General features: G+C 35.1%; 1 protein-coding gene across 1 annotated transcript; it reads right to left on the bottom strand.

Moving 5' to 3' along the window:
• Positions 1-34,380: 34,380 nt before the first annotated feature.
• LOC140145160 (TNF receptor-associated factor 2-like) lies at positions 34,381-60,709 on the bottom strand. The gene is made up of 10 exons (XM_072166934.1): positions 60,558-60,709; positions 58,104-58,179; positions 57,040-57,138; positions 50,757-50,921; positions 49,444-49,605; positions 45,768-45,833; positions 44,805-44,909; positions 44,073-44,129; positions 36,163-36,249; positions 34,381-35,408 (listed from the first exon to the last, which is right to left on the bottom strand). The coding sequence occupies exons 1-10, from the start codon at positions 60,707-60,709 to the stop codon at positions 34,491-34,493; spliced, it is 1,887 nt and encodes a 628-aa protein (XP_072023035.1). The 3' UTR covers positions 34,381-34,490.
• Between the last annotated feature and the right edge of the window lie 239 nt (positions 60,710-60,948).

Consider the following 60,948-nt stretch of genomic DNA (forward strand, 5'->3'; position numbering starts at 1 on the left):
CGAAGCATTTACAAAGCTGCATTTTGCAGAAAACCCCATTGATATTGAACAACTAGTTTCAACGATATGAGCAATTAAAGAGTTTCCAAAACAAAAGGAAACAAAAGGAAATATTTCCTTTGTTCGGCTATATCTCACAATCAATATTTCCGAGTTCCGACTGATTTTGCTTGATCGCATCACATATTTGTTTAGACTGATACTCATATCTGAAATAGTGAATCCCATCATGCATTGCAACTATATTTTGTCATCAAATATAATGAAAGACAGAGATAAAAAGACTTTATTGCGTCTGACGTCACTGTCATTCAAATTCCCTGCGATCCCTGATTGTTTAATAGCGCGTAAAAGGAAGGCCGAATTATCTGGTGCCGATCGGAACAGCAGAAAATGCCGAAAATTACGTACTTTTACAAGGCAAAAAGCAACTTTTCTAGGCATTGTTGGCATGGTGCCATCGGAAAAGAAAGTTTCCTACTATATAGACTTTTGAGATGGTTTGAATGTTTGAAGGTGCAAAATTAACAATAAGACGCCCAGTTATACTGCCGTGTTCAGCAAGTCATCATCACGGCACTTGTAAACATATCGTGCTCGAGTTTGATGACGTCAGACGCGATTTGTCTTTTTACCTCTGTCTTTCATTATGGCAAACCTAATTTATACCGAACAATCAAGTTTTCTTGACAAATATTGTTTCAAGATTAATTACATACAATTCGGTGAAAAATAATCGCAATACAAGTCAAAATATTAAATATTAGATAGATATGTGGCAAATTGAATGTGCATTGTGAAAAAGAGCTTTTTCATAGCTCAAATAAAATTACCAGTTGGTAAAATTTGCATTTTTTTTATCAAATTTAGGAATACTTTCCTAAATCCGGTAATTGCTCGGACTGTTATAGTAACGACATTGGATGTTATATAAGACCATAGATACATTTTATTTTCTAAATCTTACTTGGTGTGCATAGCAGCCCAATGTCTTCAGTATGATCATCAGTAGGTGACATTACAAACGTTGCATCTCCTATTTGGTAAAGAGGTCCATTACCAGCGCCAAATTTGCTCCATAGGTAGTATGTTAGATATGTTGCAAATCCGAGATGTTGACAAATATCTTCCAACACAAACAAATATCTCGAACCTATTCCTGCTATAGATCTCCATTGCTCGTCTTCTTTAAATTTGAATTCCACTCGTCCTTCAAAACCATGTAAACCATTTGCTAAACGAAATGCTCCAACGTCTTTTGTAAGCACTGTTCACAAATTAAAGGTAAGATAGCATGTAGCAGATGGCACAGCCGTGATTTTGCAAACACGAGTATCTATACCGGTGACCACACCCAAACACCCCTTAACGCCATGTTTGCACTGTGTTGTGAACACTAATATTTTGACTAATATTTCGATCCCAATTAAATCTGAATTCAATTAAAATTATCAATAAATCATATTATATATTAATCAAGATTATATTATTATGTGACCAGGTGTTTTTTAAATGTTGATATGTATAATGTATGAACACGTGTAATCCTATGTGAGAAACAATGGTCATCTTTAAACATAGTAGATAGTGAAAAATGAAGTAATCATTATAATAATGAAGTAATAATTATGTTATTATCAAGATAATTGGTTTTCTGCAATTGTTTATAACAACAAGCGGCACAACTTTAGCATCTGGTACTCCATTAGTTGATATTATTCCCGAAATAAAGCGTAGCTCGTAAAAGAGGCATCATTTAAATTTGGGCTGGAAGTTTTCTAAAGACCGCTTTTTTAAAGAATTTAGAACAAATTCCTGATTTAATTTCATAAAATCTCGTTAATTTTTCTAAATTTTTCAACAAATTTCAAATTTGTATGACTTGTCAGAAAATCTTGTATCAAAATTTGTAAACTTTTATATTAATTTTTGACCCAACAATTTGCCCCGAAGCAAAGATTCCCTTTTTGATCAAATTTAGCACATCAGACCGCATATCCCCGAGAACATCCCCTTCACTTCCAAATTCGAGTGCCCATCCCGGCGTGGTGTAAACAGTGGCAAGTATAACATTTTATGATTATAACATTCACCATTCTTAGAAGGGAGGCAGAGGATGATTTAAGGAAGCCCCATCATGCACTGCAAACGTGTTATCACCAGAGTTTCAACTGCCACTTTACTTTTCAAATCCCATTGAATTCTGTGCAAAAGACGTTGTTTAAGAATTGTGCGTGTGTCATTATTAGTTGGTCGATTTCAGATCTAAAGTGATGTATGCATGAAGGATAATTCACACCTTCTGTAGGTAACATAAAATGTGAAATCGACCAGCATTGTGAATGCGTTTTTATTGTAAATATATCAGTCCAAATTCAAATTTAACCATGGCCGTCAATGCAATGTGCAAGCAGTCATGTCATGTTCACTCACACAGCTGTGCTAACCGCAAGTCAACACAGTGGCGTGGTGGGAAGTGCTTAAATCATCCTCTGGAAGGGGGGATAATGTAACCAATACAACATAGTAATTTACGTACCAAGATTACACGAAATATGAAGTACGCGCTTCTTCGGGCATTTCACGTTTCCCCAACTGCTCATTATTTGAGGATACTGAGGGTATTTGGCGTTTAGTATAAAACCTGGTCCTAACGGACGATCCCAGACAATAGGCTCCGAACTAGGAGTTTCCCAGGCAATAGATGTTACTGGTAGATCACTTGTAGAAGGTATATTAAATCCTAGATAATCTCTACATATCTGATATTTAATGGTATCGACATAGATAGGTCCATGTAAACAGATTGAGCCCCATTTTTCATGATTTCGTCGTACTTCAAGTCTCCCACGTCGTGTAATGTTAGGGTTAAAATCGTTAACAAGTCGCCAGTGAAAAATGTCTTGTTCTGTAAACAGGTAATTCACATAATTTATAATAAATGATAACGTAAACTGTTTTTTCTTTTAATTTTTATTCTAATATTTAATTTCCTATAGTCTGGTAAACAAAATCAGCATCAGAACAAGAATACTTCTAACATGCCTGATTGTGCATACTGGCTCTCAGCGTAGACACCCTACTAACACCCTCCAACCATGGACAGAAAACAGGTCTATGGTCTCCCATTGTCACCCTTGGCTCGATGTTTTTTCCCCTTATTATCAAAAAAAGTGGCATGTCCTCCGGCATGTGGAAGCAGACAAACCCACACTCACCTCCGCACCCAAAAACACCCGTCACACACACATAATTATAAACAAACAAATCAAAGAAAATAGGCCATATTAACCCTGCACAAAAATAAGAAATTAATATATTCCGTACCTGAAAGACAAGTCAGAAACACGTTGTTAGTGGATGTGCATGTTGGTACAGACCAATTGCTAATACCCAAATCAAACACTGATGACACATTTTCGCTTTCTCGTCTTTTGTAATTATCTAAGGATAAATGGACGGGTGAGGTGTTTTCGGTAGATTCGAAGTCGTTACTAAAACCAAGCAGGCCTTTGTACCCGAGCAATTTACAGACGTCGTCCAAGTCATTTTGAAACCCTTCTTCATTGTAAACATTACAATACGTAGAGCAACATAACGTTCCCCATTCACCACCATGCTGACGTATCTCTAATCTACTGTAGTTGTAGGGGCGGTTCGAAACTGCCAGTCGCAACTCACTGTAAGCTGCAAATTTAACGAATAAATAAATTATGACCATTTGTATATGATACAACTGAAATGTGTTTGTTTTTTTGCCTACAATTTAAATGCAGTTATTGATGATTAGTTTTTGTCAACTGGGTGCCTGGCTCGAACCCGAAAATGCCACGCTACTCTTAGTACATGTATATGGCTAGATATAAATTCTAAAAACTTGGTTTTGTATTGTTATTTTGTTTTATATTAATGTATTGACACCGAGTGTTTTTTATCGAAATAATTGAAGGGGGAAAGCAGGCTGTGTGTCTTTAAATCAATTGGTACATTCAACAACATATTGAATATAGAAAAGCAAAATTGAAGCTAAACAACAACAATAAAAAAACCTAAATAATATTGCATAAAAAACAACATCATTGTGAGGTAATGGCATTAGTAAATACAGTCATAGTGTTAAATACAAATCGGAATAAATGAGAATAAATTTAACAAAAGATGCAATATTATTATAATATATATCACTTACCGTTTGAAACATTTTGTGTACAAAACGTTCCTAGAACTGAACACAAAAGTGCAGCAACTTTCCAGACAGGAATTGCCATTTTAAGCAGCGTTACATAGCCGGTGTCCATACCACCATCCTATGTTCGTGGAACTACTGTGAATTGCAATAAAGTCTCACATACCTGACTTATGCATATATGGTCGAATCCAACCAAAAGTGTACACGGCATGTTCAGGGCCATAACTTAAAAGTATTAATCAATTCGTTTTTGTATTGTGTTTATTCGCCTTGATCATACGCTTCGCGCCATATATAATAAGACCCCTTCTGTGAAAAACTTAGACACAGAGACCCCAAAACATGCTATTTTAACCCATTTTTTCAAAATATTTCTTAAAGTATTTTTAAAAACATCTAAATCAGTTATGAAAAGAAGTCATTGGATTGAATCTAAATTGATTTCCTGAAAGGTGTGTATTCAAAGATTGCCTGTTCAATTTTTCACATATTTGTACATAATTATGAATTTTTGTGATAATTTTTTGAGTGGTATTTTTTACATTACCTACGAATACAATTTTTCATAGCACTAGATATATCTTTAAAAAATGGAAATCACTAATAAATGCGCAATTGATACAAGCTTTGATATGTCCAAAACTGAAATGCATTGCATTCGGACATCTTTATTATTGTGTTTAGCTGCCAGAAATTCTAAATGGCACAAAGGTAGGTTTGGTAAAAATATGCATTACCTCCGAATACATGTTAAAAGCTGTGTCATTTCCACAAAGTGAGAGAATAGTAAACAATAGTTAAGCAATAGGTGCAGGGTAATACACTCTTTATTTCTACCAAGTTTCAATAGCCTGTGTTTAAATATTTCTGAGATGTCAACAATAAAAGCAAGTATTCGTAGGTAAATTTTGGTAACCAATACAATTTGACATCATGACAGTATTGTGAAACACCGCCATTCATGCCAATGCCCATATTGGTACATAATGAAGGCCTGTATGTTTGCTATCAAATCATATGTCAATGAAAGTTGCGAATTCACATACATGCCCACCATGCAAAAGTGAATACGGCTTAATTGTTGAAAAATATGTACTGAAATAGACGACGGTCTGCTCATTTGAAAGAAAAATCAGATTCAAAGAAGATTAGAAGGGGATAAATACTTGGATTTGTCAACTGTCATGTGTGCTTCATTTTAAATGTTTACCGACCTTCTGGTTTCTGAGTAATTTGTGTCCAAATTGATTTATTCGAAGGTTACCTACGAATACCATGGAAAAAACGACTGTTCTCATTGTCTCATGATCTAGACAACACAGTGATGGACCCTGGTATAAAGCTAATTGTAGTTGCCCTCAAACGAAAGGCCACAAGACGTAACTGACTCCAAGATGGACTTCACAAGTCTGCAATAACGGTTTTAAGCGATTTGTGTGCAATTAAGCAAATTAAAGTCACTTTAGTGCCTTTGTTTCTTACTTCAATCCTCTTTCAACCGCTGTGAACCGACATTATTAATACATGATAGGGTCTAAAGTATCAATAAACGCACATAAAGAAAATAATACGTTCAAAGTGCTTTATAAAATGAAGTTTTGATTGCGATATCCACCAAAAGTCTAATTCTTACCTACAAATACTGAAATGTTACTTAAGAATACAGCATAATACATGACATGTGTAATGAAGTGTCCCTACCAATGGAAATTAATTGTCAAAAACTTTAAGCGGTACCCCAGGACACTATTATTAACCATATACGGATTCATTCAACAATTATTTATTATGTAAAATTGCTAATTAACTACTTGTATATCAAAATGAAGTGGTCAAAATCTTGCTAAAAGCATCACAATTTTTTTTGATCTAAGGTAATAGCATTTATTCATTTGGACGTACCATCTGAAAGAGATCTAAAACTACCATTTTATTAATTCATTACCATAATAGCAAAATTTAAACCTCTAAACTCAATATAGATATTATTAAATCGCTCATGTTACCTACGAATACCCGGGTTTCTTCACCTTTACATTGTATAAAGCGTTAGGTGTATGCGTATAATTCCTAATATTCTTGAAAACATATATCCTACTCGTTCTTATACAATGTGTAAATTGATTCATACTCATTTGATAAATAAAATACAGAAACTGACCTAAACTTCATTTTCAAAAATAAACTAGCATAAATTGACTAAGATCATATTGATCGCGTTATAAAAATAAAAACAAATATTTTCTGGTTGAGCTAGCATTTTCCTGAAACCCTGTGGTCTACAATACACGAAAAAAAAGCGTTAATGGGAATATTCCATTTGTTTTAGGTTGATTAGTATTGCGATAGTGAAAGCATCCTAGTGGTATTCGTAGGTAACATTGGGTTTTGATATCACATTTACTATCACACGTCCTGGATTTATTTTTCAAGATTAGTAAGGCCAATATGTCATCAATCAATGGGCAAAAGGAAAAATGGTGGAGACATTTTTATTTCGGACTTTTATTTTTGGCCCGTGGACACTTTTGGTTGGATTCGACCATATCATGAACATAGCTATGAACTCAATTATATTTTTAAAGGGTGTGGGATTCTTTAAGTATCAGGAGTCCATCAATGTCATATTGAAGGGCCATATAAATAAAACTACTACATCAAAACGGAAACCCTTCTGAAAGACATCTAAGCTTATTTGATGTTCAATTGAAAAAATGAAACCCGCGTGCAGATTTAAAACGCTTAAGGGCTGGGGTATGAACGTTTGGACAGTATTTATTTTGGGACATTAGAGCACATCAGACATATCGAATTGCATTCTGAATACGAAGAATGTCATTCTGATATCAAATAATTTTGATTTTTGAAATTCGCAATTTGATACACATTTATGGCAAATCATTAAAAATTGATATTTTTGATATTTAACAGTACTTGAAGTAAACTTTATAAATCTGAAGATTTATACTTAAAGTGTATGTAGATGGGATGAAAAGCCGACGATCAATTGAAAATTTGGACCTTTCGTATTGAAGATATGGATTTTTTTCCCCAAAACACCCAAAAAAATAGGTCCTTTGGGGAAAAAAATCCATATCTTCAATATGAAAGGTCAACATTTTCAATTGACCGTCGGCTTTTCCTCCCTGCTACATACACTTTAAGAATATATCATTAGATTTATATAATTTACTTCGAGGACTGTTATATATCAAAAATTTGAAAAATATCAATTTTTATAATTTGTCATAAAATTTGTATTATATTGTGATTTAAAAAAATGAAAATTATTTGATATCAGAAAGACATGCTTCGTATTCAGAATGCAATTCGATAGGTCTGAGGTGCTCTCATGTCCCAAAAAAAATACTGTCGAAACGCAATAAACGCTCATTTTGGATCCCTTAAATATGCTGATTTAAAACGCTTAAATATGCTCATTTTCCTCCTCGCTGCGCTCGCAATATAAACTGAGCTCAAAAAGAAACTTATAATTTTTCACAAGGTCATATCTTGAAATCCTGTCCATCAAATTAAACCAAAATTACACACCGATTTACTTCAATACTCTACTCTTAACACATGTCAGTAACCAAGAAGCCCTGTTTCATGAAAAAAGTGTTTGAAAAGCAGAAAGCAGCATCGTTTTATCATCTGTGCAAGGATCTTGTGTGCATTCTCACAAATTTTGTGTCCTGGATGCCAAATGTTGGGCTGTGAAAGTGAAGGAAGTCCAGGAAGCTGTCCCATGACAGTGCATTTTGCTGTTGTGTCAGTTGGACAACTGCTTGGTTACTGACATGTTTTTTGAGTAGAGTATTAAGGTAATCCTGTGTGTAATTTTGGTTCATTTTGATTGACAGTATTTTAAGATATGACCTTGTGATTCACAAGTTGTAAAAATTATAAGTTTCTTTTTGAGCTCAGTTTATATCTACACCATTTAAAATTTGCAAATTTGGGATCTCACAAATTTGTCATCTGCAAACATGGCAAAGGGATGAAAAGATTTTTTGGCAGACCGAGAGGGGGACAAGGGATCTTTGCAAGCCGAGGGGGGATGCAAGCATTTTTGGCACGCCGTTTGGAAATTTACCCTCCCCCTAGCATTTTGTTCAGTGCATAGGGGACCATGACAGGCCCTTTCTGACATTACAAAATCTATCCTTTCCTAATGTAACAAAATACCAGATAACAAATCGATCCTTTCCTAATGTAACAAAATACCAGATAACAAATACCCTAAAATGCATTGCGTAAGTTTCATTTTAAACACATTGTAGTTGGGGCGGAACGAACTTATTGCACACGGAAACCAAAAGAGGAAACGTAAAAAGTAGTTTTCAGTCAAGATGGAAGAAATGTACACAGGGACAGGGAGAGGACATGCTAGATGTAGACTTGGAAAATTTGATGGAAGGATAAGACGTTGGATATTTTGAGACGAAGGCTAGTGGATCAACAAAGAGTCTGAGGATACAGGTAGTGTCGCAGGAAGGAGTCTTGTCCAAACACGTAGTTCTAAGAGGTCAGATTAAGATGGTTAGGCAGTTGGTAGTTCCAAAATTTAAAAAGGTCTAATGTGTTGAAAATAGCTCATGATATACCGTTGTCATTGCACTTGGGCAAACAGAAGACATTGGATAGAATCACTCAGAGGTTCTTCTGTGACTGAGCATTGTAAGAGTTGTGAAGTGTATCAACTGACATCCAAGTATCAAACAAAGTTCAAAGCTCCAATGATTCCTTTACCGGTGGTAGAGCAACCTTCTGAGAAGATTAATATGGACATAGTGGGTCCCTTAGAGAGAACCAAGCCTGGGAATAAATACGTGTAGGTAAACTGTAATTATGCAACCGGCTATTCCAGAGGCGATCCCCTTGAGAAGCATGGAGGCTAAGAAAATTGCTAATGAGTTGATGAAGTTGTTTTCTAGGTTAGGCACCCCTAAGGAAATCCTTACAGATCAAGGATTCAACTTTACCTCAAAGTTTTTGAAGAAAATTTATCAGATGTTGTCAAATAGGGGTGTGGCTACAACCACTTATCATACACAAACAGATGGTTTTGTGGAACGCCGAAGTCCATGATACGGAAGTATATTGATAAGGATCCTCGAGGATGGGATGAGATGTTTCCGTACTTGTTCTTTGCCTATCGTGAGGTTCCGGAGGAGTCGACAGGATTTTCCTTGTTTGAGATGATGTATGGTTGGAAGGTCAGAGGCCCTCTAGATGTGATGAAAGGGGCTTGGTCAGGATCTGTTTCAGGATCACAGAATGTAGTGTCTCATGTACTGAAGATGAGAGAAAGACTAGTGTCCATGACTGACCTTGTAAGAGAAAACATGCAGGAATCTCAGAGGAAACAGAAACAGTGGTATGGTGTAAAAGCTACCTATCATGAGTTAAACCCCGGAGATGAAGTCTTGCTGCTATTGCCTCCAAGTAGTATTCCATTGGAAGCCAAGTGGCTGGGTCCATACGTAGTCCTTACGAAGGCAGGGAGAGTAGATATGAAATTAAGATGGGAGATAGACGTAAGACGAATAAAATCTTTTTCTTGGAAGCAATTTGTTCGCAAAATCCCAGAGATTTTACTAGCGTCTGTAGTTAAGGAGGTAGACGGTGACGAAGAGGGTCAGGACAGCTATAAGGTCGAAAAGGATGTTGTATAAGTATGTGTGGCGTGTACAATACTTAAACCATGTTTTGCTGCCACGTGGATTGACAATGTGGCATATGCACGACCAGAATCCCTTTGCATAGTACATTGACCTTATGATGTGTCGGACAAGTGGTATCATCATCGTGTAACAAATTCCGTACCTATGGTGTAGCTCTTCGGTTAGAAATGTTCCTTAATTTCTCCTTACTTAGTCTGACCCGAAGTAAGTTATTCGCCCAGGTACTGTATCAGGTGCAAGAAAAAGTAGGTCATATACAATAAGTAGCTCACCGAATTGCCTAGGAAGGGATATGCATGGCTATGTGCAACAACAACGGACGCTTGTATGTTTATGTAGTCGTGACAATATCAAAATAATTTGAAAATCACAATCCTGAGATTACGCAACTTGCCATCGGGTGAAATCTTCAATGGGTTTTGGTCCAAAACATTTAGTAGAAAATAATTGTATTGAACGATGCTAAACCAATGATGTGAGGATCAGTGGTATGCGTTCCTGGAGCTGAGCTGAAAGCAACATCCGATAGGGAGAGTATACGATCCCGCCGTTTTAAACGCATTTTTCGTCAAGATCTCGGCCACTTTTTTCAATGAAAGGAAGTCTCCGACAATCACAACATTATGCCTAATATGCAAGAAAAATAATTATCATGCACGAATCACATGGTTTTATTTAAAACAAACTCATAATTGGCCATAAAAACGAATAAAACATCCGTCTCTCAACACGAAATATTTAAAATTAGAAAATTGTCTGGTGCAATGACGTCCCAGTATACAATAAAGGCTGATGACAATTGAGGACAAATAACCATGACGTCATTGTACCAGACAGTCGGCGCCTGGGAATTTGAATCTATCACGTGTTGAAAAACGGATGCTTTTATTCGTTTTTTATGGTCAATATGAGTTAGTTATAAATAAAACCATGTTTTCTTATAATATAAGGCATAATGCTGTGATTGCCGAAGACTTTATTGAATATAGTTTTATTCTGGTGAGATGCGTCGATGTAATAAAGATAAGACCTGTAACTAGTGATACATTGTACTAATTTAAGATGGGGAAAATCATTGCGCTGCCTTCGCTGCACCTTTAAACTACTTCTACTACAAGGTTGACCTTCTCAGCATGAGCAGGACTCGGCGGAAAATGTTTTTAAAAAAGCGCAAACCGACAGCGTCTTTGCTGCAACGGAAAAAACTACTTTTCAGCGGAAATCGTAACGAATAATGTGAAAGTCCACCTTTTTAGCAGAAATACAGACTGTAACAATAAAAATTATACAATTGCAATTTCGCTTCTCAGAAAAAAATAAAAGAGATAATGGCAACAATGTTATATGCAGTGGAATCAGTAACATCTTTGCTAACAGAAAAACTATACCTGGTTTCTTTACTAGTTCGGGCTTAAAAGCTATGCTCAATTAATTCAATTAATTATGCTCGAGTAACAATTTACTTCAGCTGTCTTGAACCATGTGACTTTTTAGAGTTCGAAAGAGTGAAATAATGATTTTAAATCAAGAAACAAATTGTGAAAATATTTAAAAGTTGTATTTAATCAGTTTCAAGTGAAAGAATACACGTTAGTGTTCATAAATATTAAGAAATCTCAAATTCGGACGTGGACGAATGTGTCTTCCCTTATTCTGCCCTTAAAGGCCCTTTCAGTGATTTCACAGGAACATTTAAAAAAATGGAAATTTGTCAGAGTTGCTTAGAAATAAAGAATAAGTCTACAGAATTTCATTAAACCACTTTTCCCCTGAATACATCGACAAATTAGTCAAAAAAACAGAAGTTTTAGAAAGGTTTTCTACTCAACTCAGATCGACTCGAGAAAATCGAGATTTTCGTACAGTGCGCCACCAATCGACTGGAAAAACTTCCTAGTCCAGTGTTTCTAACACGGAGGAAGTAGAGTCTAAATTGATTTAAAACAGACGCTTAATTTTTGTAGTAGAAAACAAAATAAGCAATTAAACGTCACCGAGGCAAACTAACGGTCAATTCAAATATGAAAAACAGTTAAAATTGTGTATTTTGTTTAAAATAGTAGCTACTGATGTAATAAGTAGTAGAAACAATACGCAACGCGTGTTGGTACGTGGAGAGTGAGCTTCTTTCGATCTTGAGTCGGACTTTTGTACTGTCAGTATCAAAAGTCCAGAATCATGCAAATGCTTTATTTTGTCTAAAATACACGGCTTTCGACCGAACCACTAGCAGGCTATGTTAGCACATCTATGCCAATTACAAAGGTACCAAAATCTGAATTTTGATGATTTTTACGATCATCCGGATGAGCAAATCACTGAATGGGCCTTTAAGTTACTCCTATCATCCAAGCAATTGTTACAGTGCGCAAACAAATTAGGTACCACTCCATTTTCATGACTGTTGGCAACAATTGACTAAATATCAAGAAACTAAAAAGTTGTAATTGATGTATGATTAAAGGAAGCCTTATCTAAGATTAAAAAAAAGTTGCACTTTCAGCATTGGTCAATAGCGGTGTGCCCTTCGCCGGCTATTCGATTTTTTACAGGGAAACTGAAAAATAAATAAAAATTTACTTCGGTTTGAGTTTAAAAGAAGAAAATGTGTCGCAGTTGAAATTTAAAAGGCAACGTGGCGGTATGAATGAGGTTAATGACGGCGCACACACTTTGTTATTTTCCGTTTTGTTTTGTTTCTCTAAAATATTCAGGTTTTTTTCCTGATCTAAAACTTGAGTGAAAGTGAAAAAGATTGTAACGTGTCCGTATCACGTCTCTGCCTCTTTCTTATATAATATCATGTATTATTATCATACTAATTCCCTCTTTTCGGACGGATCGATCATATGGTATTATTAAAGCAAAGTATACATTTTCATTTTGGTATTCCAAATTATTTTTATTACAACTATTTCGCAATATTATTGGATTTTCCCGCTATTATATACGGTGAATTATTTCGCAATGCAATAATCTGTGTCAATATTGTAATCAGCGAGATATCCAATATTGATTATTGTACAAAGATGAATAAAAACATTACGATATGTATTTTTGTGGACATATTATTTTCGTCCTTCCCTTAAATATAATTATACAATTAGCACGGTTCAAAATATAAGGTGTATAGCTTAATTGCTTGTCAATCGATCATTATTATCGTTATATTTACAACCAAAACAAAGCTACGAATACAGGACAATGTTTTTCCTGCAATAACAAAAAAATTTGCATGATATTGATGATATATATACAACTTTCCACAAAATAAAAGTGTCAACAGGTGGGGCTCTTCAGATTTCTGATACATATTTCGGTGTGTAATTTTCTACTAATACTCATTACCCAGCAAACACAAAAAAACGTTTTTAAAACGTTTTAAATAAGTTATATTTTGGCTTTTGGTTTAGGTAAAAACATTTTAATAACATTAAAATGTCGGGTTATATAAAGGTCATAATAACGTTTTAAAATGTTTTGTGTGAAAACACACTACACCAATATTTTTAAATGTTTTCAAAAAATGTTATTGCAAACTATTTTTACAAACATTTTTGCCAAACATTGTGTCAATACTTAAATAACATTATGTTAAAATATTTGAATCCAGCAAACACAGAAATGTTCTTAAAATATTTTTTTCAAAACCTTTTAATAACATTTAAATGTCAGGTTATATAAAGGTCATGAAAACGTTTTTAAAACGTTATTGCACATATTTTGGGCAAACATTTTCGCAAAATATTTTTTCAACTCCCAAAATAACATTCTGTTTAGAATGTTTTGTATCAAGTTTTCAAGAATGTTTTTGGAATGTTATTAAAACGTTTTTATACCCTTTATATAACCCGACATTTAAACGTTTTCTGTAAAACATTTTTGTTTGCTGAGCAGTAGATTATCAAAAATGTTTTTTAATGTTATGAAAACGTTTTATACTCTTAATATACCCTTTATATAACCCGACATTTAATCGTTTTCTGACAACCTTTTATAACCTTTTGCGAATGATGTCGAAAACGTTTTGTGTTTGCTGGGTAGTCATTGAAACTTAAGAGTATCGTGAGCCTTTCGACTTTCTTGATATTCATCTTCAATTTGCTTTCACTCTTTATTTCCATAAAGGCCAGCATGCGTAGGCTTTTTAAACTGGATTGAGCATTTCGTTTGAACCTGGCCCTATCGGGATCCTCCCGTGCAGCCGTTTAAACATACAAACAAACATCAGTCAACTATTTACCTATACAAAGAAAGAAGTAAGATCGGGCCTTTTCTGCCTCCGCAGGAGGTAGTTTGCTTTGAAATTGACACCTAAAATGCCGCACATTGCGCGGCATGTAGGCCGATTGTACAAATTTATATTCTGACAAGTACTCTAATTTCCGCCCAATATCGAGAGCCCAATATATATCCCCCACCTCTCTGCGCCATACATAAATTCGCCTATCGCCATTTCCGAATGTTCAAAAAGGTAATCACGCTTCCCCAGCATGTGCAATAAATTAGCATTAAAATTAATCTTATTCTATAGCGATTCTAGAAACACCTAGCACGTGGCGCCAATGGCGTGGGTCTATCAAGTTATGAATTATGCATTAGAATATTTTCAAACTCATATGTTGTATAATTGAAGACCGAATTAAAAAAGACTAGCTTGCGTATGCCGTCCTGTAAACCAGACCAAAAATGCCATACTGCGCAGGTCAGCAACCAATCACGGCGCGCCTTTGTCATGACGTCAGACGCAAACTAGTCTTTTTTAATTCGGTCTTTAATTATAGGTTTTAGCCTCAGCGCTCATCAGCAGCAGCTTTATCGTAGAAGACAAGTTGGAAAACCGTTATGCTGTGGCAATGGGAATACACATCAAACAAGGTTTAATTTCATGATTACATGAAACCTGATTATCAATGCAAAAACTTTGGCTGGAGAAGTTGAAGCTGACGTTCATGGCGACACTTTGAATGTAATAATTTGACATCATGGATTGTTTTGTGCAAAATTGAGGTAATTTTTGTGCCGCGGCGAGTCAGCAGACCAACTGGTATGCATGCTAGGCTCGACTAGGCCACAATCATGATCATGATGCATTTGAACTGCAATGTATGGTATGATACGCCTAGCCGCGCCTATGGCCGGCTTCATTGCTGTTCAAAAACATGTACTAAAGTATTGCAATTTTATTGCGTTGATATAATTCGGAATAATTCGTTTTAAAGTATTTGCTTCCCCAATTCCCATGCGTGGTTGGTCATGTATCAGTTTTATGTTCTACTGAGTACTGTTGCAATATTTTTGCATGCATACCCAGGCCATGACCGTTTCAAGACTTTGACTGAGAAATTTGCTTTTTGTTTGTTAAGATAAAAATAAAAATAAAATGCAAGAATTTTCTTTCCCCACACAATACTTCTTACAAACAAGGTGTTGATATTGGCCCTTTCGATGCAAGACAAAGCACAAATGAAGGAAACAAAACAAAACAATAATGTTTTTGATTTTTTATTCAATTACACATACAAAAGAGTAATGGCCTATAAAAAGACCCCCCTAAATATAATAATATTAATATTATTTTAGTCCTGAATACAAAATATAATAAACAAGAATAAAAATATCTGATACGAACATTTGTTACTCTGAAACGTTACAATCGTAATTTTCAGTCAAAAAAATCCACGAGAAATGACTCTTGATACAACTTGGGCATATATTTAAAAAAACCAGAAACGGCTGCCTGCATCTGGAACTCTTCATATCTGAAAGTTTGAAGGTCTTATTTCATACATCAGAATTATCTGCAAGATTGCAAGATGGCTTTAGGTGACCGTGGCCCTATTGGCTAATGCACAAATTTAGATTTTCTTTCTATTTAAATAATATGTTAAAGCTTATGCCCTGTAGATTACATTCGGTTCTTGAGATATGGCCTGTCAAAATGGCGCGAAACCAAAACAAAAAATTGGCAACAACTTTCTTTTTACACAGCGAATTTGCAAATTCGCTGTGTTCTGTCTTTTGCCAATTCTTTCTTCTTTCTTCTTTCTGGCAACAAGCTCTAGCTCCGCAAGGCATTGGCAGATTTCAATCATACTTGACCCAAATGACCACTGGGCTAGTGCAAAACTTCCATTTGACTTTGACCTGGCTGTGACCTTTGACCTAGCTACAATGGTCAAAAACGTGATTTTTTCGTCTTTTTTCTTGCAAAACGTGACATTTTGCGTCAAGTGCCACGTTTCGCCCTAGCTCTGTTATGCTTTGATTGATTTTGACCATACTTGGTCACAAACACCACTGACCAAGTCCCCACATGTGACTTGACACTGAACTCCATTTGACCTTTGACCTGCTCACAATGGCAAACATGAGATTTTTACTATAAACTGCCTCTTCTTCCACAAATAACATGTGATGGTGACATGCTTAGGTCATGTGACTTGACTTTGGTCGGTGTCTATAGGGTGTTCACAGATAAGGGGTCAAAGGTCATGAAAGGGGTCATTTCCGGTCTGAAAGTTAAAAATATTCCAAAAATGTTGTCATTAGCACACATACATTGCTACCAACCAGGGTCTTTGGGGTGTCTACAGTTTTGGGGTTAAAGGTCATTAAGGGGTCGCTTCCGGTCAAAAACCAAAAATCATCAAATTTTTTTTTTATCTCAAAACGTAGAGTGACATAAACTTCATATATGCATAAGTGTTACCCGATGTATGCACGGTATTTTTTATTTTTTTGGTCAAAGGTCATTTACACGTCATTTCCGGTTTTAAGCTAAATAACTTCAAGAATTTTTATCTCCATAACTAAGCATAGTAGATTTTTTTTATTTAAACTGTAACAATACATTTCCTCGGTGTATATGCGGGTTTTTTTATATTGGGGTCAAAGGTCATTAAGGAGGTCAAAACGTCAAATTTGCAAAAAAATGTTTAAAATTGGCCCAATCGAGCTCAAATTCAACAGGAACGATTCTTACGACATTCTTAACATGTTACAAATATTTATGACCCCAAAGGTCAATGTTTACTTTGGGGTCAAAAGGTCAAAATATGGTTGCCAGATATCTATTCGCTGTGTACCTAGATTCTATTGACTCTAGTTATTTTCTGTATTTTTGACAAGTCCAGTTGCCAGATGATTTTCTAATTACATGCATGAATTATGCAAAGTAAAGATTTCAGATACAATTAAAAGAGCTATAGTACTGAGGCATGGTACATGGGTAGAACACACACTGTAGGCCAACTACAAAATTACGGTTGCGTTTTGGCAAATTTCAATTTGCATAATTAATTAGGGCCACTTATTAGAAAAGTTGATTAGGGCCCTAATTAATTATGCAAATGGAAATTTGCATGGAAAAAACATCCATGGGTTTTATATCTTATTTTGTAGCCGATCTGAACATTTTACTTTGTACAATTCTTGCATATAATTAGAAAATAAGGCCTACCTGACAACATTGCATAACAAAAATAAAAGAAATTTGTTGCCAACTTCTTGGTTTCGTGCCATTTTGACAGGCCATATATTTTGGTATAAACCAAAAATCTGATTAAAATAAAATTTTCAGTCTTGTAATCAGGAGAGAATGGACTCACATATTTCAATCAGACACAAATCTATATCCAAAAGCGTTACCTTAAAGCTAGCATTATAAGTGTCTCCTTAACTAATAACAAAAGGTGCCCACTGGTATCTTGGAGGCATTGTCTTTTTTAAAGACATTTCTTGTTCCGTATAAAATGTATTATATACCTCATATATAGATTCCTGTCATCTGATTGGTTGAAAGTGCAGTCATTGAATTAACTATGCCCGCAAAATGAACTATGGACCGGTCCATGGAAATGAACTATGGACCGGTTACGTGCGTCACGATCAAACTGCGCGTTTTTCCTAGCGTAAAATGATATTACGCACGCGTTAATGTTTTCACGCGTTACGCAGAAATCGCAGATTGTAATCTGTGTGCCGTTCGCATTGAAACTATTAATTTCTCTTCCCAAAATCGATGCTTTTAACCAAACAGATGACAAGAATCTTAAGATTTGGTATATAAAACAAATATTGACTGCTTTTTATTCGGGGCATAGTTAAAATTATAGGCCCGCGGTGATCTCATTTATTAGTTTTATTACGACAAAAGTATCGATATAACAACTATTGTTTATTTAGTGCCCAGATTTAGTGTACGTAATTGCCATTGTAAAGTCAAAAGAAACAATATTAGCAAAATAAAGTAATTGCCTTTCTACATGTTTTACTCCATTTTCTGTTTCTCTTCCCTTTTCCTCGTGAGCTGCTGACATAATTTATACACACATCGGTGTATAACACATCTGTTTCTCTGCAATTGCAATTTTGGAAACATTTTGGAAATACCCAGCTATTTCTGACAACCGTAAATATTGCGCAACATATTGGTTGAACTGAATATAACCTGCATATAAACATTTAATGTCAATGTACTTGGTAATAAAAATCATGGTAATTGATGGACAGTGTGTCAGTTAGAATTCAAAAAAATATTTGACACAATTTTGTGGCAAAATTACATCCAAATACACGTACCAAGTTATTAGGAAATGTTGATCATTATACCATTAATGTTCCCTATGTCTGGATGCACTAGTTTAGAGCTGTTTATACTATTATAGTGTCACAGAGAGCTATACAAATATATAGAACCAAGTCAAAGGTATTAAAGGTGATGTGGGCGTCGACTAAAGGCCCTTAATTTTTTACCATGACGCAGTCAATAAATGACTGACTCCTGCATCGTCCGGGTATAAATCTGTACCCTTTCGGAGATGAGTACCCAACAAACCCTCCTCCACCATAAAACTACCATACACATTGCATCTTAGCATTTTCCTTTTTATGGAGAATGCATGTGAAACTTACCTTACAGTATTCTGGAGTATGGCATGCTTGATGAGGTCTTTCTTCGACCATCAACTCATCATAACGTCTACACAAGATTTGGATACAGAAATAAGACACGGAGGCGTTGAACAGCAGCTAACAACGGTGACGATATAGGTATTCAGCGTAGTATCGGGTGTAACGAATAACATCAGTGCATCCATCCGTTCCATTGTCCTGGTTGTCCATATGGTAACATAAACGCTTCTAGAGACGCATAGATGCTGATCTTCATTAATCTTGTGTTTCAATATATTTGACTGTCAAATACATATTCTGACCATAATACATGCATCTTCACCCATGTTCATGAACAGATTATTCTTGCGTATAAATTTGACCAACTTTGGCGTTCTATTCATGATTACTCAGCACTGTGCGACAATTGCCTACATATATCTTGGGTGAGTTTCGCGCCAAATTAACCACGTGATCGAAACTATTTGAAGTGACGTTTATATTACTGCAGTTTAAAACGTCATACCTATGATTATACAAAATAATTATACCCTACATATCATGCACCATGTTACGAATAATTTCGTGCCTACTTTTGCTATTTGAAAAAGAAAATACACCTAGCACTAGCAAATGGGAAGAGGTTAAGGGTTGGAGTCCTGAATTCCTCATTTTGGTTCTCCTGATAGAGATACCGATTTGCCAAAATCACATGGAAGGGACAACTTTGATGGCGATGCCTGCAGAATGAGTGTAAGAGGAGCAGAGTGAGAGGGACAACTGGACAAGCTCCCACTACCTCAAAAGGTGTCTTGTTAGTACTTGTACCATTTACAGGTACCAGTGGCGTAACAGGGTTTTTGGAACCGGGGGGGGGTCAAAACTTGTAAATATACTGACGGAAATACTTTTTGCCGACGAAAATTGTGAATTATTGACCCAATTTCTCCAGATTCCAAATAGTGTGTGTGCGGGGGAGCAAAATGTTCACAAAAGTTGTACCCGCTGTTACTAGGTTTAAATGTCAATACCATTCAATTTCGCAACGTCAGCAGGCAAAAAGGGAAGGGTCACATCAAAAATTTAAAGTATATGGCTACATGTATTCAGTATTTCTTCAATCTGCATAACAGTACACACTAATTTGTCTACTGTTGACCAATTTGTTTTAACCAACACCCTTTGTGTACCGATGGCCTTAGATGAATCGACGGCCATTGTGAGCGAGCCGGTCCCACTGGCTACGCCAGTGACAGGTTCCCCTTTTCACCTGTCTCCTTTTTCTAATAAATTCTTCTTTCAATGAAACGAGGAGGGGATTATTTTAAACGATTATTTTAACACAGAAAAGAAGTTGTTTCGAAAAACAGTAGACTTATTACTGTAGTGAAGAGTAAAAATGTTGTTGAGATGAATGATATTATCACGATTACTAATCATGTTGAAAATAATACAGATGAGATCATAATTATAAAGGCGATTCCAAATATGTATACCCAGCAAACACACAAAGTTTTACAGAAAAGGTTTAAATGTCGGGTTATATAAAGGGTAAAAAACGTTTTAATAACATTCATAAGACAGTTTTGAAAACGTGACGCAAAACATTTTAATAGAATGTTATTGAGCTGTTGTCAAAATATTCTGCAAAAATGTTTGCCCAAAATAGTTTACAATAACGTTTTAAAAACGTCGTTTTGGAAATAAATGTAATATTGTAACTTAAAATACTGTTTGCAACTTTGCTACGTTGCAGTATTAGACTTATTTCCAAAACTCTGTTAAAACTGCTGGATGACTAAGAACATTTTACGCATTCGTTTTAAAAACGAATTCATGATCTTTATATAACCCGACATTTAAATGTTATTAATCCTAGAACTACCCCCTTAACCCTCCTAAGATTTTTTTTATCCGTCATAAAAAACGCGCGTTTACGTCCAAACGACCTAAGCTAATCGTAGTTCTATCCTTTGCGCTCATTTTAATGATAACATTTTTACCCCTAACACCTTACCTGCCTTCAAAAATGACCATAGAGGGAGGGAGGATGGTGAGGCCCACCATTGGTTTCTACAGTAACATCCGTGATTTTCATTTTGCTCTTGTAAAATTATTCCAAGATAGAGCTACTGACTCTTTACTTGTTAGTTAGGTGAAAAAGGTCATTTCCTTTTATATTTAGGAGAAAATTCGGTCCAAATCTCGTAGAATTTTTAGCCGTAAATCAATTTTCTGAAACGTTTTTTAAAACCCTACAACTACTGAGCCATATTTTATAACATGTTTTGAATAAACGTTTTAAGAACAGTTTTGTGTTTGCTAAAGAGGCGAAGTGGCAATTGGTTGTAAAAAAACCAACATAGAGCGTGTGGTGAAATAAACGTCGAATTTCTATTGCTTTAATTTCTATTGCTCTCAAAAATAATAACACACTGGTAACAAAAGTTATGTATATTATAGGGGCAACGAATCCAGTTACTAAAGTACTACACTGGAGTTTCAGTGACTCACGACAAGCGGTACGTTATTTATGATAAGAAAAGAGGTACCGCTAGAATGTACCTCATTTCTTAACATATAGGCTATAAGTTGCCTTGAATCACTAAAATTTCAGTGAAGTAATTGGATTCCTTGCCCCTATAATGTACATAACTTTTGTAACCAGTTTGTAGTTATTTTTTTGGAGAAAAATGCAAAATTAGTCACAAAATTTATCAGGGGCCCGGGTGTATTACCACCTAAAAACCAGATCTATTATATTAACTTCCACTTGGACATGAACTGCAGAAATGCACCAAGGCCAAATCATGTAGAACAGCGTCTGAGCTGCAAGCGTAATAGTAAGAGCGCCCCCTTATGAAATGAAAAAAAAGGCATTTATCGCTTTATTCACCTGCATAATTATGAGCTTATCTGAACACTTCATGATAATGTTGGATCTCCCTTTAACACGGAAAGCGGGACGGAAAGTATATATTTTTAATTGAAGTTTACCCTAGCGTGCTATAATATTGATTCTTTATCATTCTCTTACTCAATAATATTACCACAAAATCAGATATTTTCTTTGCTGAATTTTTGGTTTTTTAAACTTTTCTTGCATCAATACAAAAAATCACCACATTTCGATGAACTTATAACAATGTAGTACATAGTAATGCATGTAACAAGCTCTAAATGTCCCCTAAGACTTTTTCTATCCATCAAAAAAGTTTTTAAAGGTGTTCGTAACCCTGGAATTATGGAAACTTTTGGGTCTAACAACTGCTAAATTGTGGGTCTAAAGTATACATATTTGGAATGCGAAAGACTTGGTAAATTCATCTGTGAGGAGGGCAGGAGTTTTGACAAAAAGTTTGGAGTTCAACAAAGGTGTCAAGTGGCGCTTATTAATATTAAGGAGTCAATATGCTTTTTCAGAAAATAAGTGCACACCCGCTATAGAGAGGCAAACATCAGCTAACAAATATACATGCATGATAAATAGGATGCTTGCTGTGAAGTAATCCGCAATTTCATGCATGGCATCAGACCATTGAAAGCTATTATTTGAAGACAGAAATCTAAAAAGCAAATGAGAGTCTCATAAAAACGGCCCATGGCACATTTGCCATTTGAAAAAAGTGACTTTTGGAAATTGGAGTGTTTAAAACAACTTAGTAACTTCAGTGGCAGGTAAATAGAAGGCAGTAAGGCACTTTCACCTGAAAATCTAAATTTTTACAAAAATGTGCCTTGGGCCGTTTTTATACTGAGACACTCAAATGATTGTTTTAAAGGTAAAATACTGCATTACACTATAGGCCCCTCGACGTTTTAGCAACTTTTCTAGTCAGCTTTATTTGCCTGCCCATGAGATGACCTGCCTCTCAATTTGTCACACAGCCAAGACCCACATGAGAAATCAGATACTCAGATATCAAGGATATCAAAACACATCAAGGATCAATAAATGATACAAGAGGATACCTTGAATAAGAACAACAGGAAAGAAAAAAAGCAAGGTATGCTTGATGTGGGGAAACAAGTAAAATGCAGACTAGACAGTAAACAGGGGGACAAAAACAGCAAATGTAGGCAGAAGAAGGAGGCAGAGTTCGATAGCGACCTGCAAAAGTGTCAGGAAAACAGTACACTGGAATTGGCAATTTTGGCCATCGAACTTTGCCTGTTTTGTGCCTACTCTGGATGTTTGGTTTAGCGTGTCTGTTTATATGCACAGTGATTTTCATTACTTGTTCTACTGCAGTTTTGTATTACCATTGATCTTTGTTGTGTTTGCAGGTTCAGCACTTACTTCTGTGGGCCTTGGAACTGGTAATTTTTGGATATCGAACTTTGCCTCCTTCTTCTGCCTACATTTGCTGTTTTTGTCCCCCTGCATACTGTCTAGTCTGCATTTTACTTGTATCCCCAAAGCCAAAATACTAAATTGGATAAAACACCGGTATAAACACGCAAGTTAATAAAGACCGTTCAATATTTACATCACAGGGGAGGGTTGGAGTTTTGTGTTCGTGTTCCCCCTTCCCCCTACATGTAAAGCTTAACATTAAACGGGTAAAGTGATAAGGGTACTAAACAAAGTTTATTCAACAAAGGTGTCAAGTGGTGCTAATTATGTCGAATATGGTACAACAATAAAACGAGAACAAAAATTATTCATGTGCCATTATTTATTGTGTTGATTCACTATTACATGAAATAAACCCGGTGAACTAATCCACAATATCATGCATGGGATCGGACCATTCAATGCTATCATTTTGAAGACAGAAAACGTAAACATCAAATGATTGTTTAAAAGTCACACATGTTGTGATATGCTGTGGTAAAACACTACATTAATTCATTCTAGAAAGACTTACATTACGCAACACACGAAATACTTACATTACGTTACAGTTCCCTCCGAGTTTAAATATTTTTTTCTATTTTCTATTCAGCTTGAATTATAACCTAATACAGGAATATTCTTTCCCCGTCTATGATATGACATGTCTACCAATATGTCATATAGCCAAGGACAGTATTATAACCCACATGAGGAATCATTTACATCAGATAACCTTGTTCAGTCCTGCTTTCCAGAATGTGACCTTAGACCGAGGCAATTAGTTATCAAATGTTGACAGTTGGTGTCGTGCCGCAGGCATTAATTTGCCGTAGTATGGTTGAATGACTTATTACGCCCCGTTTTAATTGCTGTAAAGGTCAGGAAGACAAATGTCAAGAATGTTTTGTTTTTCTCCAGCACTCACTCCATGTAACTTAATTTTCAACTTTAATCAATTGCAAAATTCCCCCCTTTTTGTGGAATGTAAATAAACATAATAAATGTTAATTTAGTTAAGGCATCCATTTGCTTTTTTTAAAAACCATTGACTAACCAAAAGTATAACAAGCCTTGTACAATCCTTTTTGACAGTATTATATATTACGTTTACGAATGGACTTGATTTCCTTAATGAACATATAAAATTATATGAACAACTTTAACAACGCAAATACACTTGTAAAGCCAAAAACCACATACAAACTTTAACAAATTTAATATTTCAGTTATAATTATGTCTACAATAAAACCATGTATCGAGTTGTTTTCACGTATTTCAGATAATAGTCATAATAATAATATTCATAATGTCATTATTATTTCAGTTATCATGAACTTAGAAAGTGTTTAAGTTTTTGATATCTATCAAAGGGTATCACAACAACTTTGTATTTGACCTTACTACAAATAATGCAAATACAATATAATAATAACATTATAAAAATGATTATTTAGCAAAGTTTTACTTTATGTATTTAAATAATACACAATACTAACAAAAATATTTACCTCACTTTGCTTAGTTTTCACTTTAGACATAGCTTTTAAGCCTTTATACAGTCGGGGCGAATTTCCTGATAAAGAAATGACACAAGTGTTATATGCAAAAGTACAAAATGTGTACTTACAAGGTATAAAATATAACCTTGATATTGCCTACATCATAGAAGTACAGTTCACATGTTTACAGGAAAATTAATGTACGTGTTCAGAGCAAGGCTATATTGGGATGTTCCATAAATTTCGCACAAAACCAAAGACACAGTTAAATTAACAGAAATAAATACAATAAAATCGGGAATCCCACAGGTAATTTCTCACAACTATATCTAGTAATTTTACAACAACATAACAGTGAGATTCCTAGACTCAAAAATGTAGACTGCGTATCTGAGGATTGGGACCTTTACGGTATATTACTAGTACCTATATTAACATACTAAGCAACATAAGGGTACATGCATGAAAGACAATGTATAGGCCACAAAAGAATTAAGATATCATTATTTTATGTTCACCCTGTAAATCCTAAACAAAGACAAATATGTCAAGATTAAAACAAGCACCCATTACCTGCACCATTCATCAGTTCTGATTTAAGATATCATTAATCGGTTGATAATTAACGAAACGGTGATCTACTAACGCAGGAAAAGAACGGAATCAAACGTCGCACTTTAATGTTCTAATTAAAGGAACTGGAATGAGCGTTTTGAGCGTTTCGACAGCATTTTTTGTGGGACATGAGAGCACATCAGACCTGAATACGAAGAATGTCTTTCTGATATCAAATAATTTTCATTTTATTAAATTCACGATATAATACAAATTTTATGACAAATTATTAAAATTTGATATTTTTCACATTTTGGAGATATAACAGTCCTCGAAGTAAATTTTATAAATTTAATTATATGGTCTTAAAGTGTATGTAGCTGGGAGGAAAAGCCGACGATCAATTGAAAATGTTGACCTTTCATATTGAAGATATGGATTTTTTTCCCAAAAGACTTAATTTTTTTTGGTGTTTTGGGAAAAAAATCCATATCTTCAATACGAAAGGTCAAAATTTTCAATTGATCGTCGGCTTTTCATCCCACCTACATACACTTTAGGTAGAAATCATCAGATTTATAAAGTTTACTTCGAATACTGTTAAATATCAAAATATCAATTTTAATGATTTGCCATAAAATGTGTATTACATTGCGAATTTCAAAAATGAAAATTATTTGATATCAGAAGGCCATTCTTCGTATTCAGAATGCAATTCGATATGTCTGATGTGCTCTAATGTCCCACAATAAATACTGTCCAAACGTTCATACCCCTTCCCTTAATGTTAAAGAGCCGTAATTGGTGACCAGGCCAGCCAAGCACCATATCTGTCACCAATAGCACCCATAAAATTTGACCTTATTGACCTCTTTTCTATTTCTAAGATTCAAACCTGTTTACAAGTTGTCAAATTCCTTATACTAGATCGTAAAAAATGTCATTATCCAATTATGAACACCTCCCTGGTGTGTGTAGTTGGGGTGGTCAATACGGCCCTTTAAGTACGTCGCTTTTGCCTTTGTTTAGGATATAAATTCTCTTCCGGTCTGTATGCAAAATGCATACCATATGAAATGGGTATTTAAGGAATGTAAATAGAGTACAAGTTTAGTACTATAATACTGTGTTACAACATGTGCTAATATCCAAAAATGCTTCATTTAGGACAATTGCATCATGTCTAATCAGCACCGAGAATCAGCATTTGTATCAAATAAACCCCTCTATATAGACGTACCACCTGAGTACCACCAGACTTGATGACAAATCAATCGTGTGCCGTGACATTGCACTTCACAGTTTGGGTGCAATATTCTGATTTGGAAACTTAATAATCAAGTGCAACAAATTTTCTTTACTTAATGACGTATCATTTAGTTTGCACCCTTTGAAAATCGTATTGCAGCAAGTAGATTGCTTCCAATATAGCCTCCCGTTTTTGGTTTTATCAAGCCTTTGGTATACTATAAACTACATAAATATGTAATAAATATTGGGAATAAATGTTGCAACCAATAACCAGCAACATAAAAACGGTTTTGGTTATTTGCATACTTCTTTCATTTTTTGTTCAGCTTTTTCTTTGGCACCGACTGCATTTACTTCCTGTTGATTGCTTATAAATTAACAGCTACAGTAATATTAATTAGCTTTAAGTTATACAAAACGACATTAACAAAGGACATCAAACACATTTGGCAACACGCTACATGCGGATTTTACTTTTCAATACAGCTCCTTAATCATATCTATACATTGAGAGTATCTACGTCTACAGATATGGCTCTTTGTACAAGGGATCTACCGGTTACCGTCCCTAACTCCTAAGAACAGACAACTCTCATGGTTCATTAACCCAATCCTAAATGCAACATCATGCAGTTATTATTGCCTACATGTATGCACACAACACAGGGTCACTCACAATAGGTAATTGTCCCCTACTGGTAGCGCTGTGTTGTAGCTATAGGAGATGAACTAGTTAGCGTCATATATCAAAAAGTTTAAAAGCTATGATTTTAGTACTTGCTCTATGTTTCAATTACCTATTCTTTTCAAAATATCTGAATTTTCAACCCGGTACAAGCTTTAATAACGAGAGACCATGCATTTGCATGAGCAAGAAATCCTACCATCTATCCAAACTCCCGTGTTATTCCAATGCACATTTTGCTTTACCGGGTAGGCCTGGCTTGGTCGTACTTGGAAGATTGGTGTCACGAAACCGTAATAGGTACAAATTTAGTACTTTCTGTCAATCAAGTATGGTTTATTCTCTACATGTAAATCTTTAAATCATTAGCATATAATAACGGGGGACCGCCTTAATGAGTAAATGACAGCAAACCAGTGAAAAATACCCCAAAACTCAGTCAGTGGAGCTCCGCCCGTACATGTCAATAGCGTCATTATCGATTGGATTAGTCGACCGTAGCGAACAATTCTATCGCTCATTGGATTAATATTATCACGTGGTAATAAATTTGCATTGGACAATAGATTACTATAATGGTTTAGTACTGCATATATCGGTTTAATCTTCACTAAGCGGGTTTATGGCTGGATAAGGTCACGGTGAATTTGCCGTGGATATAACTGCACTATGACATGCGGAGAGCAGATGTATTAAGATGTTGACAATTCAATTTAGACCTCCCCCAAGCAAAAAATACCCGTGGGGTAATAGAATATTGCATACATTTGTCAAGTCCTCAGCACACTTCACACATTTTAAACAATAATAACAGTGATATTCACAAACATGTCCAACAATATTAATAGGAAGCAATTTTAGACTTCTACGCTACTCAATTTTAGTACACTCACCGGAGCGCTTTCACCGGGTCAACCGGCGTCTTCAGCGGATGTTATTGCTCTGAAGATTTGTTGTTGCTAGTGATGTTGTTGGAACACCTCCGATGACGTCATAGATGTAGATGACGTCAAGCCTGAAGATGTGGTGGCGCCCCCTTGGTTCCGGGGGTCAGGAGGTTGTCCTAAACAGGGTAGATGTCTAACCCTTTGTCACGGTTCAGTCTGGGTCCTTTGGGTCTGATATGGATGGCTTCCAAGACCCTACGAGCCAATATGGTGCCCTTTGCTCCTGTCAATATGTTCCTTGATTGCTGACTTAGAACTGGCCGCTTTGGATTTATGTTCTGTTAGCCTCTTTTCGAGCTTGCGTCCAGATTCACCAATGTATAAGGAGTCACAACAAATCTTCAGAGCAATAACATCCACTGAAGACCCGGTGAAAGCGCTTCGGTGAGTGTACTAAAATTGAGTAGCGTAGAAGTCTAAAATTGCTTCCTATTTCCCGTTTACCGCTATGTATGAATATACATCATTATATGTCCAACAATGTTTTCTCTTTACTACAAAATGGGAATCTATATTTGATTCCATTATCACTCAAGTTAGTCATTTAAGGATGGAAGTCATCTTTTTGTTATTTATAAACTTATTCAACCATTATGTATCGCACATAATCACAAGTACAACGTTTGATGTCTAGTGACAAGTTCATCCACAATATTGCTTCTGAATCCTGATATATGGTTGCATTATAATTGCTTTAAGATTCAATTTGCTTGACAAAATCGGAGACATTATACGTTCAACAATTTACAAAGCACACGCAACTGAATGATGAACACTTCGGTGACTATACCTTAATCAAATACCGGTACATTTTCACATATATTATAACGATACAGTGATTTGTACTTCACAGTAATCGATGTACTGTCAACAACAGAAAGAATACACCTTCAATTTTACATGGTGATATTATCACACATAATCAATACTAAAAACTACTTTCACAGTGATACACTTACGTAAAAACACATTGCAAATCCAATCACTGCATGTTTTTAAACACGCAGTGATTAAAAGATGCGCATAACCATCATCCAATGTTTATTGCATAGCTGATTTTAAAGGTTTCAGCCATAAGTGATATAATATAGATATAGGGTCGACAACTTATAAGTTCCCCCCTAAGTACTTTTTAAAATAAATCGAAAAATATTTGACGAAATGCACCTGTAAAAGGTATGGGTAGCCTTATTTGTTTTAGACATTTGAACCAAATTATAGCGTCACATGCCATTGCATTTAGTCACATTGGTTCACTATGTAAAAAAGAGACCGTTTTAAACAGTGTTAAAAGTTGCATCTGAGTCCATAGGAGTCAACTCTCAAACAGTAGGCCAGGTCTATTCATGTTTTTTTAAAAGAAAACCTGACTGCTATGGATTCAGGTGCAACTTTCAAAACGACCTCTTTTCTTACACAATTAACCATTGTGACTAAATGCAATGATGTGTGAAGCTATAAATTGGTCCACATGTGTAAAACAAATTGGGCTATACATACCTTTTTACATTTGTACATTGTAAAATATTGTTCGACTTATTTTAAAAAGTATTAGGGGGAACTTTGTGGACCCTATATTTTACATTACTATAGGGTGCCACAACATCACGCTGTGCGTTTGGTGGCATCCTCAACCACTGTTTCTCATACTTTTGTCATATAATTTAAAAAGTTCCGCACTATTTTATAAAAGAAAATATTATTCTGTATTATGTTAACATGTATTTTGAATGGATGAAATAAACTGAACTGAACTGAACTGAACATTCATCTGTTTAAATGGGTATTTCAAAATAATTTGTGAAACAAAATCCCTTTCACATACACTCTTTTTCTTTCAAAAAATAAAAACCTTTTTGTTCTTAACATCACATAAAATAAATTCCATTCTATAAATAAACTGTCCATAAAATACTTATCTCTCTTCACAAACTACACCTAGTTACATTATTTACAAAGAGTGTTCAAATAACTTTAGACACAAGGTTTTATTGACAACTGTATTAATTGAATATAAATGTCATATGATAAGACCTGATATGTTTTTTTCTATTTTCTACAGCGACAACAAATTTGTTAATGTTACTTATTTTGAATTTTATATATTTTGGATAAAAATGACGACATAATTATTACATTTCAAATAAACATTTAAAACTGTGTGTCTAAGTTAATTGAACACGTTTAACTTTCCAGTCAATCTCAATATTCTTCCTAATGCCCTCGTTTTCAGGTAGTAAACATCTACCAAAAAGTAATTATCAAAAACTCTATGTATCAAATTTAAAAACTGAAACAGCAAAAACAATCCCAGTTTAATTTTACAAATGTTGATGCTTCATTTGTCTGGATAGCTCAAAATGTGTAACCATGGTGACTCCTTGAATTAAAATGATCAATTTTCAAAAGTTGCACTACAAAGCTATTCAAACCAGTGTACCATTACATTATCTATATGACTGCGCAAGGATGACCCGCGGTAGCCAGTGAGACCAGGCACTCTACCAACAAAAGCACAATTTTCGATGGGTTTACATGTAGGTGCAACTTTTGAATATGAATCTTTTACATTCAAAGGGTAACCATGGCTACAAGTTTTTGGGCTATGAAGACAAAATTAATGAAGTATCGAATTTGCAAAAATAAACTAGGTTTCTTTTTGCTATTAAAGTTTAAAATTTTGATGCATATAATTATTTTGAGTTATAATCCCGTAATATAGGGGGGATTACTTTTGGGTATATGTTTACATATTGTTTGAATATCGTTGTGTTTTCTCAAACTGAACACAGATACCAAAACTGCCAAGTTGTGTTATAATGACTTTAGAGGCTAACGCTATAAATGTTTTGCAATGCCAAGCCGTTTTTGATAGCAATTTTTGGTAGCTACCCATTTTCGTAGAATCTCGAAAGCCCGGGGGGGGTCACTCCCATTGTGGCCTGTATACCATCCGCGATAATGAAAACGCGTAAAAAGGGTATTTTTTTGTGGGTAAGCACGATACGCGCGTAACGCGTTTAGGGTGTCAAAACATGAATTATTGCAAAAAGGGTAGCAAAATTGCAATTGCTAATACGCGGAAATGAAATTTAGGGTATGAAATTTGATGCAAGGAATAAAATCCCTGTTTAGGGTATTGTTTTAGCCAAGGGTTAAATCCTTGTTTAGGGTGCTTTTCAAAAGTTGATTATCGCGGATGGTGTACAGGCCACAATGGGAGTGGGCACTTTACAGGTTATATAGCGACAGTTGACGGTAATTTGGTATTCATCAGTCATAATGAAATCACAATGATAAATAACCATAGCTTGTGATGTGATCAAACAAAAGGTGTTTTTAATGAGTCCAGTTGCGAAATAAAATAATTGTATGAATCGTACGAATCTTTATCATTAACAATTAGTTGTAGACATGGCAAAAAAAGGTTTAATATTTCTTTGGTATTTTTTTATAAATTTCATCACTACATATCCGCACTTCATAGTACTTTTATATATGCATTGCAACCTCAAAACGAAACATAATTGCAACTGGTATTGAATTTTGAAAAACTTTTTATTTGATCACATCACATTCTTTTGCAGAAACAACACATTTTGTTCACAATGCCCTTACATCCTTTTGCAGAATTTTTTGTGCAAAAGGATTTTTTTTTTCAATATGCATTTTATGTCTTTTGTATGACATATATTCCACACATATTTACTGGTGAAAATTTTGTTCATAACAACCTGTCAGAATAATGTGCACTTCAGCACATGCTACTTTATAGGCCACAACACTCACTAGCTTAAACTGTAAACCCACTTCACAAATTTGGAAGACGAATTTGACATATAACGTGATAACATGGATTAGGGCACAGTTTTACCTTTTTTACACAAAGACATGTCAGGTGCTGCTGCAACAGTACCCTTTTAACAATACTTTACTAATTGCATTGAAAAATGGGATACCATTTAATATATCTTAAGGCACACAACCCTGAAGTGAAAAAAATACTAGTTCAATGTTGAGTAAAAATGGAATGGAGCAACAAAATGAGTCAAATAGAACTCAATATTTATTAAATTGTTACTCAATTTGAGTTCAATTTACTCAACATTGAGTTATATTCACTCGTTTTGTTGCTGTGGTCCCCTTTACCCAACATCTCTGACCCAACATTGAGTAATTTCGTATTATTTACAGAGTACAAAAATAATCAAGGTGGTACTTTTGTTTGACCTTATTACATACACAAAATTCTTAAACTTAGTTCAAATAAAGAAACACATAGGATGCTGTCATAACTAAAATACCATTTTAGGGGGTACATTTAACAAAAATAAATAATACTTAATACCTTTAAGGAATGTTAATTAAAGTAAGTAATTACCCTAGGTACATGTATATAGGTATTAAACACACTATTAAATAAGACTGATTAAAACTGTGTTAAACAAGGCTGACATAAGTACAATTATTACACTGATGAATTTGGATATACTAAACTAGTATTCTTGTTTCAAAGTTAAAATATTAAATACGCAGAGTCTAGGCCACAAGAAACACTTTTTATATTTTTATATATATATTTTACCTTAAGCAATGAAAAATTGTGATTGTATATTTTTTTGCCTATAGTCACGGTGGAGCAGCGGTACGGACTCTGCCTTGCAATCGATGTATTGCGAGTTCGAGCCCCGAAGGTGACTGTGCTCTTGGGCAAGGCACTTTACCTTACTTGCCTCTCTCTACCAGGGGTGAAATGGGGGAGCTGCTATGAATATTGTCCATTGAGCGCCGCCCAAAGGTATGACCATGCCTTGGTCCCAGCTGATATATTCTAACGACAGTGGAATAAATGTAAAGCGCTTTGATACATGTGCACATGTGAAAGGCGCTGTATAAATACCAACATTTATTTATTTATTTATTTGTTTATGGGACCATCCACCGGAAGGTAGCATTCTTTAATATCCCTTTTAGAAAGATGTATTATTATGGCAAAATGTAGGCGAACCAACATTTCAAGAGACTAATACGAGAATGGGGCGTTAAGTTTTCATGCCCCCGTGACTTGACAGTATGATAGTACAGAGAAAAATCTTAAGATCTGTCCATATTAAGCAAGATATGGCGCAACAATTTGGCCGATGGTCACAAATACTAAATGGCAATTACACATAATGCGCACCAGGAAATATAATACCACAAATAGTAGAGATAGTTGATGGTTAAAGCGATTTAAATGGTTTTTTTTGTTTTCAATTCTTATCGTCGAAGGATATAAACTTCTACGGTCAGTTGGTCCTACATGACTGTATAGCGCTATAGGGATCAAAGTAATGGATAGCTTAATGATTTAACTAAGGGTAAGTAATAAGAAAAAATACACAGCTTAAATGTATAGGAAAATACATAAACCATTAACATACTCTTATAATGAGAGTGTGTTAAATTCGCCGATCATCATCAGCGAGGTCAAAGTTTTTCTGTTGCATATCGTAGTGTGAACATTTCTTTATATTATAGTAGAGGTTATTTTGTGACATGGGCCTTAATGGACAAAGGATAAGCTATAAGCATTTGTTTAAAGTCAATTAGGTACCATTGCAAGAATTATGTACAATTTGCGTAATGTGTTTATGATACTTAAAGGCCCATTCAGTGATTTGCTCATCCGGACGATCGTAAAAATCATCAAAATTCAGATTTTTGGTACCTTTGTCCTTGTCTTCGATGTGCTAACATAGCTTGCGAGTGGTTCAGCCGAAAGCCGTGTATTTAAGACAAAATCAGACATTTCACACGAATCTGTAATTTAGATACTGACAGTATCTAAATTAGCTACATGTATTTGAATGGGGCTTCAACTTTGTTAGTACTGCTGTTTTCTTCGTTTTTTGCCAAATTTGTCATTTCGAAAATACCAAATGACAATTTGAATGACTTATCCTTCACTTTTAAGCAGTTTATAAACAATTTTAATTTTTTTACACTTGCGCTGGGATCACTGAATGGGTCTTTAAAGGGGTATTTCGTAATCCTAGCATCCTCTTTTCATGACATTTTCAGTAGATATCAACACAAAAAGCTTATACCCAAAATTTCAGTTGATTCCGATTTTGCGTTTGCGAGTTATGCATGATTATGTATTACCATGATTACACTGCTATATAGACAATATGTAATTTCGTTCTGGTATACCAGAACGAAATTCAAATTTCACGATATCTTTGCTAAACGAATTAATCTGTGAGAAATATTTTGTACATAAACATTATGTAGCCAGAGGTTTCCAGTGATATAAAAATCTCAACTTTTTTTTAAAGAAAAGTGTGGGGATGATGCTGTGTATCACGAAATGCCCTTTTAAGAGTTATAGCTACCTTTATGAAAATGTCACCGCAATTCAGTCAAAAATTTTTGAATCATGGTAAATTGATACAATGTCTTACATTCTTTCAAGATCTGAGACATCAACAATGACCTTAACAAAAAGACAGTCGTCTTTTATGTATGTGCATTGGTCACTTGGTAACTGGTTCATATTGACAAACTGTGGACATCCATGTTCTGTGTTCGTCTCACTCGTAGGCTTCTTGAAGGAGGAAGACGTGGGGTCTGGACGGAATGCGTCGACAACATGCTCTCTGTTTCCCTGATCCACCATCATGAAGGTCACCTTCTGTCTGAACGGCCAACGAAGGATATTATCGTAGTGTCCTTTCATGACAACAAAGAACAAAGACAAGTGAGTGCCTTTGCCCATGCCATCACCATTGAGATAAATGCGCGCACACATTTTATAGCCATGGTAAGAAGTGTAAAATGGCGATGAATAAAATGATGTCATTTTGCCACTCACTGCTTCTCGACGTCGTCTTGCGTATTCCGTAATCTTCCATACCAAGATCCCGTTGTATGATGACGACTCCAAAGACTGAATTCTTAGCTCCTGCTCTGCGAGGGCGACATTCTGTACGGTGAGCATTTGATCATGAGCACGAATTTGCCTCTCCTGTAGCTCAATAGTGTCTTGTAGATGGCGATTCTGACGTTCCAAAGCACTAATCTTTTCCCCTTGAGCTTCAAGCTGGTTATTCAACACAGCCACAACCTCTTGAAATGTTTCATTTCTCTTATCCAAAACAGCATACACAGTCCTTAGTTGATCAAGCTCTTGCTTCATATCATTAACCTTATCCTCCAAGTTTGCCACACTTGCTTCTTCCTCATTTTCTGCGTCTACCACAGTTTGGCCAAGGAGCCTTTCCACATTTGCAGCACATTCATCAAGCATTTGATGCAGTAGCTGTGAGTGATATGCTACTTCTGTCTGTAAATGTTTCTCCATGCCATCTCCTGTAACCTGCACAAAATAGCCACCAATTATGATTTGAAAAATACAATTATGTGTAGCATATGACGCTACGCCACTGTACTAGGTACATTTACAGGGTTTCACTGATCTGTTGTGGTGTTCCCGGGTAGTTGCACATGAAATCGATGAAACACTCACTCACCAACTGACTGAAGACATACGTGGCTTCCAAAATGAGAGACTTCAGTCTTTTTAAAGACTGAAGTCTCTTCCTTTCTTCCATGAAGAATATTAAAATAATTATATTCTTCATGGAAGAAAGGATATCTAAAACTGTAACTTGAAGTCAGGTAACTTTGTGCTACGCTACAATATGATAGGTTTCAGATTTTATCAAATAAGCTTTAAAAATATACGACCAAAAGAAAACACTTTGATGTGCCTTAATCAATCGCTTATTTATGGCTAGCTGCTTTATGTTGAGAAAGATTGGGTGGTCACGTGTAACTTTATTGGTAGACTTCAATTCTAATGTGGCAAAGCCTCTACTAAATTTCTCAATATTGTTAGGCAGGCTCTTTTAAGCACCACAAAAGAGTAAGTGTGTATTTTATGTTACTTGACTTCCAACAATAGAGTCTTACGGTGGTGGAAAATGGCTTAATAACAGGAAATTAACAAATTTCATAAAACATGTTGCAGCCTTATAAAATGTCCGACTTTATATATTCCTTCAATGGGATAAAGAATAAAACATCAACTACAATGGTAACAACAACAATAACAACACAAATTTATATACCTTTATATTGCACCCATACTTGGCAAAGGGACAGGTCTGGCCTCTTTTGGGACAATCTTCAATATCAGGATTTCGGTGGTCCTTCAACTGCAAATAAATGTGATTGTAACAAATATAATTATTGCCATTTAAAAACAAACTGCAGCTATAACATATAGGCTACAGAGTGTCAAAAAATAAATGTAACACAAAAACAGTGAAATTGTGAAACTGGTTTTAGACCAAATTTATATCAGTGTTATATTCAGGAGTCAGGATATACGTCATTTTAATCAAAGCGGTCTAAATTCCATTTGGTCCAGATTCTATACTTTAACAGCACATGGCGAGTATGCCTCTTTTATTAAAACTTGTTTTGGTAATTCCTGGTAATTATATGTTGGTTTGACTTTCTAGTAAGGAAAGATATTAAAAAAACAATCTAAAAAATACTTTTGGTAATTCCTGGCAATTGTATGTCGGTTTGACCTTCTAGTAAGGGAACGAGAATATAAAAAAATTCTAGCTGATTACATGTGTCAATATAAATGGCGACCATGAAAAGCTGACCACTAAGGCCCCCTAGACACACCTTATGAACAATAAAACAATCATGGATGCAGTTCAATATACACGCAATCTCCCAGTGTACCCACATTTAGCCATTGCAGTCAGGATCAGCTCCCCGTGTAACCGAGACATTTAGGCAGCTGGTTCCTTGTCCAGGGTAATTTCAAGTTAAAACAATAGTATTTTACCTCGCTCTGTGATAATACAAGTATAGTGACATACTTTTATCCTATTTTAATTTTGATGCCAGATATTATCTTCACCAGAGTGCTTTCACAAATCTTGTCATTTGTTAGGTTTATGAGCACATCTATTCACTCGGTCGGACATCCGGGAACATTGTCCCCCTCGTCCCCTTTGCACAAGCGCACCCATAGCAACCATCTCGAGAAAGGGGAACTGCACATGCGCTGCACATGCGCACACTTGTTTTACAAGGCTATTTCCCCTTTGTGACGTCAGCCCGACCAAGAGAATGCTTGTTCCAAAAATGCATAATTCTAAACTTGGATGAATCGTAGGCAGTACTAGTTTTTCACTGTTGTTAAACCGTTAAATTTAGTTAATGTCAATTATTTATAATTTTTAACTTTCTGGCATATTTTTTCCAAGGAAGTTATTCTGGCGTGAACATGTGAAAGACATTCACTTTTAACACGACAAAGAACTATAGGACTGATTTTATGGCCAAGTTAGTTACCTGTCCCCGATCTGAAGTCAAAGCTCCTGTATCCAAATTCGACTTTATTTTTTTGATTTCTTATCTCTATTATGATTCATATAATGGTGTGGGTTTTATGACTGTAAAATGACTCTTTGAAGGTGGTTACAGTGATACTACAACCATGGCCAAAATGTGTTGGGACACTTATGGAAAACGTACACTATAGTATGACCTTATTTCCGTTATTATTAACGTGATAAAGTGGAGGTTTCTTTGGTGTCAAGCCTAAACACTTTCCTAACACCCAACCCTCCCCTTCCCCACCAATCAATGTTGGGTGCCACAAGGCTCGTGTGACCAAAAAAGTCGAATTCAACATTGATCGGGGAATGGGGGCTTATTTACATTACCCTATCAAACCGTCCCAACACTTATGGCCAGCATTGTCTCTAAGGTACAAAAAATCTAATTTTAAAATGTGTGTTTTGGCCCATATCTCCTCAACCATAGCTTGGATTTTCATCAAATTTTACATGAAAACGGAGAAACTATTTATCTTTTCACTTATTAAAATTATTGCATTTTCCTCATGTGATTTAGGGATACGGTCACGTTTTATACGCAATATCATGTATTTTACAGTGCGTTCTGAACATTATTAGCCTATGCCAACTACGTATTTTGCGTAAAATGACGTTTTATTTTGAAAGAGTAGTGATTTAATCACCAGAAATACATGATATTTGTTGACAGGAATTAATTGAAGTCTTTTAAAAGAGTGATTTTGGGGAAAAAAAATACTTAAAATTAAAAAAAAAGCTAATTTTTAGAAGAAAAAAAACAAAACTTTAATCATTTTCATCGTTTGCATCAAAAACGTATGTGGTATTTGCAACGAGTATATCGTGTAAATATAATCATAGTCGGCAGGAGTAGGCTTAAATTACATTTTATGACTGAAATTTATTAAAGCGCTTTCAAAGAAACTTATAGTAAGTATAGAAAGTAAAATATAGGTAGACATACAGAAAAAAAAAGAAGGACGGACATTGGCAAAATTAATAGAACGACGAATATAATATGATGAAGGATATTGTAAAATAACAAAAAAGAAAAGAAAAAAATCTAAATAAATTCAGGGCTCGAACCCGTGTCCACTGCGCCTGTGGCAGATGAGGTATCCATTGCGCCACAGAGCTGTGTAACTTCAACAGGCTTAAACTATAATATAATGCTATTCAACATGCATGTATATAAATATACGCTCTACACACGATATACAGTCCAAAAAATACATTTTTACGGCATTTGTTTCATTAACTGAATATTTATCATATAGCAGGTGTTGGCTGACATTGTGCTCCACATTTAGTACAGTTTTTGTCCAGGATAAATGACTACGGGACAAAATCGGACGGTATACACGTCTTTAAAGAGTAAAGAATTTTAATATAATATTACTTTCTTTTTCTTTTTACAAACGTGTATATCGTTCGTTTTTGTCCCAAAATCATTTTACCCCGGCCCAAAACTGAAATATATGTGGAGCACAAATGTCAGCCAACACCTGCTATATGATAAATATTCAGTTAATGAAACAAATGCCGTAAAAGTGTGATTTGTTTGACTGTTTATCGTCCGTAGAGCGTATATTTATATACATGCATCTTGAATAGCATTATATTACAGTTTAAGCCTGTTAAAGTAATACAGCTCTGTGGTGCAATGGATACGGCATCTGCCACAGGCACAGTGGACACGGGTTCGAGCCCTGAATTTATTTATATATCTTTTTCTTTTCTTTTTTGTTATTATTTTACAATATCCTTCATCATATCATATTCGTCGTTCTATTAATTTTTGCCAATGTCCGTCCTTCTTTTTTTCTGTATTTTGTTGCTTCATTTGTGGTAGACTGCGGTAAATTGGGAAAACAAGTGTGCATGGGTTCGATTCCTTTATTTGTTTTTTGATCACGAGATGTTGTGATAACTTTTGTTTTCTTCTATAGCTGTAATGTAACATTTTAATTGGTGGAAACAATAATTTTCCATTTTAAAACCCAAGTTTTTGACAGTTAAAGTGACGAATAGTGAACTTAGACAGGGCCAAAATATCGTTTTAAGACATTTTAAGTGACCAGTCCCTAAATTTCAAATGTAGCCATCCAAAATTTTTTTGGTAAAGCCACATGATAAGATCTCTAACTGCTCCAAATTTGGTGTCAATATCATATTTACTTTTTTGAGTTATAAGCAAAAAAACTGAAATTAGATGATTTTTTTTCAACTTTTCAAATACATGTCTCTAAGGTACAAAAAATCTAATTTTAAAATGTGTGTTTTGGCCCATATCTCCTCAACCAAAGCTTGGATTTTCATCAAATTTTACATGAAAACGGAGAAACTATTTATCTTTTCACTTATATCAAAATTATTGCATTTTCCTCATGTGATTTAGGGATACGGTCACGTTTTATACGCAATATCATGTATTTTACAGTGCGTTCTGAACATTATTAGCCTATGCCAACTACGTATTTTGCGTAAAATGACGTTTTATTTTGAAAGAGTAGTGATTTAATCACCAGAAATACATGATATTTGTTGACAGGAATTGATTGAAGTCTTTTAAAAGAGTGATTTTGGGGAAAAAATACTTAAAATTAAAAAAACGTTTAATCATTTTCATCGTTTGCATCAAAAACGTATGTGGTATTTGCAACGAGTATATCGTGTAAATATAATCATAGTCGGCAGGAGTAGGCTTAAATTACATTTTATGACTGAAATTTATTAAAGCGCTTTCAAAGAAACTTATAGTAAGTATAGAAAGTAAAATATAGGTAGACATACAGAAAAAAAGAAGGACGGACATTGGCAAAAATTAATAGAACGACGAATATAATATGATGAAGGATATTGTAAAATAATAACAAAAAGAAAAGAAAAAGAAATCTAAATAAATTCAGGGCTCGAACCCGTGTCCACTGCGCCTGTGGCAGATGAGGTATCCATTGCGCCACAGAGCTGTGTAACTTCAACAGGCTTAAACTATAATATAATGCTATTCAACATGCATGTATATAAATATACGCTCTACACACGATATACAGTCAAAAAATACATTTTTACGGCATTTGTTTCATTAACTGAATATTTATCATATAGCAGGTGTTGGCTGACATTGTGCTCCACATTTAGTTCAGTTTTTGTCCAGGATAAATGACTACGGGACAAAATCGGACGGTATACACGTCTTTAAAGAGTAAAGAATTTTAATATAATATTACTTTCTTTTCTTTTTACAAACGTGTATATCGTTCGTTTTTGTCCCAAAATCATTTTACCCCGGCCCAAAACTGAAATATATGTGGAGCACAAATGTCAGCCAACACCTGCTATATGATAAATATTCAGTTAATGAAACAAATGCCGTAAAAGTGTGATTTGTTTGACTGTTTATCGTCCGTAGAGCGTATATTTATATACATGCATCTTGAATAGCATTATATTACAGTTTAAGCCTGTTAAAGTAATACAGCTCTGTGGTGCAATGGATACGGCATCTGCCACAGGCACAGTGGACACGGGTTCGAGCCCTGAATTTATTTATATATCTTTTTTTCTTTTCTTTTTGTTATTATTTTACAATATCCTTCATCATATCATATTCGTCGTTCTATTAATTTTGCCAATGTCCGTCCTTCTTTTTTTCTGTATTTTGTTGCTTCATTTGTGGTAGACTGCGGTAAATTGGGAAAACAAGTGTGCATGGGTTCGATTCCTTTATTTGTTTTTTGATCACGAGATGTTGTGATAACTTTTGTTTTCTTCTATAGCTGTAATGTAACATTTTAATTGGTGGAAACAATAATTTTCCATTTTAAAACCCAAGTTTTTGACAGTTAAAGTGACGAATAGTGAACTTAGACAGGGCCAAAATATCGTTTTAAGACATTTTAAGTGACCAGTCCCTAAATTTCAAATGTAGCCATCCAAAAATTTTTTGGTAAAGCCACATGATAAGATCTCTAACTGCTCCAAATTTGGTGTCAATATCATATTTACTTTTTGAGTTATAAGCAAAAAACTGAAATTAGATGATTTTTTTTCAACTTTTCAAATACATGTCTCTAAGGTACAAAAAATCTAATTTTAAAATGTGTGTTTTGGCCCATATCTCCTCAACCATAGCTTGGATTTTCATCAAATTTTACATGAAAACGGAGAAACTATTTATCTTTTCACTTATATAAAAATTATTGCATTTTCCTCATGTGATTTAGGGATACGGTCACGTTTTATACGCAATATCATGTATTTTACAGTGCGTTCTGAACATTATTAGCCTATGCCAACTACGTATTTTGCGTAAAATGACGTTTTATTTTGAAAGAGTAGTGATTTAATCACCAGAAATACATGATATTTGTTGACAGGAATTGATTGAAGTCTTTTAAAAGAGTGATTTTGGGAAAAAATACTTAAAATTAAAAAAAAGCTAATTTTTAGAAGAAAAAAAAAACAAAACTTTAATCATTTTCATCGTTTGCATCAAAAACGTATGTGGTATTTGCAACGAGTATATCGTGTAAATATAATCATAGTCGGCAGGAGTAGGCTTAAATTACATTTTATGACTGAAATTTATTAAAGCGCTTTCAAAGAAACTTATAGTAAGTATAGAAAGTAAAATATAGGTAGACATACAGAAAAAAGAAGGACGGACATTGGCAAAATTAATAGAACGACGAATATAATATGATGAAGGATATTGTAAAATAATAACAAAAGAAAAAAGAAAAAAGAAATCTAAATAAATTCAGGGGCTCGAACCCGTGTCCACTGCGCCTGTGGCAGATGAGGTATCCATTGCGCCACAGAGCTGTGTAACTTCAACAGGCTTAAACTATAATATAATGCTATTCAACATGCATGTATATAAATATACGCTCTACACGATATACAGTCCAAAAAATACATTTTACGGCATTTGTTTCATTAACTGAATATTTATCATATAGCAGGTGTTGGCTGACATTGTGCTCCACATTTAGTTCAGTTTTTGTCCAGGATAAATGACTACGGGACAAAATCGGACGGTATACACGTCTTTAAAGAGTAAAGAATTTTAATATAATATTACTTTCTTTTTCTTTTTACAAACGTGTATATCGTTCGTTTTTGTCCCAAAATCATTTTACCCCGGCCCAAAACTGAAATATATGTGGAGCACAAATGTCAGCCAACACCTGCTATATGATAAATATTCAGTTAATGAAACAAATGCCGTAAAAGTGTGATTTGTTTGACTGTTTATCGTCCGTAGAGCGTATATTTATATACATGCATCTTGAATAGCATTATATTACAGTTTAAGCCTGTTAAAGTAATACAGCTCTGTGGTGCAATGGATACGGCATCTGCCACAGGCACAGTGGACACGGGTTCGAGCCCCTGAATTTATTTATATATCTTTTTCTTTTCTTTTTTGTTATTATTTTACAATATCCTTCATCATATCATATTCGTCGTTCTATTAATTTTTGCCAATGTCCGTCCTTCTTTTTTTTCTGTATTTTGTTGCTTCATTTGTGGTAGACTGCGGTAAATTGGGAAAACAAGTGTGCATGGGTTCGATTCCTTTATTTGTTTTTTGATCACGAGATGTTGTGATAACTTTTGTTTTCTTCTATAGCTGTAATGTAACATTTTAATTGGTGGAAACAATAATTTTCCATTTTAAAACCCAAGTTTTGACAGTTAAAGTGACGAATAGTGAACTTAGACAGGGCCAAAATATCGTTTTAATACATTTTAAGTGATCAGTCCCTAAATTTCAAATGTAGCCATCCAAAAATGTTTTGGTAAAGCCACATGATAAGATCTCTAACTGCTCCAAATTTGGTGTCAATATCATATTTACTTTTTGAGTTATAAGCAAAAAACTGAAATTAGATGATTTTTTTTCAACTTTTCAAATACAACCATGGCCAAAATGTGTTGGGACACTTATGGAAAACGTACACTATAGTATGACCTTATTTCCGTTATTATTAACGTGATAAAGTGGAGGTTTCTTTGGTGTCAAGCCTAAACACTTTCCTAACACCCCAACCCTCCCCTTCCCCACCAATCAATGTTGGGTGCCACAAGGCTCGTGTGACCAAAAAGTCGAATTCAACATTGATCGGGGAGTGGGGGCTTATTTACATTACCCTATCAAACCGTCCCAACACTTATGGCCAGCATTGTAGCTGCAGTGCAGAGGACCTTAGCTACTTAAAGGAGGATTTCGTGATCCTAGCATCCTCTTTTTATGACATTTTTCAGTAGATATTCACGAAAAAAGTTTATTCCCAAAATTTCAGTTGGTTCTGATTTTGCGTTTGCGAGTTATGCATGATTATGTGTATTACACTGCGCCATAGGCCACTGTGTCTAATTTCGTTCTGGTATACCAGAACGAAATTCAAATTTGACGATATTTTTGCTAAACGAATTAAGGTGCAAGAAATTTTTGGTACATAAACATTATGTAGCCAGAGGCTTCCAGTGGTATAAAAATCGCAACTTTAAAGAAAAAAAGTGAGGGATGATGCTGTGAGTCACGTTTAAGCATGTTTTAACATGACATGTAGCTGGGACCAACACTATGCATTAGAATGTGCTACAAACACATCCCCGATACTTACATCTCTTGGATTCTCGCAAATTGGTGAGCTTGCATTGCGACACTTCGCGTTATGTTTCTGTAATAACAATGGTAAAATAAAAGTGGTAGAATCAAAGACGGTCAGGCGTGCATTTTCATCATTTTACCGGAAAAGCATTTGCATTTGACTAAGTAGCAAATATGATTAATATTTGATAAGGAATAAAATATTGCTGCATGTGGTGGTGGTGGTGGTTTTCCGGAGAATGCAAGAAAGTTGTAATAGTCTTGCTCTGTATGCAAATACATACGTGCATGTACAAAACCAAAATAAGCATTAAGTTACGTATTCATTTCATAAATTATGGACGTAGATTAACATTTTTGGCACTAGCCAGTCGGGCCGGTAACTTTGAAAAGTCACAGTCCCGACTGGAAATTTACCAGCCCAACATGGTAGCTCAGAATTAAAAAATCAAGTTATGAATAAAGTTCAATGAACAAACAATAAAATTATGACACAATGATGAGAGTTCGACTGAAAGAGTGAATATGTTTTTTTTGGGAAAAGCCTATTTGCGGCTTTTACCTGAAAAAATTAATCTCTGCTTCTTCTTTTGTTTAGTGTTTATTCACTTCACATTTCCTTTCTCCAATTCTTATGCGTGGGACGTTATAGTATTTACATTAAATTAAAAATTATGTTCTTTCCAAACTTAAAACCATCCTTTTTGTTAATCACAAATTCTAAATTTAGCAGTATATTACAAACCGGCAAAGCTTTCAATGGCACTTCATTTTCACATCTGGGGCACTTCACATTTTGCATATCGGATTCTTTTTCCAGATGGTGGTAGAGACAATGTGGCTTATGAGTCTGAAAGTAAAGGTGTAATAATGTATTAATTCTTGCATCACATTGGTATCTATAATATAGCATTTATGAAAGAAAAAGAAACTGGCTAATTCGCACAAACTATAGAGAGTGAAAACAATCAGAACTAGTGGACATCGAACCATCGAGAACTGTTTGAGATTACAAAGTTAATATTCTGTTTTGCTCCATACTAATTGTCATGCTAGTTCCTAAGGAATATCATTGAGCAATACATATAGGGTGGCAAGTTTCTTTTTTACGAAAACGTCATAGACTTTGAGAGCTTTTGAGAAGGTATTTGATTTGGTAAACAATTGTTATATAACTGACATACCCTGCAAATATCAAGGCTTCGGGTGCTGTATTTGTGACAAAATCTTAGACATCGGATGTGTCCCGCCGTTTAATAATATTCACACGATAGAAAGATTAGTAAACTTCAATACAATGTTCATAACATTGTACGTAAATGGCATCCGGGACGTCATAACACATCAAAAGGACCGACCTTAGTCAAGATCGATGGAGTGACATGCACTGGTGACATAGAAACTGGAATTAGATAGCGATTTTCTTTGTTTTTCCTCATTTATTTAGCTTAGAAGGGGACATAGCTAACATTATGTGGAAGTACATCTATTAGGGACTAACCATTAAATGGTATTTATGATCAATGGTTTGGCAGAGACCCTTGAATGGTACTCGTTGGAAATTAAGGAAGTCAAATTACCATACGTCATATGGAATGAATTCAACCAATGATAAAGAACTTAGTAAGGGTTATACAATGTATATATAATAAATGACTTTAATTTTACACTACTAAACGTAACTACTAACTTTTCATATTATACTTACACTTTGTGTGTTCTTCTCGCAATCACAAAATGGCATGGTTGCTTTGCTGCACTTTTTATTATGCTTCTGCAATAAATAAAGGTATTCGCATGTTAGATCACCAGCATTTTTTACTTCATGTAGCACATATTGAGGGCTTAGAGCCAGAACTGTCTACGTCCTCAATCCCATGTCACTCATTTCGGCAACTTATGGACGATTAATTCTACCATAAATGCAAGTGACATTGGGGTGTATGTATGGTCACCTGCTCTAACTGTCTGTTTAAACCAGGTGCAAGTGACCGTCCACATACCCCAAAGTCACTTGCATTTATTATGTACCACATGATATTTTATTAATTGGGGGTTCAATCATGTTTGACCGATGTTATTCACCTTTTAACAACAACGATGCGTCCGCGTCGTCTGCGAGGTTCACTTCGTGAGGGTCATAGGCGTAGATCCCGGGGGGATTAACCCCCCCCCCCAATATTTTGCCGGGGGATGGTCCATACAATCATCCCCCAATGTTGACACCTGTATGTGGGTGTCTGACCAAATTAACGAAGTCAAATATCTATCAATGACAATACACTCCTCATGCGCAGTGATTAGCACTCCGAATACAGATCTTCGATTGATATTTGAATCAGTGGAAAGATTTGAAAATGAGGGAGTTTCGTAAAATTCTTATATTTCACGAACGGTGTGGTCAATTGTCAAAATTTAAAAAGTATATAATAGCTGATTTATTCCTCAACCACACCAGTTATTTAGTTATGTTTAGTTATGGCGTTAATACACCCAAACGATTAAGTTTCCGACGAGATAATTCTTTTAAGGACACCTAATTGTATAGCCTACATACAGGACTGATGTGCAGTGCATTACTTGCGTTCTGGCTCCATATGGGAGAGAAGGTACTTATCATTTTGTGTTGTTCCAGTAAAATGTGCAATGAAATTGGGCAAAATTACTCTACGCATTTATTTTCTTAATAGAGTATTTCTTCTATTATTACGTTTTTGATCCACTTGTTTTTTTCTTCCCTTTAAGCAGAACTACCTTATATAACTTGTTTCTGACATTTACAAAAAATATTTGGTGTAACATTTTAGCAGTATCAAGACCAGCCATATTTCATTGTTTTTTTAGTTCAAATGGGCGCCTAGGGTATAGTACCATCCCTCTCCAGCCCATCAAGCTATGCGGTACACTCCATAGCAATTACTGCATACAAAAGGAACAGAGGAACAGAGAATAATGAAAAGAAAAGAAGCAGATAATATCAATAACAAAAGCAAAGTAACACAAAAAGTACAAAATAAAGATAACAAAATAAGAAAAAAGATTTTAAAAAATAGTAAAAAGGGTAAAGGTAAAGGTAAAGGGGGACGATCCTGTATAAGCAGTGATCGGAGTGCCCATCTCTCTTTCATTTGCGATTGGGCCAGACTCCTCCATGAAATGTTGCTATAGGAGGATCGTTACACCTCCTCCACAGCGAGTCTGTTTGTTACCTTCCCAGCATTTAAGAATGCCGGTACGATGGCGTTGCCGGGGCTCGAACCCACAACCTTCTGATTATGAGTCGGAGCCCGTTCCGCTTAGCCAACGTGCTCCCTAACAAAATAAGGAATGCAAAATGTAATGTAAACATATTTGGCCATTTTAGCCTCCAAAGTACAATTTATTTAGCGCTACGTGCGAATTTATTCCACTTTTGCACAATATTTCATCGGTTTAGGTTCAAAATGGCAAAATGTTTTGCTTCGCGCGCATTTGTACCATAAACGTGTTCTGTCGCTAAAAGGTGCTTGATTCACTATACTTCAAGAAATTTTTTCCAACCCCATCCCCCCAATGTCAAAAAGAAATCTACGCCACTGGTAAGGGTAGCTTTAACCCGAGCGAAGTAAACCACGCATACGCGCCGGACGCGAAACAAACGAAAACAAGCTAAAGATCGTCCTATTCACATGGTTTTTTGATGAGGAATGTCAGTTCAACTTCATTGCCACGCAACCTTACAAGATCGTTAATTTCTCTGTTGATATCAGCAATGAAACTACAGAATAAACAGGAACTGTTTAGCCGCTACCTCCAAAATACTGAATTCAACATGTAAACGTGTATACGCACATAGATTCTATGACGAATTATACGTGCATAGTGTGGATTAATCACGGATTAATCTGTTGCCTCTTGGTATAGGAAGAATTGTTGAATACCTGTGCAACAACTGCAAACAAAATGTTGTCCTATTTTCCCTAGTTATTGCAAAAAAGTTGCATGAGCCGTAGTGTGACATTACAACCATGGCAATGGTTATGGTCCATGGATTAACTTTCAGTGGCAATTTGAAACAATAAGGCCCATTTAATAATCCCACCGAAAGTGTAAAACATTTAAATTATGTATAAAGTGCTTAAAGGTGAAGAACAAGTCATTAAAGTTGTCATAGGTATGTTTGAAATGAAACATTTGGTAAAAAACGAGGAAAACAGCAGTTTCGACAAAGTTGAGGCCCCATTCATATACATGTAGCTAAAAGTAGAGACAGTTTCATGCAATTATGTCTTATTTTGTCTTTAATACACGGGTTTTGGCTTTGGCTACTGGTAGGCTATATTTATACATCTATATATGTTATATACTACCAAATCTGCAACAACAACAAAATTGATGATTTTTACGATTTTTATGAATGAGCAAATTGTTGAATACGCCTTTAAAGTAATGTACGATTTGCTTACAAGGACACCCGCAATATTTTTCTTTTCGAATTTCTACTTTTTGCTCGATAGTAATAACCAATGGTGTACTTAAATACCATGTGAAAGACTAAGCCTGAAGTTCTTTAATTACTGTCAAATTTTTGAAACCTCGAACCCCCGGTTTTATTTGCCAATTCCCCCATAGAGCTCCACAGTTAAGCGGCAAAGTGGTTTTCTTTCATTTTACCTCATTATTTCGGCTTAAAATGATCAGAAAGCTTCCTGAACTAATACTAAGCTACTAATAATATTAGTAGCTTAGTATTAGTCGAGGATGCTTACATAATATTATTATGTAATATTTTTTGGCAAAGTATAACCAAATTAAAATTTGACCGAAATCATACATTATTCTTTAAGTATACTGCGCCAATAATAGATGCACTAATCCTAATCCTGCACATTATGACACCACATTGAATCCAATGTGACCTCACGAAGTAAAGTTACAAGCAATTGAATAGACGAAGGTCCAGTTTTAAAAGTGACAAACTGGCCTATACAAGGCGCAAAGAGATTCCACCAAACGAAACAAAGAGACAACACAGTTTTTTCAATGAAGCGTTATTCAAAGCAGTTTTTTATTTCAGTTTTTACTTCTCTGTACTTTTCATAACTTTCGTTTCATTTGTCAGTTCTTTTGTTTCAATTTTCTTTTGTTCCTTTTGTTTTAAATTAAAGCCAAACGCATAAATTGTCACTTTTAAAACTGGACCTTCGTCTAATCAAATGCTTGTAAATTTGCTTCTTGAAGTCACATTGTATTCAACGTGGTGTCATAATGTGCAGGATTAGATAGTGCATTTATTAAAAAAACAAATTTACCCCAATATTGTTCAGTTTGGAAATTGTGATTATTTTTCCAAGTGTAAGGATACTTTATTGACGCAGTATAGCCTAAAATTAATATATACTCACCTTTAACTCTTTGTATGGTACCTTACGATAACATCTGCGGCACTTCACCTCTCGCATGGCACATTCATTTTCCTCATGGTGAGACATGTTGCTTAGCAAATATTTCTTCCCACATCCTGGTTCTTCACACTTGATATAAAAATCACAATGTGCCTCGTGTTCCTGAAAATTACGGGATACAGTACTAATATTTATCTCCTTTTTGGTGCAATAAAGTCATTTACTACACCGCATAAATATTAATTAACTAATCGAGGCAATTCATTGCCAATTCCTATCACAAGTGCTTTTCCCTAGGGAAATAGCTCAGACTATTTCCCTACAACCTCACCCCCAGAATCACAGTGAGGTGTAATAAAACAAATAGGCCTACTACATGGTTTATGTAGGGGAAATAGGGCACACTCTTTTCCCTCGGTACTGGCTTAGCAGTCCTACACCCCTCACCATTCTGGTTCGCGGAGATATATGCCCGTAGTCAGTGACCTCGGGAAAATAGAGCGGCCTATTTTCCCTCTAACCATGTAGTATTTGTACAATCTGTAATAGCTGTATTTGGGATTGTGACAGTGACAGTTTGGGGCTCCTGAAAAACAATCGAGAAAAAAAAAACATTATTAAAGACATAACTCGAAAATTCACACTCGGAAATAGTAGAATGTGTTTCGTTCTACAACAGTGTTTCCCCCGAACATATTGATAGTCTACTTTTAAGTTCTGATTTGTCTTCCAGGCCAAAAAGTTGAAAACAAAGTCTTTTTTGCATCTGTTACATAATTACACACCGCACACTCCATAATTAGTTTTATGCTTGTGAAAGCCAACAAGTTTATTGAGTTCACAGTTATTTACAAGTAAACTCGAGTTTAACTTTTCTACAATGCTTCTTTACTATCAACATATTCTTACAAAATATTATATCATTGACATGTAGTTTTCCACAAACCCCCCCCAAAAAAAAAACACCACAAGACCAAATGCCAAGGCTTGGGGTGTGCGTGAAGGACCAATCCAATTCTACCTATAAATATTGCTTAACTTAATGTTACAATGTGCTCACCACAACTTAGAAGAAAATAAATTACAAACGATCCACTTTCATGAGTGAAAGTGTTCAAAAAAGATCCAAAATTACCACTCTGGAGTCAAAATCCACTTTAACAGCTGTTTCTGCTCCATAAAAAGTCACATGTTGGAAGTTTATGTTAACTTTGATGTGTTGTTGCACATTTTGGAAACAATAATTGTTGTTTTTAGAGGTTATGCGTTTTGATGTTCCTACTATCTATAATATATACTATAATAGTCTGTACCTCCATATCTGTGTAAAGAATTTCCTCTCCACAAATCCTGCATCTGGCAGATCTCATCAGACAGTCTTTCTCTACATGATGAGCAAGATCCCCTCTTCTTAGAGACTTTCCACATCCTGCCTTATGACATTTGACCATTTCAAACTCACATTCAGCTTCGTGCGTCTATAAATATAATTATGTTGAAAAAGTTTTGTTGAACGCACATACCCTTGCTCAGAAGTAAAAAGAAATTCATAAGACAGAGGCAAGACATAATTTGAGGCCATTGAATCAACAGTACACCTTTTTTAGGGTTAATTATGGTGCCGCCACTGACCATGTGGGGATGGGGCGGTGACTAAGGGGGGGCAAGACTAAGTTTGCGTCCCATTTTGTCAAAAACTAGGTCCCAAAGGACACCAACTCTTATAAACAAAAATGTAGTTCAACAAATTTAGAGAAACAACCCCCCCCAATATCCCATGAAAAGTCTTCTGTGGCTGACATAGTTGAGAATCCGAGTTGTTTACAATATTTTGTTATGGTATCTAAGTACCGTTGAAATACATCACCCTTCAAAGTACATGGGAGAAATCAACAAAAAAGCAAATGTTTTAAAAAAATTTGCAAAAGGTTAACAGTTTGTATATAATAATAATATTAATAATAATAACAATAACAATAACAATAACAATAACAATAACAATAATAATAATAATGATGATAATAAACACTTATAGAGGGCGTTACAAACAATACAGTTTCTCAATGCGCTTCACAAAAAGAAAAGAAGATATACTACAGATTTAGAAGCCCAACAGAGCAAGACAAGATAAAATCAAGCAAGATTATTTACAACACAGCAGAATTCAGAGAAAACCTAAATACGCTTTACACGTGAGCAACCACCAAACGTGCTTTGTTACACTGGGGGAAAATGCAAAAACAACGCAAACACCACGCCGCAAAACACCCGGAGACACCAGAAAACAGCCTAGGCTACTAGTTGAAAGAAAAAAACAAAACAATAATGATGCGATCAATTAAGGGATGTAGCAGTCAAGGTGACACTCTCCGTAGAGTTTTTCGATAAATTCATTAATTTCTCAAAAAGTAAATATAGCAGTTTAACAAATAATAGTTCAAATGAAAGCCATTATTGGGGGCATAATTATCGTATCATTAAAATAGGTCTGACACCAATTAAAACATGTGTTGTGATGTCCCAAGTTCATAGTAAAATATGCTCACGCTCTTTTTTACAGATGGCCTGGAATTTCATACTTCGGTTGCAGCGATTGCCCCAAAATAGGTGGTATGCTTATGAAAAGCGTTTCCGCTTGGAATGTAGATAGTTATTGTTGCTATTACTGTTCGCAATTTTAATTTATGCACTCTTTAGCCGACAATTTTCAATGCATTTTACACACTCAAAAGGTCGCTCGCGTAAATACTGATATTTTAAACAGTATCCGTTTTTCAAACAAAACAACTGTCCACATTAGTTCCCAAGACTTTGATGAAAACATAGATACCAAATCAGACTGCATACCAAATCAGACGCAGACAGCGTATGCCCTATGAAAATGCTGTTTCGTAATAAATCGCGTTGTGATAAAAACAGGGAATTTTGGACATCCTTTTGGCTGTTTTTTTATATAAAGGAAATGCGTGACCTACCCCGAACTTCTCATGTAGCCTTGACTTAATGTCCGTGGCTGTTTGATATTATTGAATTATGAGGGAGTTTCGTAAAATTCTTGAATAGACGATTTTAACTATTTACTTACATTTAACCCGATGTTTGGCCAGATAATGTTGTATTATATTCCAAAGATGGTGACGGTTACAGACTCACTTTAAACCAGTAAAAAGGACACGTTTCTGCTCAGATGTTTCAGAGTTTGAGACCCTATATTCACGGTTCTCCTACTAGCAATTCAAACCTATGACAAATTTGGCTGGTTTGCGATATGCGATTTTTCATCCTGATGTGGTAGTGATGTCAGTACAGTGAGCATTTAATTGGGCACAGCCAAATAATTACTAGCGTTCGGTCAAAGCGCTGGTGTACACATGCACACGCTTAAAAGACGCCACATAGATGCGCGAGCGAAACAGCTGCTTCAACGCGTTGACGTTGACTGCCACATCAGGGTGAAAAATTGTAGGCCTACATGTATGACTATAAAACCTCAAACTCGCCCCTCGATAAAGGTTGGCAAATGAAGGAGGCGGCAGTTTAGCGAATATGCGAGTGCAAGCGCCGCCCTAACCGTGGAAGGTTTCCGCATACCGAATATAGGTTTATATCATGGCCTCTAGGCCTCATGGTTTATTTTTCGAAAAGAAAGCATAATCAATTGAGAAGGGAATGGATATTGCCATAATAATATCAAAGTTAATACTTGTCGTCCATAACAAGAAGGAATGCATCACGATTGTATAATATCCAGCGTTGGTATTTAATTTGATTACACTAAACATGAAGCTTTATCTTTACTAGATTTATGCAGACCAGGCCTTCTACATGTAGTGAGCACCACATTAGATTGTGTTTACAAGAAATATTTATAAAATAAATAAATAACATTAATCCATATAAGATTTATATAGCGCACCAGAGGATACAAAGCGCTGTAATTTCGCTGCTACTAGTGGATTATCAGAATCAGATATCATCAACTATGCCGATTGTAGCCGATTAGATTGTAACATCCACTTATTATCTCAGCAGTTCCCCAAAGTCCATTGGATGAAGAAAGATGTGAGCGTTATGAATTAATAAGTGTCGCCTCCTAGAAATATCCTAGATCACCAGCTTGGATGATAAAATATTATTTAGAACCACGCATCTGTTTTTCAAGGTCTCCCTTTCATCTATTGACCTCAAAGAAAGGATTAAAATTATTGAATAGAGTCCATGACCTCATGCAACGCATTATTAATGAGTACCTATTAGGGACAGTCATGCTGTTATGGTTGAGCGAGCAACGTATGACCACTACACAGGTCAATGGCCTGATTGCGATCTGGCGGGTTTTTTTAAAAGCACGGTCCCTGAACTACGGTGTACCATGAGGGACATGCAAACTTAAAATAATTTTTCACAAACTCAAATATTTTTTTACAAACTGAAATGATTTTCTACAAACTCAAATAGTTTTTTTACAAACTCTAATAATTTTTTTACAATCTCAAATAACTTTCTACAAACTCAAATAATTTTTTACAAACTTGAAATATTTTTCGCAAACTTTCGGCTTTCACGAGAGAGCAAGACTCCCAGCGAGACTCAAGCTATCGAGATTGAGTCTATGCGCGATGCGATAATATGATTTTTTTTTAAAGAAGGGTCTTAGACCGCTCGGCCACACGACTTGTTGGTATCCATCTTGAATTTTTTCTTAACATATAATCGCAACCTCAACATAGGCTTACCACGTGGCAAGCAAAGACAGTAAACGTATCATATTTTGGAATTTTATTTGCTTAAAAACATTAATGTGTATTAATAGCGCTCAACTGTTGTTAAGAGGCGCACCATTTGATTTCCAGGGGCATGGGAGTTATATGAAAAAAAAAAACTTTGCCCACTAGTGAGACGAAAAAACAACTTCGCCCACTAGTGAGATGGAATTTTTTTTGCCTCACTGGTGAGTAAAACAAATTTCTCCCACCCAACTTTGTATAAAGGTGAAAATAAATCCTCCCTTTGGAGGCGATAAAAAAATACAAAATTCGCCGCCAAAAAAAAAAATTCTGCTGACCCCAACTCCCATGCACCCCTGATCTAATGGTGCGTCCCCTGCGTGATCTAAATACAGAAATCCGACAATAAATGGACCTCTCCCCCTCTACATGCACAATACATTATATTAAAGTTTGCAATAACAAAAAATTAAAGTTTGTAATAATTATTTGAGTTTGTAAAAAATCATTTGAGTTTGTAAAAATTATCAAAGTTTGCAAAAATTATTTTAAGTTAGCATGTTCCTCATGGTACACCGTACTGAACATAACATATCCGTGGGCATATGACCGATATTGCCTAGCAATTGACGTCTATGACGTGCGATCGCTGCCATAAATGGACAAATTGACATATGTCAATTTCTTTCAGTGAAATCGACATATGTTGATTTCATCCAATAGCAGAACGTGTAATCGACATAAGTAAGCTAATTTACGTAAAATGTACATATGTCAATTACCTTGGGAGAAATCGCCATATATGCTCATTATTTGAAAACTAGTGTCGAATTTATTACTGTTTATTGGTTGCTACAACCGGCCTTCCGCCTCATTGGCTGAAATAACCGCCAGAAAAATTCAAAATGTAATCGACATATGCCAATTTAGGAATTGACATATGTCAATTTCCAAATCACTACGCTACGAATGCACCAAAAATACACCTCGGAGTACGAGCGAGCTCTATCACGGTTTATGACCCTCATCAATCATTGTAGGCCTATGTTTACAACCGGTCGCTTGTTACATTTTCTTATATTATTCTACAACTATTTCAGCGTGTATTCCGTTCAAAAATGAGTAAAGTATTAGCTGGTATTGTTAGAAAGTAAATGGCTTAAATAAGAAGACCTGTTTTTAAAAATACAATGTACGACATAACATGTACATAAGCTTACATAGTGTAAGAGTCTACATGGATGGAAGCTTATTTCCTGTGCATGTCTTGGGGTGGTGCAATAATGATGTGTACTTGGAGGGGAATTTATAGGGTGGCAAAGATTTTTGGGTTGGCCAAAAGCGGTCAACGTACGTATATCGACAGCTCGAAGCATTATGCATCAATTTCTGGTGGGCGCATTGGATGTCGTTTTGGGAGTATTCTTTTCTGCAACCAATCACATGTCTTGAAATTGACATATGTCCATTTATACCTCAAAATGGTTGAGAACAATTTTAACCACCAGGTATCGGGAAGCAGCCACGCAGCCAATTATATAACATAAAATTAATGCAAACAGCGCAAGTGGTTTTAAATAATAGACATATGTCAATTTCCACCCTTGGAAATGACATATGTCGATTTTATGTAAATTAGCTTACTTATGGCAATTACAAGTTCTCCTATTGGACAAAATCAACATATGTCAATTTCTTTCAGCGAAATTGACATAATGTCAATTTGCCTATTTATGGCAGCGATCGCACGTCATAGACGTCTCATGTTAACACAGTCTATAGTGTGATTAAAATATTATTGTCTGGTGATCATTATAGTATGATCAGTACGAAAAATCCAGATTTTCAAAAATTAAAAGAACCACTTTTTAGCGGGAATTTTCGTAAGTTGCACAGCTGAAGTTATGAAAGGGTTGAAAGACTACAATATTATGGCATAAACAAGAATATGTTCGATTGGTCTTTATTCCTATAGCCTGTACCCTTAAATAAAGCAAAACAAAATAGCAATTAAAAATAACACTATCTGATGTGGATAGAGAAAGCGATGTTACACCCGTCCAAGGCAGAACGAAATAACACAAAAGACAGAACAACACCAATAGCTCTACCTACTACAAAAAGCTACATATACATCAAATACCCCCCGACAGACATCGGAGCGCATTTTATATTTCCAAACTTTGTTTCTGCGGGGAAAATAAATGCAAAACTTGAATAACAAAAGTAAAATACAGGGTGTCCCTGAAAGATCTGTATCTTCGAAAAACTGACTTTGTTTTTGTATTTTAACGCGTAAACCAAACATAACTAAATAACCGAAGTGGTTGAGGAATATATCAGCTACCACATACCTTTTGAATTTTGACAATTGGCGGCTCCGTTTTTGAAATTAAGTAATTTTACCAAACTACCTTATTTTCAGCCCGTTCCACGAAGTCAAATATCTATCAATGACAATACACTTCCATGCGCAGTGATTAGCACTCCGAATACAGATCTTCGATTGATATTTGAATCCGTGGAAAGGTTTGATAATGAGGGAGTTTCGTAAAATTCTTATATTTCACGAACGGTGTGGTCAATTGTCAAAATTTAAAAAGTATGTAGGCCTAATAGCTGATTTATTCCTCAACCACACCAGTTATTTAGTTATGTTTAGTTGTGGCGTTAATACACCCAAACGATTAAGTTTCATTCGAGATCATTCTTTTAAGGACACCTAATTGTATAGCCTACATACAGGACTGATGTGCAGTGCAAGGTACTTATCATTTTGTGTTGTTCCAGTAAAATGTGCAATGAAATTGGGCAAAATTATTTTCTTAATAGAGTATTTAGGGACAGCAGAAAGTAGCATACAACTTACAGTATATTGTAGAAAATTTCCTTTCCATGTGCAGCCCTCATTACAACAATTGACCTTGATATTGTTCAGTTCTCTGCGAGCATGAAAGTCTGAATATACCTGTAGGAATTGGTATTTAAGAAAATTAAATTTTAGAATTAGCCCCAGCTTACTGAGTAGCTGATGACGATGTTGATTTCATCATGACAATACTAGTGATACTTAAAACAGAGGAAAGAGAAAGAACAAACAACGACATGTACACAGAGAAAATAGAGGAAATGAAAGTTATGCCATCTCAATTCTATTGTAATATTAAAATTAAAGCCATAATATACTATCTTTTAAGATAATGAGGTTTTTTTTCAAACCTGATTTTTGACATAATTATTTGTAATGTTTACACATGTCCTGAAATACACCTAATTTTGATTCGGTCGATTTGCTTTGTGTTTTTAGGACACTGAGCACATTTGAATAGAACATCACAGTTAAGCGGCTAGGTTAGTGAGTGTTCTTTCATTTTGCCTTTTTAGTTTGACTTAAAATGACCAGAGAACTTTCCTACAGTTGCTACTTATAATATTCATAAGGCATATTTTAGCTTATTATAATATCAGTAACTCTTCCTGTGAAAAAAACAATTATTGTTTGAACTGTCTAATTTTTTAAGTTCTCCTAGATTACTGTTAGTGTTAGTACCTGGTTTACTGTTGTACCTTTATTTACCACATATATTTGCTTTCTTTATCTGACAAGAAACTTGTCAAATGACATTTTGTTAAAGCCATAATGTATGATTTTTGTCACATTTTAATTTTCTTTACCAAAAATACTGATATAATATTAGTTACAAATATCAGGAAGCGTTTCTGTCCATTATGAGCTGAAATAACAAGGTTAAATGAAAGAAACTCCACTGACTATTTTGGCCATTTAACATCTGGGGTATGGGGAATTTTAAGTCATATCATATGTTAAAGTTGCTCTGTTGAACTACAAACCCAAAAAATAAGGTTTGAAAAAATTAACAAATTCCATATTATAAATTCGTACATTATGGCTTAAGGTCATGACTAACATACCTGTTCTTTATTCCAGGCTCCATCTTCTGCATCAGCAGGGCAGGCGGGGCATCGTACTTCTCCTCCAGCCTCAATGCTAAATTTGAAAATAAAACAGTAACAAAATACCACATGAGATTGCCCGGTCTGAGATAAAAAGCACGTGGCAGTGATATTTAAAAATGTAATGCAGGTCCACAAAATTTTAAAACCAAGGGAATAGAAAGCAAGTCCTGGAAAATAGGAACTGAATTTCATTTGGAGATGCTAAACAACTGGTGTTCAAATGGTAAGTGTTATGAATTTGTTAACTTTATTAGGGCCATAAAGTTGGATTTGTAGGCCTTACTCGTGAAATGTGAATAAAAACAAAAAAGGTTAGCAACTATACTGCGCCAATAAAGTATCCTGTTGGAAAAATAATCACACTTTCAAAACTAAACAATATTGAGGTAATGTGACCTCAAGAAGTAAAGTTACAAGCAATATTGAATAGACGAAGGTCCAGTTTTAAAAGTGCCAAACTGGCCTATACAAGGCGCAAAAGATTCCAACAAGAGACAGCACAGTTTCTTCAATGAAGCATTATTTAAAGCAGTTTTTATTTCAGTTTTTACTTCTCTGTACTTTTCATAATTTTCATGTTATTTGTCAGTTCTTTTGTTTCAGTTTTCTTTTGTTCCTTTTGTTTTAAATTACAGCCAAACGCATAAATCAGCCATTCACCACTCTCAAACCAGATTTCTAGTCTGTGGAGTTTTGAATAGGCCAGTTTGTCACTTTTAAAACTGGACCTTCGTCTAATCAAATGCTTGTAACTTTGCTTCTGGAAGTCACATTGGATTCAATGTGGTGTCATAATGTGCAGGATTAGAAAGTGCATCTATTAAAAAAACAAATTACCTCAATATTGTCCAGTTGGGAAATTGTGATTATTTTTCCAAATGTAAGGTTCCCTTTTTGGCGCAGTATATTTTAAACTGTTGCGAATGGTAGTGAGCTTGGGTAAAAATTGCATTGATCATTTCATAGCGAGTGTGTAGAAGAATTCAAATATCACAGATATACTTTTGTAGGTCCTGTGGTTCTTGAGTTATGTTTAGAAGAGGGCTGAAACAACGTTTGTTATACGTACATAACTCATTAAATAATTATAAATCCAAAAATTTATAATTTATTTATTATTAACAACAACAAATCAAGCAAGTTTTCAAAGCATATACTAAAGTGATACTGTTCAATATTATATTGATTAAGATAATGAATATCGACTTTTTTGGCTGCTTCGACCAACAATACATAGTCTACCTTTATAATGTCACAATTCCTTGGACATGTTGGATGGGTGATCCGATTTTATTCATAATTCTACATTAGAGTATAACACAAAATAATCAGACTCTAAATGTTGAGTTGAATTCAATGAATTGCTCCATCGGTTTGAATATTAGAAATAAAAATGTGTATAATAACAGCACATAGAACAGTGCATACATGGGTGTGATTTATTGGTTAATAAATGCGCATCACTTGTTCGGAGTAAATGTGTACAGAATAATACACATGCACTGAGATATTGATACGTCTAATGCACGCGTCCCGCATTCTTATGATTTTTGATATTTTTATAGTAAAATTGTCACAAAAAATGTGACCGTGCATTATACCTTATTAATGTATGGTTCGCATTTTTCTAACGTTTGCTCTGATTGGTTCTCGCTATCTAAGAGAAATACCACTAATCTGCAGCGTTTTCTTATAATATCCTAAAGAAACACATCAGACCACATATGTGACTGGACGCGGCGAATCAGCCGTAAAGTCGGCCCCGGTCAATTTTGTTTTATTTCGTGTTTAGCAAATATATACCATAAGCTTTAAAATGGTATATCATTTGACTTCAAAAGATATCCAAAAGCGGGGTTATGATTTGTTGAACTCTGTTCCTTCGACAAAATTGTATTTTTTATCGGTTCTACATGTGTCTCTTTTTCTATATTTCTGGTAATAAATATCCAACAGTCATAATTGGCGGTCATTTCAAATCATCCCCAAGTCAACGAGGTTTAGAAATATCCTCTCATTGTTCATTGTTGATTATACATACCTGGACAAAATACAATGCTTTGTTATCTACCACTTGAACAGGATTTAGCCAAAGCAAACAAAGACAAGAACTATTCTATAGAAATAGGTAGAAGCTTATTTTCCTCTTCAGCAGTAGTATTATTGATTGATTTAAACAGCGTTTGATAAGATACTTGTCGCAACGAATTGATACACCTATGAATACGACCTTCACATACATTACACTTTAACTCAGAATACAATTTGCCGAGTTTACGGCTGATTCGCCGCGTCCACTCACATATTATCTGGCATCTCAATTTTGATGGGCAAAGGGTGGATGATGCATTTAATCGGGTCACCCACTTTTAATGTTAATGTTGCCATTATACAATTTCAATATTTTACCTGGCAAATCTTTCCTCTATACATGCTTTACAACATCTGTGTCCACATGTGGTTTGCACAGCTAACTTCAAGAGTAACTGGCAGATGCAGCACAGTAGCCTCTCATTCAAGTCTTTCACATTTTGTAGTATTTCCGGTTTATAACCAGGCATCTTGGAGATGTTAAAGATGAATGGAGCTAAATGTTATTCCAAACAGACTTTTAAACCTAAAATTGGAGATACAAAATGTAAAAGCATTTATGCTATAATGTGAAAAACAACACTATAAACAACATTATTAAGCTGGACTTTTTTTAATTGCATGTGTGCAGGGACTTCTCCGTAGGCCAATTGCCCATCGTGCATACTCTAGCTCTTATATTTGTACATAAAACACCGACATCAAGTAG

This window comes from Amphiura filiformis, unplaced genomic scaffold, assembly GCF_039555335.1.
Source record: "Amphiura filiformis unplaced genomic scaffold, Afil_fr2py scaffold_156, whole genome shotgun sequence".
In the NCBI taxonomy this organism is placed as follows: Eukaryota; Metazoa; Echinodermata; class Ophiuroidea; order Amphilepidida; family Amphiuridae; genus Amphiura; species Amphiura filiformis.

Excerpts from the sequence above, each read along its gene's own strand:
- LOC140145160 (XM_072166934.1), bottom strand. The coding sequence starts at position 60,709 with ATGCCTGGTTATAAACCGGAAATACTACAAAATGTGAAAGACTTGAAT. Across the intron at positions 49,606-50,756 it reads TTCTTTACACAGATATGGAG|GAACACGAGGCACATTGTGA; the intron begins GTACAGACTATT and ends CGTAATTTTCAG. Across the intron at positions 35,409-36,162 it reads AGTATGGGTGCAATATAAAG|GTTACAGGAGATGGCATGGA; the intron begins GTATATAAATTT and ends TATTTTGTGCAG.